This window comes from Nuphar pumila, chromosome 14 (genome assembly GCF_984573655.1).
Source record: "Nuphar pumila chromosome 14, dmNupPumi1.hap1.1, whole genome shotgun sequence".
Lineage (NCBI taxonomy): Eukaryota > Viridiplantae > Streptophyta > Magnoliopsida > Nymphaeales > Nymphaeaceae > Nuphar > Nuphar pumila.
Window position 1 is genome coordinate 14,693,769 of NC_143262.1, and position 72,089 is coordinate 14,765,857.

General features: G+C 38.4%; 1 protein-coding gene and 1 non-coding gene across 3 annotated transcripts; both read right to left on the minus strand.

Moving 5' to 3' along the window:
• Window positions 1-22,915: 22,915 nt before the first annotated feature.
• Window positions 22,916-55,495, minus strand: LOC149816469 (phosphoenolpyruvate carboxylase 4-like). 2 transcript variants are annotated; one of them, XM_089988113.1, is made up of 20 exons: window positions 54,956-55,495; window positions 54,716-54,879; window positions 54,024-54,138; window positions 53,857-53,934; window positions 51,080-51,148; window positions 50,911-50,989; window positions 50,740-50,816; window positions 50,560-50,655; window positions 50,113-50,254; window positions 47,346-47,462; window positions 27,009-27,082; window positions 26,545-26,862; window positions 26,306-26,431; window positions 26,119-26,220; window positions 25,898-26,044; window positions 25,418-25,516; window positions 25,177-25,265; window positions 24,968-25,094; window positions 24,669-24,875; window positions 22,916-23,912 (listed from the first exon to the last, which is right to left on the minus strand). In XM_089988113.1, exons 1-20 carry the CDS (start codon window positions 55,109-55,111, stop codon window positions 23,088-23,090), a joined length of 3,207 nt encoding a protein of 1,068 aa, XP_089844239.1. In that variant the 5' UTR covers window positions 55,112-55,495; the 3' UTR covers window positions 22,916-23,087. The 2 variants fall into 2 exon arrangements, with proteins under 2 accessions (XP_089844239.1, XP_089844240.1); XM_089988114.1 differs by lacking the exon at window positions 47,346-47,462 and having other exon boundaries at window positions 54,956-55,487.
• LOC149816470 (small nucleolar RNA SNORA11) lies at window positions 41,588-41,686 on the minus strand. The gene has a single exon (XR_016427769.1). It is a non-coding gene; the product is annotated as a small nucleolar RNA SNORA11 (small nucleolar RNA).
• Window positions 55,496-72,089: the final 16,594 nt, after the last annotated feature.

Sequence of the window (72,089 nt, forward strand, 5' to 3'; positions counted from 1 at the left end):
ACATCATCTGATTGATAGTAATCACTGTCTTCAGCTAACTCATCTTCCTGTAACTGATCATACTCGGGGTATAGTTTGGATTTCACCTTGCAAACTGCCCACCATTCATTTCTATCTGACTTTTTTATACTCGGATATGAAGTATAATAAACTTGTTGAGCTTGCGAGGCTAATATAAATGGTTTATATGTTCCAAACCTGGATTTATGATTCACCTCCACAATGCCTGAAGCTTTGTCGAGTCTTGTTGCAGTTGGATCAAACCAATGACACTTGAATATCGTAACCTTGTTATTCACGCCTAAGTAAGTCAACTCCATTATTTCCTCTATAACACCATAGTAATCATGTTCATTTTCACCGTAGCTGCTACCCTTGACACACACGCCACTATTTATCGTTGATTTGTTTATACCGTAGTTTTTTGTATGGAATCGATAACCATTTACGATATACCCGTTGTAGCATTGCACAACTTTGGTCAGACCATTTTCTAAATCACATAACCATTTACGATATTCCTTGATCTTTAACATCACCATGGCGAACCTACGCACAGACATAAACAATGATTGTGATCACGATCAATTAAGTAACTTATTGTTGTTTATAAGTACAAAATTTATGTTAGCTTCTTTACCAACTGTTTCAACCACTCCACAAACTTAGTTTCACGTTTTTTTTGTACTTTTGCATCAGTGAGATGTGAAACTTCGCTTTGCAACTCCAGATCAAATCGTCTGCAAACCACAAATACTTATATTACCGAGTCATGTATCCACATATAGAACATAAAAGGATTTATAATTGAGTTGCATATACATATACTTACTCGATGTATGGGTCGATCGCTGAGAAATTAAAAAGAATATAGATGTGTGCTGCATCTTGCTCTCGATCTGTCTATAGCCTTGATCGACAACTATCAAATGCATGCCCAAGTGGTTGAAATATCGACAGCTTGTCAGCTACAGTTACTTGTTCTCCATCATCGTTACGGGGCGGGCATGTGTAACGTGTTGGAATATGAGGTTCGAAGTACATAGATGAGAAATTTGAAATCTCTTCTAAAGTGTACGTCTCACAAATAGAGCATTCTACTCTTGCTTTATTACAAACCTTTTTTTTAGGTCGAACATGCATCTGACAAGAATATACATTTCAAATTTTAAATATCTGTCCTTAAAGAGACAAATATAAAAAAACATATACCTTTCAAATGGGTACATCCATCGATATTGCACAGGGCCACCAACCCTTAGTTCATATGGCAGATGTATGATCAAATGTTCCATAACATCGAAAAATGCTGGCGGAAATATCTTTTCTAACAGACAAACAGTGGTGATGACAGAGTCCTCGAGATTCTTTACATCTAATACAACGACCTCCAATGCGCACAATGTTCTGAAAAATCCGCTCAACTCAGACAATACCTCCCATATAGGTTTGTCTAACATATCATGGAATGCTAGGGGTATCAATCGTTGCATAAAGATATGACAATCATGGCTCTTCAACCCATATAACTGTCCATCGTCAATCTTCACAGCCCGAGCAATGTTAGAGACATATCCATCTAGAAATCTCAGTTGTCTCAACCATTAACATACATGTTTTATTTGATCAGGTTCGAGCACGTACTTCGCCTTTGGTTTCAGTACTTTGTCATTATACTCTTTGAGTTCCAATTCTGGTCTTTTACATATTAATTTTAAATCCATACGGCCTTCGGATTATCCTTTGTTTTTCCTTTAATATTCATTACTGTATTGAACACATTATCAAACACATTTTTCTCTACATGCATCACATCCAAATTATGTCGTATCAATAGGGTCGGCCAATACGGTAGTTCTCAAAAAATAGATTTTTTCGTCCAATTGTGATCCTTCCCAAATCCACGGAAGGGTGTAGGACTGTGGGCATCTGTTAATACATCTGGAAAGTATCGCAATCTTCTTAGAATCTCTATGCCGGACAATCTTGAGGATGAACCTTCCGTTTCAGTTGTGCCTGCTTTAAATGCATTTTTTTGACATCGGAACGAATGATCGCTGGGTAGAAATCGACGATGGCACTCAAACCAGCAAGGCTTCCTTCCATGCCTCAATCTAAAAGCTTTGGAATCCTCCATGCAGTACGGACAAGCCAACCTCTCATGTGTGCTCCAACCAGATAACATACCATATGCAGAGAAGTCACTGATTGTCCATAGAACAACGGCCTTCATGTTGAAATTTTGTTTTTTGTGGGCATCATACGTGGTAACACCGTCATCCCACAGTACTTTTAGTTTATCAATCAATGGCCTTAGATATACATCAAGATTTTGGCCAGGTGAGGTTGGACCAGGGATCAACAGAGATAAGAAAAGATTTGGACGTTTCATACACAAGCTTGGTGGAAGGTTGTATGGAGTTACAAATACTGGCCAGCATGAGTATGGAGTTGATATACCCCCAAATGGATTAAATCCATCTGTACATAGACCGAGTCTAACATTTCGCACTTCCATTGCGAAGTTCTGATGAGTACGATCAAAGTGCTTCCAAGCTTCAGCATCAACAGGATGCGTGATCTTGTTTTCATCGTGTTGAACTTTATTTGCATGCCATCTCATTTGTTTAGCTGTCCTTGAAGACATATACAATCGCTGCAATCTAGGAGTGATAGGAAAGTAGCAGAGCGACTTGTATGAAACTTCCTTTGATCTTGTGCTACCATTACCTCTTGTCTGTGGCTTAAACCGAGGATGCCCACATGACGGGCATGATATGTCGTTTTCCTGCTCCTTGAAATACAACATGCAGTGATTTGGACAAACATCAATCTTTTTGTAACTCATACCTAGAGCGTTGACCATAACTTTCGCACGATAGAAATTTTGTGGCAATTTCTCATCTTTAGGCAACATACTCTTCACAATCATTCACAAACGGTCAAAACATGATTGACTCAAATTATACTCGGACTTCAAATTCATTAATTGAAGAACTGCAGACAAGATAGTGTGACTCTCACAACCGTTCCAAAGTGGCTCATCAGCATCTCTAAGTAAATCATAAAATCTACTAGCTGCATCGTTTGGTGATTCTTTATCTACGGTAGTTCTTACATCACTAGAACTCATAGCAGAACCCAGTTCTGTTCCTGCGGCATCAAATATCAAATTCGTATATGGATTATTGTGCACCACATTCACCCGTGCATCAAAATCGTTTCTAAATTCTTCTCCATGAAACATCCAGTTCTGATAATCACTCACAAAACCCTTCATGTATAGGTGATGTCTAACGCCATGAGGTTCTACAAATCGATTATTCTTACAAATCTTGCAGGGACACCTAATCCGACCTGTGGGATCTACTGTACTGACACTTGTCGTTGCAAATTCAATAAAACTGTCAACACCATCCATATATTCATGCGATAACTCATTGTCCACTATCCTACGGTACATTCATTCACGGTTTGCAGTCATTTTGTCGTATGATGTTATGAATAGTATTCTAACCAATTAAAAGAGAACCATCAGAATGCTATGATGAAGAAAATATCAAATTTATCATGCAATATATGATGTCATACAATCACAAGAATTTTGATGCATGCATTGATAACTTAATATTTTCATGTGCAAACTATTCATGACACGATACATTCATTTGAAGCATGCTTTCAGTATACAATTTCACATGGAAGACATAATCAAATTGAAAGTAACTACATGTAAGCATGAATACAATCACATCAAACATTGCAATACATCAAAATAATTCATATCAAACAAATGTCAAACATGTACCTGCAGCAAACACACTTCAATATCCCACTAACTACTATCATGCCTAGCATGAACTCCGTACTCCAAAAATAAGAACACTTCCATATTCATACATTAAAATCATGCTCAGCATGATCTCCGAACTCGAACAAAGCAGTCCTAAATATCAACAATTAAGTGAGTGTGTGAACAATAAAGTGTTACATTCAATAAATTAAATAACATGTGATGCGCTTGCATCACTTACTCACCACGGGTATTTACCCGATTTGCATTGTTTTTGTCACTTACTTACCACGGGTGGCGGGGCACAAGCGAGTTCCGTTGAAAAATCTGCAAAAAAAAAACATTGTTTTAAAATGAAGTCACCACGGAAAAAAAACTGTTCTGGCAAGGGGTCGACTCCCCTGCTGTTCCGGCAGGGGGTCGACTCCCTTACGAAACATAGGGGGTTAACCCCCTTACGGAACGTAGGGAGTTAACTGACCCCCTGTTCGGGCAGCGGGTCGACCCCCAGCCTGTTACGGCAGGTGGTTAACCCCCTGCTCGGGTCGACCCCCTACCGGAAAGGCAGGGAGCAAAGGTCCCCTGTCGAAAAACGCAGGGGGTTAGCCCTCTGCAAGAAACGCAGGGGGTTAACCCCCTTTCGGAAAACGCGGGGGTTAACCCCCTGCCGGAAAACGCGGGGGTTAACCCCCTCCGTTTTCCGGTAGGGGACGCAGGGGGTTAATCCCTTGCGTTTTCCGGCAGGGGGTTAACCCCCTGCGTGAACCGAGAGGGGGTTAACCCCCTGCCGGAAACGGGAGGGGGTTAACCCACTGTGTGAACCGGGAGGGGGTTAACCCCCTGCCGGAAACGGGAGGGAGTTACCTTTCTCCGGGCGGCGAACGGTAGGACCGGCGAACGGCGGGAGCGGGACCGGCGAACGGCGAACGGCGGGAGCGGGACCGGCGAACGGCAGGAGCAGCGAAAGAAGAAAAGGAAAAGCTGCCTGGGATTAGGGTTATTCGAAAGTTAGCGACGACTTAGCGACGGATTAATTCCGTCCCTAAGCCAACGTAAAATCAAATTTGCGAAAATAGCGACGGATTATATTATGTCGCCACATCCGTCGTTATTTAGCAACAGACTAGGTTTCGTCGCTAACGTCGTCGGTAAATGGTGCGATCGTAACGACAAAATAGTCCGTCGCAACATCCGTCGCTAATTAGCGACGGACTATCTACCGTCGTTATTTTCATAAGATTCATTAATTATAGCGATGAATATTTGTCGCTCGCTAATCCGTCGCTAACTAGCGACGGCATTTTTCCGTCGCTAACAACGTATTTTCTTGTAGTGGAATAAAGTTCCTTGCTCTAGAGAGGATGGAGTTCCTATGGCAGACCCGTGTCTCGTGGCTGGGATGAGGTGATTTGAATTCTCATTTCTTTCATCTCTGCCTCTCAACAATGGAGTGTCAACTCCATTCCTCACATGTCTCAATCTGGTGGGGTGCCAGGCTGGCTCGCTTCCCTCTTCCTTCTTGGGTCTCCCGCTCCATTGTAGAAGGATCCCTGCTGCAATGTGGAAGCCAATTGTGGAGCGTTTTAGTTCCAAGTTGCAGTCGTGGAAGGCCCATTATCTCTCATTCCCGAGCATATTTTTAGTGATTTTCCTGCATATTTCATGTCAGTGCATCTATTACCTAAGAAGGTGGAACAGGAGATATTCAAATTGTTCAAGCATTTTTTGTGGTCAGGATCTAGAGACAAGAGGAAGTCAGCTCTTGTTCCATGGGACGTGGTTTCTATGCTTTTAGACCATGGGGGTCTGGGCATTAGGAACCTTCACCTGATCAACACATCTTTAGTGTGTAAGTGGTTCTGGCTACTTGCACCAGAGAGTGGCTGTGATAGTTATTCAAACTTTATCAAGACCAAGTATAGGGTGAGTGTGATGATATTTCTCAATGGCCCAACATGTTATCACCGCAGCCTGCGTCTCTTTTTGGTTAGCGTGGTTGAAAATAATTTTGCCTCTTCTTATCTCGCGCATCTTGCCTCAACCATCCTCTGTCAATGGCATCTCTTGGACCTGCGCTAAGGATGGGATTTTCTATATAGTTAGGGGTGTCAACAGGTCGTGTTTAGCAGGACCCGATCTGTACCAAACCCTATAGGGTCCCGGTATGGTGATAAATAAGAAGACCTTATTAAGACTCGGGTCCAGACCCAAAGGTTTGATTAATACATGGAGCTGTGTATAGTTTGTGAAATTTTATACCAGACCTGGGCCTGGCCCAAGTTCTGATTAAGACCCACAATTTTTTAATACAAAAATGATAAAAATGTTATTTTACCAGGTATGACCCGGGTGGGTCTGGTTCATGTAGTTATTATCGGGTTTAGATATGGTTTCTCTTTTGGTGGGTCCAATTAGACCTGGGTCTGAACCCGATACCATACCCAAAAATCGGGGTCAGGTATGGTTCCACTTGGGTCCGAACCAAACCTGACTCGTTGACACCCCTATAGGTAGCTAGCATCATGTTACTACTCTCTTGCTTCCCCTAGGGGTGGCAATTTCTGACACGACCCGCCAACCCGCCTCTTAGGCGGGTTCGGGTTGGGCTTAAGCCAACCCGTTTAATAAACGGGTCGACCCGCGTAACCCGTTTATTAAACAGGTCGGGTTCGGGTTGGGGGTATGCCAACCCGCCAACCCGGCTGACCCGTTTAATAAACGGGTTAGGCGGGTGGGTCAACCCGTCAACCCGACCCGCCAACCTGCCTACCTGTCAACCCGATCCGTCAACCTGCCAACCCGACCCGCCAACCTGACCCGAGAACCTGAAAACCCGTTTACCCGACCCAACCCATTTATTAAATGGGTTGGCGGGTCGTGTCGGGTTACCCGTTTATTAAACGGGTCGGGTTCGTGTTTGCCACAGCCGACCCGTTTAATAAACGGGTCGGGTTCGGGTTGAGGTATGCTGACACGCCAACCCACCAACCCGACCCGCCAACCCGCCAACCCGCCAACCGATTGCCACCCCTAGCTGCCCCTGGTGTTGCTCCACTTCCGACCAAAACTATTTGGGGACCTGGACTTTCCCCTCGATCAGGGAGCAACTTTTCAGGTCTTGTGGTGCATTCACTCCCGTGAGGAGAATGAAATGACGCCCAAGGCATTCACTTGGCTGCCTGTAGTGGACAGTGGGGAAACGCAGTGCAACTTGCGTAGACGGGGAATGCAACTTGTGAGTTGTGTTCTTTGTGGAAAGGCAAAGGAGCTTTTTGCTACATGAAAAAGCTCCTTTCAAAAGTAGAAAACTCCTCACTTCCTTGAATAGAGGGAAAGTGAAACCTGCTTCCAACATATGAGATACTCAATTCCATTCAATGGGAGCTTGATTCCTCTTCTCTTTTCAAATCAATTCTCTTTTCCTTACCCTTTTCATCTCAGTTTTTTTGTCACTTCCCACTCACTTCATACATTTTTTATATTAGAAAATTATAATTTTTGTATAATAAGCTCGCATGTTGGTTTTATTTTATTTGATATTTGTGTTTACATCATTTCTTGTTTGCTTACACCCATGCTGCATATTGCTTTCTATGTGCTTCTTTTTCATTATCCATGCACCTGCATAATTGCTACAAAACTGTATCGAGCTTCCTGCTTCAAGTTGCTTTATAGCTTCCCCACATTGGCTTCACACATTACTTTGTATCCATTTTGTTTCTTCGTAACTATGTATTAAACGCTCGAAGCATACACAAGTTCTCTCTCTCTCATCTAACAGAAACCATGTTCAAATTTTAGGTTATTATGAGTCAAACCTTGCGTGTAAGTGGCAATAACACTTGAATCATTTTTTTTAAGAGAAAAATATTCAGTTTCTATTAATTATATGCAAAGAATTACATTCAGCGGCATAGAGTGATTAGAGATCACTCAATGCCGTATAAAAAGTAAAGATCTACAGTAGAAAATCAGGGACAACAAGATTTTTAAAGTTAAGTCTGATAACAAGTTCGTGCTTAGCAGCCTTAGCAGTTGTGGTGGGATCCAGCATAGATCTGGACTGTTCCTCTCTAGATCCAAACCACGCCATAGAATCAATACAAAACAACGCCATATATAAATAAATTTGGAGCCTCGAGATTTCAGGTGGGGTGCACCGAGCACACTCCTAAGGTCCGTCACCAAGTTCCAATTTTGAAGCAACAGTTTGCCAAACAAGCATAAAGCACACTCTCACAAATCCAGAAAAGGTGTAGCGGTCGACTCCTCTTTGCAACAAGCAAAAAGAACATTGATCTGGGGATACTAAAACTACATTTTTTGCATCACGTAATCATTGAGTAATAGGTCTTGCAATATCAGTCACGTTGTGATGGAGCCATAGGTAGGAAAGACATGGTCTCATAGTGTAACACCCCGATCTGGGACCTCGGGAGTCCGAGTTCGATTGCTATTACTTCCCAAAGGGAAGGAGTTCAAAGTTCACACCGAGAAAACGTGGCTAAAAAAAAAACCTTTTTATTCCCATAATCATTTTTTCTTTATAATGTTCATTATTCATAACAAAAGAAAAGCAATTACATCTTTATTCAATGACATGGAAATGAAATCTACCAAGTACTATGTTGATGACGAAGAAATTGTTTACGTTCTGTTTGTGTTAATATACTTGGAATCTACAGTTGTAATTAAATATTGGGGGTGAGTCTACAACCCAGTAAGAAATAATTATAAGCAAATAAACATTTAAACTTACAAATCTAGTGGGATCTAAACTTCTAGTCTTAGTTTAGTTTTCGTCACACCACACAAGTTGGTATATTTTAATTATCCTCATTAATTTTCTCAACACTCTCTCAAACAACTATCACTAAGTCGGTTATACCGGTCATAACTGTCTATGGGCGTAGCAACTCCGTAGAACACACAAATTCTACATGTTGGTCAGACAATAAACCATACACTCTCAGTGGTCTCCGAACCACCAGGAATTACAGTGAACCACCACGAGGACCCCACTGGTAGCTCGCCGGGAGGTCAAGCTCTCAATCGCGGTATGGTTCATCTTACATCCTAACCATGATGGTTATCAATCATCCATGGTCCTCCAGAGTCCCAGGCCCAGTGTGAGTGTAACCCTAAGTCATGACTAAGTTCAACACATTGAACTACATTCTCAAACTCATAATTCACTCGTTCTCTCATGAGTGATGTCGTGAACTGATCACAATGAATCTCATTCTTAAATCTCATGATAACCTTAGGACTCACACATATCTCTCACTAAGTACGCAATGATGTAGTGTCTCTACATCGTTAAATCACCAGCGGCCCACTCTCCATGGTGGTTGTACTCTAGCCGCAAACCAGGTAGCCCTTACCACAGGTCGCCACTTTCAGGATTTAAGGGGTCCTGCATGCTAATCACAAAATATATATTCATATAACATGAATAGAATAAAAGGGACCCCAATCTAACATAATCTCATCACAATACATGATATTAATAATCACATAGACATGCGTTCACAAATCAATTCTATTTCTAACATGCATGACAAATCACAACTAACATGCATATCACAACACACATGTATATGAATTCAACTCAGAATGTCAAGCATGAAAATTTTATGTATGTCATGATCTCACTCAAAGACTATCATGTTATTCATTTCATTCACAACATTACAATAACATGCAACGTAGAAAAATCCTTATTTGTATCTAAAATTACTTATAATATCTCTTACCTCAAGTGAGAACACTATGCTTTCACCGCAATTGAGTCTCAAGTTGCTCTAACAGTAGGATCTGGTCATTACACAAACATGCTTATATTAATGTATAAAACTTCTTATAGAATTACCAAAATACTCCTCCTGAATTAACTTATGAAATTTTAATTTTTTGTTACTAATTTAACCAAAACTACTGGGTAAGTAGATTTCTCTCTTTGATACAAATTCAACACACCAAACCTTACGCAATTCTGAGTTCGGAGTGCAAAGTTATGTTCATTTTACCAAAATGGATCTTGGGTACCCAAAAGGGTATTATGGTTATTTCAAATTTTGATACAATTTGAGACTATCTTACGATCTGATTCAGATTCATTTATAATCTAGATCCAACCCTGTTTGCTTGGATCCAGAATGATCTGACTGGGTCCTTACACTTTGACTGGATCCAGAATAGTCTGAATGGATCTATAACTGTTTGACTGGATCCAGAACTGTTTGACTAGATCCAAAACAGTCTGATCTAGACCCAGTTCTAATATGGATCCAGGATTGATCTAATCAGATCCAGAACAGTCAGTCTGGATCCAGAACAGTCAGTCTGGATCCAGAACAGGTCCAGATCAAATTGGATCCAAACTGAGAACCCAGATCCACTTAGATCGAACTGGTTTGGCCTGACTCGGGTTTATCCAAAATGGTTCAGCTCAGACCCGATTCGCTCTGAGCCAGTTCGACCTGAACCGATTCAACCAAAAGTTTTCTTTCTTTCTTTCTTTCTTTTTTTTTCACTTGCTCGGTTCGGTCTGGGTGTGGCCCGGACCGACCTAGTTCGGTCTGGGTCACACCCAGGCTGAACCGACCCTTTTTTTTTCTTGCCTTGGTCTGGGCACGACCCAAACCGACCTGGTTCGGTCTAGGTTGCACCCAAACCAACTGGGCCCTACAAAAAAAAGGGGAACCAAAAGGGCAAATCCCTTTTCAGTTGCAGAGAGGGGGCGACCATCGAGTCGGCCCTCTCCCCTGCTCTCTCTCTCTCTCTCTCTCTCTCTCTCTCTCTGTGTGTGTATTTTTTTTTTCCGATTAACCAAAACTCACCGGCAACCATGGTTGTCGGCCTCCTTTGCCCGAAACAGAAACAAAAAAGAAGAAAATGAAGAAGGGGAAGAGGAGGAGGTGCTCACCTAGTTGTCGTTGTTGTCGTCGTCGTCGTCGATAAGTTCCCCTCCCTCACCCTCTCTTCTGCTCTCTCTCTCTGTCTCTCCCTCTGCCACTCGTTGAGATGCGATGGAGGAAGGCTGCGTGAGGGCTTTTTATAGCCCTCACGTAGGGTGAGGATAAGCCTCACCCTCGTGGATTTTGGGGGGTGAGGTTTATCCTCACCCCCTCTAGAAACACAGTTTTCCTTTTATGGAAACCGTTGTTTCCTTTTTTTATATACTTATCTCCTCAGGCGACTTTGCTAGAGGGAGTTACACATAGTGCCCTGTTAAAGATCCATTGAATGGTAGGCAGACCTGACATTCGGTAACATGAGGTGGTTGTGAATAATTGGCTAGATGAAGAGTGTTTTCAGCAAGGTGCATCGACCACCACCTTGAGCTTAATCTGAGCCAGCCTTTGCATAAGCTCCATCTATTGCTTGAAAGCTAAACTAGATGGGTTTCTGTGAACTTGGATGTCCTATCAAAATTGAGAGTTCCATAATGAATTAACTTTCCCCTCCTTGTTAGTGGCAACCCAATATAAAGCTGAAAAAAGTTCTCTAAAGCATCCATCAATGCACCAAGCATCCTTCCAAAATAGAGTACTCAACCCATCACCTAATGATACATATAAGGCTTCAACAAAGTCCGATAGGCATTTGACTTACCCCTTCCAAATACCTTATCTGCCCATCCATTTACCCTCACAATCCATCGGAAAAGACAATCAAGTAGATTATACTTGTGTTTAACAACCACCGCCCAAGGCTTATCAAGGCAGACAATCAACCAAAGTCATTTGATGACCAAGACCACCTTTCTCTTTGGTTGATTGTCTCCCTTGTTTCAGCTTTATTCCAACGTCCAACCTCCCAAATACCAAGACCATCTTTCTCTTTGGTTCAGGTGGCGATCTTCCATGATACCAAGTGTGGCTTCTCCTTATATGTTTTTGTTGACCAAATAAAAATTTGAAGGGCCTTGTTGATGTGCTTAGATGGTATATAGAAAATTTGTACAAAATACAATAAAATACTTGTGAGAACATGTTTCACAAGTGTTACCCTCCTCACAAAAGCAAGATTGAACCCAACCCAAGAGTTTATTCTTAATGCCACTTTTTTTTCAACCTCCTTCCAAAATTGGTCAGTGGAGACCTTAGGTAAAATGGTAATCCCAAGTATTTGATTGGTAATTGACCGATCCATCACCCGAATATGGTGGATGCAAAAGAGGACAATCCATCCTTATTATTGAAAGGGACAAAGCTAGATTTGTGGCCATTGATAGAGGGCTAAAAATATGCACAGCAAGACCCATAGATTGGCAATGTTGGATTTGGTTGCTTCACCAAACATGAATATCTTCGGCAAAGAGAATCTACTCCACTTGGTACTGAAGTTCATCCTCTTCATGCAAGCAAGAAGAGAATCCCATCAGATAGTGTGAAATGCTTTGGAGAGGTCAAGTTTGAGCATGAAACCATTGGCATGTAAGATGCGAATGGAGTGCACAACTTTATGTTCAAGTAGAAAAACTTCATGAGGATGAATGAAAATTGGTTTGTAGAGATGATGGCATCTGCTATGAGTCTTAATTGTATGACAAGGGCTTTAGAGATTATCTCATAGATGATGCTACTTAGTACAATAGGTCTGAAATTATCAAGTAAGCTTCATGATCCATCTTTAGGAATGAGAACTGTGATTGAGCACCCAATCACTCTAGGTAGGGCAACATTTGAGTGAAACTCCTTAAGAAGAGAGTAAAGATCATCTTTGCACTCTTCCTAAAACTCCCTAAAACACCTCAATAGAGAACCCACCAACCACTGTTATCTTGCCCAAAGGCATGGACCGTATCACTTTCTTCACTTAATATCAAATTGTTTAGAGATGAGATCAACATGAGCTTGTTGCAACCCCCCAAACAGAATTCTAGAGAGGTCGGGCACAGGTCCAACCTCGCATTGGACCCTTTCCTTAAATTGATGGGTTATTATAGACTCCAATAAATCAATCCCATGTGTCGCGACATCATTGCATGGTAAAAAAGAAACATGATTGAATCTTCTACGGAAAGAAGCAAATGCATGAAAGTATCTGGTATTTTTTTGTCACTTTTTTTGAGCCATTGCATCTTTCTGTTGAGAAAAATGCCTTTCTCCAAGTATAAATCAAATGAAGCAATGTAAATATGACAACAGAAAATAAAGAGGCATACAAGATTTACGTGGTTCCCTCAAACTGAGGTACGTCCACGATAACCATAAGGTCAGTTCCTTCCACTATTATCAACCAAGAGATTACAAATACCAAAAGGCATAAGCCTTACAAACACACTAAGGTGTAGAGTAAAACAAACAAGAGGCAAGACCTCACCCAAATGTTCTGAGAAACTCACTAACCGAAGCAGCCCAAAAGAAGTGAAGAAGCACTCACCACACTTACTGCCCAACTGCAGAGATAAGCACACACGCACACTCTCTGCAGACTGCTAAAAAACACTCACAATAGTTACCGCTCACTCTGCTAAAAACACACACAGCAGACCACACTTTGTTGTTTATAAAGAGTAGAAATTAATGAGGACATTTAATGTAAAGGGGGTAATACTAATAGTCATAGAAACCTCCAAGGTCGTACTAGGAAAAAACCCACCAATACCAATGTCACTGACATAAATTGTCAGTCAACAAAAAACTACATTCAGCATAAGAATGAGCCCCACAAAGGAGGAAAACCCAACACCTTCATCTTTTTCTCCACCTGATCTCTTGCCGAATCATTTCTCCATCTTGGTAGCAAGTTAGTCATGGTCTGTTTTTAGCTTTGCTCTAGTTTCAAAAATCGATAGCCTACATGCACCAAACTTTTATGGTTCACAAAATCATAATTTAATATTAAGGTAATATAATTTAAAGTGTGGTTTCTAGCAAACAAAATCATATTGCACACGTCTAAATGTTAGATTAGAAAATAAAGCTTGCACCTATAATTTTTTGTTGAATGTTGTTAATGTTACATGGGTTTATATATATACATATATACTTGGGTTTAGTGCATTGTGGGCAGTTGACTTTTGAAGCGCTGATAAAACCTACTTATATGTCACAATCCTTGGTGATCACATCCATAAGATTCAATCTAAAAAAAACACAAAAAAATGAAAAGAAGATGATTTATACTCAATATTTATGTGGCTTCAATAGCACTAAATATTAACACTCTCTCTCTTTCTATATATACACCACTAAAATATGAGAACTAGTCTATGAGCTATATATTTCCAACACTTTTTTGCAAATTCCACCTTGCAGATGCGTTTAGCATGATCCATTTATTAAGAATCAACTATTAAATCACAGATTTTCAACAAACAGACAATTTTTTGAATACTTGAATATTTACATAAGTTTGAGCAGTCAATTTTCAACCATTAAAAAATTCTACTTATGTAAATTGAATGCTTCAAAAATGACATAGGTTATGAGTAGTACCACACTCCAGATCCAGATCAAATGCTTCCATAATCAGCAAAATGATTTTTTTTACGAAAAGCAGCTGGGCCTCTAGATTTAGAAAGCTTGACAGGTGGAAGTAAGATGGAGGGGGGGGGGGGGGGGGGGGGAGTGTCCAAAAGACCCATCTCATTGTTAAAAGTAGAAGATTCAGACATGGATGGCATCCCACTATCCTCCATTAGCCTTCCAACACGCATCTTCTTTTTTGCCGAACATCATATATTTAGCCGACCACCACCACCCATTTAGTGCACTATGAGGAGCAGAGCGACTAGTTTGTCTCCTTCGGATTGCTATCAACCAATAGTTTTTTCTTATATCTAGCCACCCTACTCTCTTTCTCTATTCTGCAATCATAAAGATTTTTAATCATGCAAAATATTATTATTTTCATTATCAATGTAACACCACAAGAGAACCACCTTGTTGTGGCCTTGTGGGCTCCAATACTGACTTTTCCTCTAGTCTTTTTTAATCTTTTAGAATGGGGAGGAATTATAGTTAATTTATATTGTTTTTTTGAGAAGAATATAGTTAATTAATATTCATCATAGTGGTCTTCAGGATCTTCAAAATCCCTACCCACTAGACCCTTGTTCATTACATTATTGTTTTCTAGTCTTGATTGACTTAAGATAGAATAATGATGAATGGCATCATCATATATATTACACTTTATTGTTATATATGTCAAAACTCAATCTACACCCATGCTTTACTTTCCCTTTTATCAATCCTTGAATGGTTCTTCAATTTAATCCATTCGTACAATGAATGCTCAACGTAGAAAACTTAGAGTCCATAATGTTAAAATAAGCAATTGCTCAAGACGGGAACTGGTCCTTTCATTTTCCCTCCTTGATCTTCCATTAGAATTAAACTAACAGATATTTCGTGGTGTTAAGATGACTACAAGAAGATTGATTTCTTATTATTTCAATTTGCCTAAAATAAGTAACATATCTCTCTCTCTCTCTCTCTCTCTCTCTCTCTCTCTCTCTCTCTCTCTCTCTATATATATATATATATATATATATATATATATATATATATATATATATATGTGTGTGTGTGTGTGTGTGTGTGTGTGTGTGTGTTAAAGGAAGTAATAGATTGCAGTTATTGCCATAGCTTGAAAATGTACACAATATTCGTGGAATTATTCACATTTATAATATTAAAAGGGTATGACCCACAAAGTAGAATCATTGATTTGTTTTATTGCATGAATGTCTGCACCACATTATGTTGGTATCATCCATTGGATCGAACTCACTTCTTTCTTAATTTATGTGTTTGGAGGGTCCTAAATTTGTTGCTTTATTTGGTATCACCTAGTGCACACCATGTGATTCTCATAGGGCTATGGTACTTTTTAAATAATGCCGCTGAAAATTAAGTTAATAATTAAATAAAGACCAAAAAGTTTCATGGATTTTTTTAGGTCACTTTTACTATAAAAAGTGGGGTCTAGATTCTTTTCTTTTCACCTCTTGATCAAGTGCTTGCTGCTATTCATTCAGAATCATGATGCATATCAAGGAATCATGAATGTTGAACAAATCAAGTAAGTTTTATCATACCTTTTCAGGTAATAAATACAATTATTCTATGAAACAGTTACTTGTCACCCTTTTAAGGATGCAAGGTAAACTTCAGCTAGCGTCTCATGATTCAGTGATACAATTAATTATATGTATTATGTGTCTATAACTCAGAAAATAGTTCAAAAAAGCCAAAAATAGAATAATATCACCAATCATTCACTTTAAGAATCAATGCCATGCTAGTGGTATGTGCTTGTTATATACTCCATTGACTATTGTGACATGAGTTGAACTAAAGCTGACATAGTTAACCAAAGGGGGGGCTCAGCTTGTCTGGTAGGAGCAGCGAGTGCACGTCACCTTGTGTTGGGACGTAGCAGGTTCAAAACCCAATGATATTGTTGTATAACTGGTAGGGGTCTGCCTAACCCCAGCTTGCCTTTCAAAAAAAAAAAACTGACATAATTAAACAATTCGCTAAATGATGGATATGAAAAGATATGGAATCGATCCTTTTTTTTAGAGAGAGAAATATTATAATCAATCTTAAACTATTCCTAATTAATACCAAAAAGAATATTAACATTAATCTCTGCTCGGAGCATTTTTGAAAGCTTATTCTTGTACACAATTCAAATTTGCCCATAGGCTCAAGACAAACTGCCTTGGGCTCCACTATCGACTGACTTCTAATGTCTCATGTTGCTTTGCTTAAGGGGATGTTTGGTTTCTTGAATTTGATCAAATGATCTCTTGTGAAGTTCTAAAAGGTATATGTGGCTACCTTCATTTAGAAGAATATTTTTGGTGTGGAAAATCTCACAATCAGGATCTTCTACTACCTGGATTTTCTTGAATAAGGCCATAGGCACATAAGTTCAAAGCCAAACCAACTACTCCAAGAGCACTTATCATCAATCAAATCACTGTTTGCCACTCAGGATTCTATTTGATCACCTATCCAATCACTGTTGGATCTCTTTACTTGTCCAACTTAGATGTCTAAGTGATGCGCAATCATACCGACGAAAAAGAAGAGAAAAATAAATAAATAAGTTCATTTCTTTCCCAAGAATGCATGACACGTTCACTAGAGTACTTGCTTTGCAGATCTTGAAGGTGGTAATTCTCAAGTTATGAATCAGGATTCAATTCCAACCAATCCTTTTTCTTTTATGCTTTCAGGATTTTAGTCATTGATGTATAACCAAGGAGGAAATTTGTCTGGATAATCCAATCAATCAAAGATGACTTAAAGCTTCAATCTTCTGATGCATCTATAGTTGCACATGGCATTTACATTGTCCTGCCAATTGCTCCTACGCCATGAAAAATGTATTCCATCTATGATTGCCAAATTTTTGAAGCAGCATAACGTATCAAAATCTACATCAAACTTTGACCAAGTGCACAAGTACTTGCCCTTTGTTGTAGTGAATGTAGGCCAGGTCTTGATTCCTTCAATCTTTTGATGGATTTGAGCAACATGCTCTTTTTCCTTATACCATTTGTACAATCAACCTTCAGTGGGCCGTTGCATCCAGGAAGCTTGAGCACAGATCGATCAGCTGATTTGACAAAACACAAATTTTTGTGTTTTGAAATCACCACCACTTAGACCCGAGGGGTAGCGTAGTTGGAACCGGGCCTTGACTGTTGGACCAAGAGTCCGGGTTCGATTCCCACGGGCGTTATTCTCCTGTGGCTCCCTGTGGTCAAGGGGTGCGCCCATGTTTACACCCCTCTGGTGGGGTTTTCCGTTCCTACCTATATGGAAAAAAAAATCACCACCATCCATCACTTTTAATCACTACCATCAATTGTGAAATGATGACATCAGCATCATCAATTGTGAAATGATGACGTCAGCACTTTTGGTGGGCTCCACTGCTTGCACAATGAACGGTGGTGATTTCAAGACACAAAAAAATTTTGTATTTTTTGTCAGATCACCTGATCTGTCCTCAAGATGCTTTCGTAGAGGTGGGACAAAAATGTACCACCAAAGTGCCGCTTTGGTGGGACACTCACGTCCTGCATTTGATGACGTGGAGCGTGCACTTGTCGATGCAGTCATGACAGTGGATAACTATGACTGGCCAATCAAACAGGCTCTCAATGTACATTGAATCCACATTTCGTCTAGGAACATGGCCCGTACCCAACACGACTTCAATTTTTTTCTACGTCCCCAATTCATTAAATTTGAACGTGCATTTGGTTTATTATACATAGCTCTTCTGCAGAAGTTTTCCTTGAAAGTATAATCAGCTTATCATTTGCCCCATTTTGTTTTTGTATTATATTATCCTTAACGATGGATGAATTCTCGGGTCAATCTAGATTAGGGGTGGCAATCGGGTCGGTGTTGGCGGGTTGGCAGGTCAGCATACCTCAACCCGAACCTGACCCGTTTATTAAATGGGTCAGCTGTGGCAAACACGAACCTGACCTATTTATTAAACAGGTAACCCGACATGACCCGCCAACTCGTTTAATAAACGAGTTGGGTCGGGTAAACGGGTTGGCGGGTTAGCGGGTGGGTTGGCGGGTTGACCCGCCCGCCTAACCCGTTTATTAAACGGGTCAGCCAGTTTGGTGGGTTGGCATACCCCTAACACGAACCCGACCCGTTTAATAAACGGGTTAGGCATAGGGGTGGCAAAACCTGACACAACCCGCCAACCCGCCTCTTAGGCGGGTTCGGGTTGGGCAAAAATGAACCCATTTAATAAACAGGTGGACCCGCCTAACCCGTTTATTAAACGGGTCGGGTTCGTGTTAGGGGTATGCCAACCCACCAAACTGGCTGACCCGTTTAATAAACGGGTTAGGCGGGCGGGTCAACCCGCCGACCCGCCAACCTGACCCGCTAACTTGCCAACCCGTTTACCCGACCCAACCAGTTTATTAAGGGGGTTGGCGGGTCGTGTCGGGTTACCCGCTTAATAAACGGGTCGGATTCATGTTTGCCACAGCCAACCCGTTTAATAAACGGGTCGGGTTCGGGTTGAGGTATTCTGACCTGCCAACCCGCAAACCCGACCCGATTTTCACCCCTAGTTAGGCAGGTTAACCCGTTTATTAAACGGGTTAGTTTAAGCCCAACCCAAACCTGCCTAAGAGGCGGGTTGGCGGGTCGTGTCAGGTTTTGCAACCCATAATCTAGATATCTGCACTCAGTTCTTTTTTTTCTCTTTTTTTGAAATCAATGTGCCCAAGATTTTTTGTTATGTAACCATTAATAAAGCAACCAAACCACAAGATAGAGAGTAGAAAAGAACAAAAGAGGATACAAGATTTTCATAGTTAGGCACTTGAGCCTACTTCCACGGGCAAAAGCTGAGCAAAAATTCACTAGCAAAATGTGAGAAAATACATAGACGAGATACTCAAAACCCTAATCCCTAATACACTCAAAACTCTCATACCCAACTCCTAAAAGGAGGTGTGTGTGTGTGTATATATATATATATATATATATATAGGGCTGGGAAACAATCCGAGCAGCCCGTGATTCGGCTTCATTCAACTCACCATGAACTTGTTCGTGATCGATTCGTATAGCAGAAGAGATGAGCCACGAGAAGCTTGTTAACCAAAAACGAGCCGAGCGTGAACAAGAGGTGCTGAACTCGTGTAAGCTCGTAAGAATATATTATATAGAAACTAAGTGCAATATTTAGCGTAAAAAGTAGTTTTGTACAATTAGAGTATATGCTATGTAAGAGAGAGATTTTAAGGTTCAAATCCTATTGCTTCCAATACTAACTGTAGTATGATTTTTTTTACAAGAGCCAGCTTGTGGCTCAACTCAATTGACTCAAGCTCAGCTCGAGATTGAGCGTAGCTTGTCTATTTACGAACACGAGCCGAGTTCGAGCTGACTTAGAAGGTAAACGAGCTGAGCTTGAACAAGCTAGACTCGGCTCATTCAACTCGTTTACCAGCCCTATATATATGAGGAAGGGTATAAAACTCTAGTCAGTATAAAAGAACAAAATTACAAAACTAGATAGGTTCATACTGTAGAAGCTCCGCCCCCACACCCCCAGAGGGGTTTGTGGTGGGCTCAGCCTAACAGCCCAATCCCTCTGCTAACGACATTGAACATTTTCATTGTAGAGTCATCAAAATATTTTCAGATCCGATCAGTTCTAGAATTCAAAAAACCTACACAACAATTTTCATGTAGTACAATGTGTATCGTTTTCAAATATGTGAGGAACTACTCAATTTGTTTAACGTCACTATTTGTCATTACCAACCTTGTTCAATTAGATCTGTGTAATGATCAGCATCGTGATATATATATATATATATATTATGACCACCCCTCCTATATGAACTTTCTGGTTTCGCCACTGGTGTCAGCCTATCCTAGTATTACTCTCGCCCGAGCATAACTTTATAGCTCTGATGGGATCCGGTGCATTAGGATTGTATGATGGCACTGACCTGCCTCTATTCCTTTATGTTGATTCTTGCTATGTTTGTTTATCAGGTGTCTCTCATTACCTTGCTATCACATCTTATGTTCTTTATCTTAATTAGTGAAATTTTCATCTTTCAAAAATAAAAAAATTATATTGGTGTATAACCAAGTCAGTTATATAACTTTACATGCTACTCTTCATTAACATCATCTGTCATATTCAAATGTCCAAAGCTTACAACCAATGAACATCTGTCATATATTCAAATGTCCAAAGCTTACAACCAATGAACGTGAACAAGACAAAGTATCTAATCGTAGAGCAACGTAAAGAACTTGGCGTTTATTGTGCGGTGGATACAGGTCCAGGTTTTGAGTCCTGCACGCTTTTAGCATAGAGAGGGGGTGACTTTATTAGCACAGTTTCACAATGCTGCTCCATGTTTCATGTGGAAAAATGGAGCATAGAAAGTAGATAAAATGAAGACCATCCAATTTTTATCCACTTTTAGTCACTTTAAAGGTGAATAGCTTCATGCTCTATGGTAACAATGACATCAGTAACAGTACTGTAAAAGCATTATTGGCTTACACTTTGCTTTTGTTGATTAACTAAGCTTGGCTCCTTTATTAGAACAAGATGCTCAGCAAAACAAAGGAATTCATTTGGAACATTGCCAAGTTCCTGATCTCAAGTTCTTTGAATCGACACCTTCATCCCAGGTTCGATTCCCACCGGGTGTGCGGATGTCTTCAACTGGTGGGCTCCGTAAGAGGTTGGGTGCTCTGATTTTATAATGATGGCGCACGGCCAAGTGATGTTTGGGTTGCACCAGTTCATACCATGAGATGATATGGCTTTGGTTACCACAACTGAACCTGCCTTTTTTTAATTTTTGGTAATATTCTTCGACATTTATGCTTGTTCCTTCTGCAGACAATCATACAAAAGTCTATGCAAGGTCAAGTATTCCATGGATCGCTATCTATTCGAATTTGTTTATTGTGATCATAAAGGAATATGTGGAAACCATTCTTTCAAAAGCAAGGAGCTTTTTTAGCGTCAAGTGCTCAAGACCTTTGATTTAACAGCATATTCTTGCTTGTCATGTATGATTTTATGTGTTTTTTTGGTATTTACACAAAAAAACCTCCTACAGGATCAGAGACCTAGCCGCGCTGGTACTGCATGCCGTACTTACGATCACTCTCCTGGCAACATAAAACTCCATGGTCTTACCCCCTTGCACCTAGGGAGTCACACCCATGGGATTTGAACATGACCGCCTACTACTACAAACATCAATTATATATATATATATATATATATAGAGAGAGAGAGAGGGGGGGGAGAGTAATGCACTGGTTCAGCCCACTTTCTCGTTCTGCCCCCTTAAAATCGCATTTTTTGGTATTTTTTCTCACATCTAATACCATAGATGTGATCTATAGGTTTTGTTTAGTAGGAACCAGCTTTTGGATCACCAAAATCCGACCTGTATACAGGTTTTTTTTGTGATCCAAAATCAATAGCTATGAAGGTACCAGTTTTCCCAGCTCATAAAAACATATTTTTTTGTCAAAAAAGCATGATCCAAGAGTCGATTCTCACTATTCTCACTAAATCTAGCATGCTAAACACATCTTACGGTTCAGATCTATCATAAAATACTTCAAAACTATGGGGCAGAACGAGAAATGGGGCTTAATATGTTCAGTTCTTTATATATATATATATATATATGTGTGTGTGTGTGTGTGTGTGTGTGTAATGTGCTGATTCTGCTCCGTTTTCTTGTTCTGCCCCCATTAGGCCCCTTCAAAAGGCATAGTTTTTTGTATTTTTTCTTACATCTAACACAGTAGATGCTATAGTTTTTGTTTAGTGGGAACCAGTTTTTGGATCACCGGAATCTGAGCTTTATACAGGTTTTTCTGGTGATCCAAAATCAATGACGATGAAGGCATTAATTTTTCTTGGCTTATAAAAATATATTTTTTCATAAAAAAAACATCGATTCCCACTAAATAGTGCATGCTAAACACATCTATAAACACATCTATATGTTCAGATCTATCATAAAACACTTCAAACGGGTTCTAACGGGCAGAACGAGAAAAGATTACCGACAGGCTGCCCCAACACGACCCGATGTCCAGCCCTAGTTTTCAGGATGTTTTTGGCACCTGACCCAGCAGATCAATGTTTTAAAACCCAGTGACTCAGGACTTACTGGGCAGTACCTGACCCGTGACTTGACAGAGTCATGTTAAGTTTTTAATATATTTAATCAATTAGATAAATAGTAATTATATATATGGTTAAGTATATGATTCAAAAAATTGATCCATCTTTGATTTTTCGTTAAAAGAACTTTTGAATTCTTTAAAAGAACTTATTGATTTTTCGTTAAAAGAACTTTTGAATTCTTTAAAAGAACTTGAGAATTCAATAAAACGAATGAAAAATGTTGTGAAGGCCCGGTCCAAACTAGGCCTATGGGCTTAACGGGCTGGCCGGCCTCTCTCTCTCTCTCTCTCTCTCTCTCTCTCTCTCTCTCTCTCTCTCTCTCTCTCTCTCTCTCTCTCGTTTCGTGCTCAGTTTGGATTTACATCCCCGGATATCACCCAGATGAGCAAGAGAGACGAGGACTAACTACAACTTCTAATACACAAAAACATGCAAACCATTAATTTCATCCATAGTAAACAATAATGTCTTTTATGATATTCTAGTCATCCTGAGCTTGATAGAGAATACACATACAACTGGCTCTCAGAATGAACAAAAACAAACATTAAAATAAAGTATGCCACATAAATTAGCCTAGCATGCATTTTCAGCCTGTGTTTCTCATGCCAGCAGCTATTCCATTGACGGTGATGAGCAAAGCATCCCGAAGCTTGTGATTGTCGTCGTCTTGTCTCAATCTTCGCAGTATCTCCACTTGCAGCATGTTGATTGGGTTGAGATAAGGCAGCCTGCTCTCGATCAGGCGCCTGAGGCTGCGATTGTTCTCTGATAGCTTCTCATGACCGCTTACCACTAGAATATACTTCTCAGTGTTGTACAGCTCTCTCCTCAACTGAGCACCAAGTTCCTGCCTGGAAGGAGAAACCAAAACTTCATCATAATGCTTTGCTATAGGGATGTCAGCCTTGGCCAGAACCATCTCAATAAGATCAATGGTGGATTGGAAGAATGGCCACTCCTGATACATAGCCCGCAAATCATCCTTGTAACCCTTCTCACAGGCTTCCCACAGACCTGCTCCAACACCTAGCCATGCTGGCAAAACAAATCTTGTCTGTGTCCATGCAAACACCCAAGGTATCGCACGCAGGTGGCCAATCGCTGTTGAGCTCTTCCTCCTCGTTGGTCTGCTTCCAATGTTGAGGTATCCCAGCTCCGCCTGAGGTGTGGCTTCTTGAAAGTAAGGAAGGAAGTCGTTGTTCTCATACACAGTGGATCTGTAATGATGGCAGCTAATCTTAGAGATCTCTTCCATCAAGGTTCTCCACTTCTCCTTTCGGGGTGGGAGAGGTGGGCGTATAGTGGCAAGCAGCACAGCTGTGGTGTAAATCTCCAGCTGCCTCACTGCTGTTTGAGGCAGGCCAAATTTGGCTTGCACCATTTCACCTTGCTCAGTTGAACGAAGAGTACCCTATGCACGACACAAACATATGTATTCTTTAATGTTCACATAAATGTTCGACTATCTGAGAAATCAAGAGCCAAGAACCAAAACTGTCAGGGATTGAAGTAGATAGATGGATGGTTAGGTTGATCTATCAAAACCGATCTCAGGTGAATACCATGGGGGTTAACCCCAAGCTTGTGTACCCAAAAAAAAAACTGCCATCTTATAGGATAGGCTGCGGTCAAGCTGCTAACCAAGAACTGCCAGTCATTAAAAACACTGCAGCAAAGCAAAACTTTGCTATTAACTTAGCAAACCCAGAATTTCATACAGCAGAACAAATCCGTTTAGGTTCCCACCTGCCACTGTGAATTAGTTGCAATAACCATAAACTTCTGCTATTTATCAACTCAGGGAACTTGATAAAACACCTACATCAGGTCCTCATGATATGCAAGATGGGGGATAAACTCCATGGGATTTGAACCTTTGTTCTCAATCATGATAAGTCTGACCTAACCATCTACCTATCTCATGTGACCCCACATCAAGTCCTCATCTTTGCACATACAACAAAAAAGGAAAACAGAAGCTACAATTTGGGCACAAAATCACATTCTAATTTCAACAATAAACTAGCAAAATCACTCTTAAGGAACACTACAAGTCTACAAACGAAAAGGAATCAAAATCCTCGTTCCTTGTAGAAAACTATAATGTGGACCATGTAACTCTAAAATATTAATCAGAAGAAGAAAACAAAACAAAACTTTCACCTACCATTACAGACCCCGGAGGTTGGGATTGTATAGCAAGGTATGTCGGGCCACCACCTCTACCAATACTTCCTCCACGCCCATGGAACAAAGTAACTTTGATACCATATTCGTTGCAGGCTGCCACTACATCTTCCTGGGCCTTGTATAATTCCCAAGCAGCAGTAAAACGTCCTGCATCTTTTCCCGAGTCCGAGTACCCAACCATCACCTACATAAAATGTTTTTGCAAGTTCCAGATCTACATTTAGATGAAAGTAAAGAAATCATCTATTGAATCTGCAATAGCGATCTTGATGATACCTCTTGGTGTCCATTATGATTTTGAATGATATGCTCCCGGTACCAATCAATGGACAACAATTTTCTGATTACAGATCCTGCTCCACGCAGATCTTTGACTGTCTCAAACAATGGAACAACCCGCAACCTGCTCAATCATTGATTATGTGAACTCAACCTGCAACTAAAAACGTAGACACAATATATGTAATTAGGTAAATTCATCTTACGTTCCCCCAGGACATGTTCGGCCGAGCTCACCACTGACAGCAAGTCTTGCATCCTTTTGCAGTAGCTCAACTGCCAAAACATCACTAGCCTGCCGAACAATAAGTAGAGAAGTGTATACAGCTGACTTGCAGATTTGGCAGATAAAATAAAATATTCCAAATAGTGGTCTAGCGTTTACTACTTTGTCAATCACAAAACTTCAAACACTAAAAGGAATTGATAGAGCCCAAGAATACAAACATTGGAAGCCATAGAAATCACGTATGCTCCAAATGACTCGCTCCCAAGTTCAGCTGCAACCCGGAAAGTGTCCAGAACCTCCCTTACATCAGCAGAAACCTGATAGCTAGTAGCGTGAGTCAAGTGTTCCTCGCAAGAAGTTTCTAAATCAAACCAAAGGTGACTGAAAAGCTTGGGTGTCTGCATGCATGTGCGACATCCAGTATTTGAGATAAATTTAATTTGTTATAATACAAAATCCAGATGTAGAGACCAAGACACAATTGTCCATTAGGCAGAAAGACCAAATCATCTTTGAAGAAAAGCATCCATAACACGGGCTGGTAACTTTTTCTAGATACACCATAAAAATTATGGAAATAAAGCTGACGCAATGGAATGAGGGAAACAAGTAAGAGGGTCTAGTGATAGTGCACAGATCACATTCATTTACAAGTAATAATGCATTTAAAAGTCAAGCAGAGAAAAATAACAGTCCACCTCTATGCTTGGGGGGACAAGTGGCCTCTTCCCTTTGAGCTCATTTGTGAGGAATTCCAGCTTCCTATCTTCGTCCCACCCACTGTATGTCCCCATATCCAAATATTTTGTAATTGCATCAAGTGTTTCAACATGCCTACCAGATTCCTGGCAAAATGTGGAACACCAGTTAAATGTATTATTGTCACAAATTACAGTGCAGAATACAGACCTCTGCACACCTGACGTAGATCAAGTTTCATCAGTATCATCCCAAATGTAGCAACCCTGCGGATGAGGTCTGCTAGCCGTCCATCTGCCAATGTCACAGATCCACAAGATTGCTGCAATAACCAATAACCAAGTGACTACCCAGCATGATATCAATGTGCAGCTGACTACATCAGACAATAGAAACGAGAACAGTACCAGGGATTCATGGCACAAAAGAAGTGGTTCAAGAAGTTGTTCAGTTGTTTCATAATAATCACAAGGATCAAAATCACAAGGAAGACCCTCAAGTAGAAGCTCTAACCGTCTTCGGGTCTTTATAAGCTGAAAATTTTCAACACAAAACCTTAAATTCCACAGTATAGAGCACTCTTATAAGATGAAATTCAATATCCTAACCTCTGAGAACACTTAATCAAGTATACACAGCTACCAACCTTTTCTCTCACATCTCCAAGAACGATTCTATATGGAGCAATGCCAGGACGTTGTGGCAAACTAGGTTCCAGAAGTTTCTGAAAGCTGGACTTTCCAATTTGAGATTCTGCAAATAGTTTTCGCCGTGCAATAAGCTGACTTGAGCTGAAAGAAGCAGATCTGGAAATTGCTGGTGATGGCCCTGTTCCAGTATGCTGAACTGTACTGGAAGGAACCATGGAATTACTGTCTGTAGATAGGTGATCATTGCCCACTCTAGCCGATATACTAATAGGACCTTTGGAGGAAAAACCTGAATTTGGAGAATCTTGACCATCCTATAGCCATTTATCAACAATAATGAAACTACAAAATCAATATATGAACTGAACCATCAATAAGATGTAAAACTAAGAATCTTACCCAAATTGAATCTTATGCAAGAAATGTCATACAAGACATACCCTTGCAAACAGAATGATACCTGAGACTCTGGAGTACTGCTATCGGTGCATGGGAATTCCAAGATGGGGAGTTGAGATTCTCCATCACTACACTCTACACAAGTTAAAATTGGACAAAAGCATTAATTTGCAACTGGCATAGTTTTTCAGACTAGGTCCCAAACTCCCAATGTAAAAGCAGAACCTTAAAGACAGTCAAACAGCAGATAACAAATAAGCAACTAATATTTAGGACAAGGTGAGCAAGCAATATCAACATATAACGAGGATACAACTTAATAGAGAGAGAGAGAGACCAGCCTTAAATTGCAGCCCACAACAACCTATGGCAGCATCCCAGTTTGATATTTTCAAAAAACTAGATCACCACAATATGCTAGCCTCAATGAAACAGTATAATGCACCAAGTTTCCATGTGTGTGTGCATTTATCAGTTCATTATTTAATGAACTCCAAACTATGTGAATTAGTAAACTCCAAAATATGTGCATTCTATGATAATTACTTCTCTTTTGAAAGAATTTCAAATTTATGGCTATCTTGAATGCTTACATGTGAAGCCAGACTCCAAATCTATCAAAAACCACTTCAGTATTACACCCATCATGTTTTACTGAAGTTTAACTACCACAATACTCTTTTAAATCTCATTTTCAAACAGAAGTTCATCATGCTGCCATGTAAGTCAACGCAATAGCAATTTCACTTGGCAAGCATACTATCCTGTAAGCATGATTAACCATTCTATACTATAGCTGTACATACATATTTGTTTTAGAAACTAACTCATATTTCAGACTATCATTGGGATTTTCTCCCTAATCAGCATCAGTATAAACAAGTAAATCTAAGAAAGAGGATGAGGATAAGAAAAGTCCTTTTGTTATGGAGTTCTTTATATATCTGAAAATACTTAATACAACACTCATATGCACAGTGGTTGGAGCATGCTGAAAATGACTGACGCAGTGAACTGCATGAGTTATATATCCCTAGATGGCAGTGGACCGTGGAAAAATGGTGCTCTACCCCGTCGCGTCCCGTTTAGGCCGGGGATAGAGGACATGAAACGGGGAATGAACCAGGGATGGAGGTTAAAATCAAAACCCATGCAGGGATGGAGGCGGAGATGGACTTACTCTTTTTCCCGCCCCGTCCTCGATCCTTGTTAAGGAAATTACTATTATATCCTTATACATATGTATAAAATCCTTCTACCTCGTCGTGCCCCGTTTAGACCGGAGATAGAGGACATGAAACGAGGAATGAACCGGGGATGGAGGTTAAAATCAATACCCATGCAAGGATGGAGGCGGGGATGGACTTACTCTTTCTCGTGCCCCGTCCTCGATCCTTGTTAAGGAAATTACTATTATATCCTTATACATATGTATAAAATCCTATATATATATAACGTAAAACCCTTTCTCAAATCTCTCCTCTCTCCTTCCTCTAACGAGTCGCACGAACTCCCATTTCTCTACTCTCCTTCCTTTAATGGTGGAAGGACCAAGAAAGCAGGGCCTTGCCCCGTTTGGACTGGAGATGGAGGACATGAAATGGGGAATGGACCGGGGATGGAGGGAAAAAATTTGAGATGGGGCGGCAGTGGAGGCCTTGTCCCCACCCCGGTGCACTACCATCCCTAGTTATATCCGGTTTGGTGATAGACAACTAAGTGAGTGACCCGATTAGTTGCCGATAAGGTTGTAATGAAACAAGTTACAATGAAACAATAGTGAAACAAACATAATGCCAACAAAGGGCTTTAATAAACTCACTTAAGGTTGGTCACTAATGGACCAAATACAATCTCAAAAGAGATAAAAATACCAAAAAGCACAAGAGGCATACAAGCCTATAAGATGAAAAAAAACTCTAGAGAAAACCCTCAAATGATTCTAAAAGCATTGAGGAATAACAAGGGAGTGAGGCTCTATAAATAGAGCCTATAGAGCCAACGTCTAGTTGGACTGCCTCCCAACAATCATATTTTGACTGTTGTGCCCAACAGTCATAAATATGACTGTTGGGAAGTTTATTTAAAACAATGCTAAATTACATTTCAATCCCTAGTGGACTGTATTATATGATAAAAGACAAAAATACCCTTATCGGGTATTTGAATACAATTTTATTTTTAACACGCCTCCTCAAACTTATGGGGAAATCACTGAAAATTTGCTAAGAAGATACAAAAATTGAGGCAGTGGAAGAGCTTTGGTGAAAAAGTCTGCAATCTGAAATTCGGACGGGACATATGGCAATGTAATAGTCTCCTTCAAATATTCTTCACGAATATAGTGACAATTCATCTCAATGTGTTTTGTTCGCTCGTGAAATGTGTGATTGCTCGCTATATAGATGGCACTTTTATTATCATAGCATAGCTTTGAAGGTTCTGAGACATCAACACCCATATCGGAAAGTAGTGCTCTCATCCACACAACTTCAGTGGTTGTGGTAGTTATTGCCCTGTACTCAGCTTTCGTAGAGAATAAAGACACTTTCTGTTGTTTTTTGCATCGCCAAGAAATGATAGAATCACCTAAAAACACACAAAAGCCAGTAGTTGAGTGACGGTTATTGGGATCTTCTCCCCAGTCAGAATCAGTGTAAGAAATAAGACTTAAAGATGAGGAAGAGGATAAGAATAGTCCTTTAGATATAGTTTTCTTGATGTATCGAACTATTCTTAATATTGCACTCATGTGGACGGTTGTGGGCGCATGTTGAAATTGACTTGCAGAATGTACGGCATGCGCAATATCTGGCCTTGTAATGGACAGGTACATCAACGATCCAATAAGTTGTCAATAAGGAGTTGAATCATCTAATAATACTTCATCTTCAGCTCGCATTTTCGCATTTATTACTTCAGGAGTATCAGCATATTTTGTGTCCGTGATTCCAGAACACTCAACAATATCAGCTGCAAACTTGATTTGAGATAAAATGTATCCTCTTGGTGGGTAGGCTATTTCAATTCCTAAAAAGTATCTCAAAAAACCAAGATCAGTCATATCAAAAGATTTTTTAAGCAAAATTTTAATATCTTCAATTTCCTTTTAATCATTCCCTGTGATGATCATATCATCAACATACAAAAGAAGAATGATCAATGAGGTACCTGTAGATCTCACAAAAAGAGCAGTGTCAGTATAACAAGATTTAAATCCAAGTTTTAATATTGTACTACTGAACCGATCATACCATGCTTTAGGGGCTTGTTTAACCCCGTATAGGGCTTTTTGAAGACGAAGGACCATGCCTTTTTCAATAGACAGACCAGGGGGAGGATCCATGTATACTTCTTCATTTAAGTTTTCATTCAAGAATGCATTTTTAACATCTAACTGATATATCGGCCATTTTCGAATGGATGCTATAGCAACTATAGTTCTAACTGTAGTCATATGAGCTACTGGGGCAAAGGTCTCTTCATAATCTATACCATATTCTTGAGAATATCCTTTTGCAACAAGTCTTGCTTTATATCTCTCAAGAGACCCGTCACTTTTTGTTTTAATTTTAAACACCCATCTACACCCTATTGTCTTCTTTCTGATAGGAAGAGGTTGAATTGCTCAAGTGCGAGCCTTGTGTAATGCATCTAATTCAATTTTCATGGCTTCAACCCATTCGTTTATATCTTTGGCCTCGTTATAATTGGATGATTCATGATAGGAATGAATGGCTAAAAGACATGCCCTGTAGTTTGGTAAGAAGGATTTGTATGAGACAAACCTACTTGGAGGCCTATGTGTTCGTTCTGACCTTCTAACACTAGTTTCTTCAGTATTTGTTAGTTAATTATATTTGTCAAGGGCACATGGATGCTCCCCGATATTTCGTCTAGAGTATTGAAAAAGATCTTGAGATGGTTCACTACTTAAGTCATTAATAGACTCGAAGGTTTCAATATTATTACTAATACCTTTATTGGGTAACAAATCAAATAAGAAAGTATACTCGGATTCTTCCTTAAGGAACTTCAAAATCAAATCCATTGTCATTTTCTAGAAAAGTAACATTTCTAGAAACATAGAGTTTATCATTTGTTTTATCATAACATCGATATCCTTTTTTATTATCAGCATAACCAAGAAAGACACATTTTATGGCTTTAGAAGAGAGTTTGCTATATTTTTCAAGAAGCACGAAGCATTTACAACCAAATACCCTTAGCCTTTTTAAATCAGGAGAAATTTCAAAGAGTTTTTCAATAGGAGACTTGTTTTCCAAAGTTTGAGAAGGCATTTTATTTATTAGATAGACTACGGTTAGGGCAGCTTCAACCCAAAATTGCTTTGGAACTTCTTTTGAAATAAGTAGAGTTCTAGTAGTTTCAATGATATGACGATGTTTTCTTTCAGAAATCCCATTTTGTTGAGGTGTCCTAGGGCATGATTTTTGATGCACAATTCCATGACTTTTTAGATATAATTGAAATTCATTTGAAAGAAACTCTCCCCAGAGTCGGAGCGGAAGACTTTAATATTTGTTTTAAATTGATTTTTAACTAGATTATGAAAGTTTTTAAAACATGAAAAAACTTCGGATTTGAGTTTTAGAAAATAAATCCAAGTATGTCTACTAAAATCATCTATAAATGTAACATAGTACGAATAACCACCTTTTGACATAACAGGAGCGGGACCCCACACATCCGAATGCACTAATTCAAAAATTTTATGTGTCACAGAGGTTCTAGACCCAAAAGGTATCATTTGCATTTTTCCAAGTATACAATCTTCACATACAAATTTTTTATCTTTACAAAATTTTTCCAAAAATGGAAAAAGAGATAATTTGAATATACTTGGGTGTCCTAATCTTTTATGCCAAAGATCTATATTAATGTCTTTGACATGATTACAAAACGAGTATTTTGGTAAACACAGGAAATCCATGTAGTAAAGGTCTCCTCGTCTATGGCCTCGCCCAATCAGCTTCCCTGACTGGAGATCCTGCACCCAACACGGCTTAGATGAGAAGAATACTTTACAACCATAGTCAGTAATTTGAGAGACCGAAAAAAGATTTACATCCAGTTTGGGAATGACTCTCACTTTTAGAACAACGAATTTTTTTGAAATATCATCAAGGTTTTCTAAGCTTTTGACTTTTAAAGAGGTACCATCGGCAGTTGACACACATGAGAAATATGATTTAGTGCAATCGAATAATAGAGACTCATTATGAGTCATGTGGAAAGAAGCACTTGAGTCTAGAATCCAAGAGGTCTTACTTGAAGGAGACGAAGAAGAGATGGCAGCTCCGGATGTAGAAGGTGTAGCCTTAAGAAGTTGTGAGACGGCTTCTGCTATTTGAGCAAGATTTAATTCATTGAAGCTACCCCCTTTTCTTGATTCTTGAGGTTCTTTACTTAAGACGACCACCTTTTTAAATTTGGGCATTCTGGTCATATATGTCTGGGTTCCTTACAATGATGACAAATAATTTTTCCCTTGTATCCTCCTCCATTGTGTCATTTCTCATTGAACTTCTTCTCAAAGTGAGGTGGTTTATATGTTTTCACAAAATTGTCGGGTCTTGCCATGGCAAAGACTTCATCATTAGACTTGTGCATTCCAAGTCTTATCTCTTCTTGACAAATTTGAGCAAGGGCCTCACTTATAGAAGGAGAAGTGGTCCTATGAAGTAAGGAAGATCTTACTTGCTCAAATTTCGGTCGAAGGGCATAAAGAAAGGAGAAAAGATTTTCTCTTTCGATTTGGGTCCTTCTCATATCAATAGTCGAACCTTCCCATTTTGGTTCCAACATGGCTAATTCATCCCAAATAGGAGATAAAATACCGTAAAATCCCTTACACTTTTATCTCCTTGTTTTGAATTAAGTACATTGTCTTGGAGATAATAAAGTCTAGCCATATCCTTTTAGGTAAAGGTACATATTAGAAAGCTCCATGTGTCACATGCCTTCTTGAATTTGATGATAGTGGTGGCGATCTTGAACTCCATGGTATTTATAAGCCATGAGAGTATTTGTGCATTGCTTGCCTCCCAATCTTCCAATTTATTTTGGTATTCTTTCAAGGCTTTTTCTTTTTCTTCTTCGGACAAGGCTTTGACTTGATCTCCTCCTCTTCTAGTCAATTTGAGTTGTGGTTCACTAGTAGAACCACTAACAAAACCCCACAATTTTCCTTTGATATGATTCTTCATAACCGTCGCCCACATCAAGTAGTTGTTTTCATTGAATTTGTAGGTGATGACGGTGGCAGACTCTCTTTCTCCCATAATGAATACTTGAGTTTAGAATGGAGGAGATAGAGAATGATCAATGATCGGAGAACACTTCCTTCACGAGATTCTCCTTCTTTTAAGAGCCTAGCTCTGAAACCATGTAATAAAACAAGGTACAATGAAACAATAGTGAAACAAACACAATGCCAACAAAGGGCTTTAATAAACTCACTTAAGGTTGGTCACTAATGGACCAAATACAATCTCAAAAGAGATAAAAATACCAAACAGCACAAGAGGCATACAAGCTTATAAGATGGAAAAAAAACTCTAGAGAAAACCAACAAGAGAGTGAGGCTCTATAAGCTCTATTTATAGAGCCTCACTCCAGCACATGGGAGGCAGTCCAGCTCTTTGGACTGTCTTCCAACAGTCATTATTATGACTGTTAGGTGGCAGTCCAACGTCTAGTTGGACTGCCTCCCAACAGTCATATTTTGACTGTTGTGCCCAACGGTCATAAATATGACTGTTGTGCCTATCAGTCATAAATATGACTCATGGGCAGTTTATTTAAAACAATGCTAAATTATATTTCAGTCCCTAGTGGACTGTACTATAGGATAAAAGACAAAATTACCCTTATCAGGTATTTGAATACAATTTTATTTTTAACAAAGGTGTGGGATCTTTGGGAAGAGCTTCATCTTCAAGCCTTAATTTTGCATTGATCACTTCAGCGCTATGTCACACGGACTCTTCTAACAAGGCACCGCACCCGCACCCAGGCGGGTGCGACACTTGGACACAACTTCCTTTCTGTTAGGTGAAGTCAACCACACTGAGATCCATTTATATCCAAAAGTAGATTCAGTTAACCCTAATCAAGTCCATTTTATCTATATTATATATATATATATACATAAATGAACACACATACATGTAGTGTTAACTTAAAACTGTTAAAAATTATATATATATATATACCCTCCCCGCACCCCCCGCACCCAAGTTTTTTTAAAGTGCCGCATCGCCGCACCCGCACCTATGTGACATAGCTTCAGAAGTTTCTACTTTTGTATCATCTAAAATGTCAAACTTAGCACAAATATCAATAGCAAGGTTCATTTGAGAAAGAATATACCCTCTGGGAGAGTAAGCAACTTCAACGCCTAAGAAATATCTTAAAAAACCCAAACCACACATTAAAATTTTCTTTTAAAACATTTTTAATACCACTAACTCCCTATTTGTCACTTCCAGTTATTAGCATGTCATCTACGTACAATAGAAGTATAACAACCTTAGAACCTATACTATTGACAAAAAGAGCAATGTCAGTATTGCAAGAATGAAAACTCAGATAAGAGACATAACATTACTAAATGTATCATACCAGGCCTTGGGAGTCTCTTTAAGATCATATAAGTTCTTCTTAAGTCTAAGAGTTTTACCTTTTTCAACACCAAATCCCAACGAAGGATTAATAATAACCTTCTCATTTAATTCTCCATCGAAAAACGCATTTTTAACATCAAGATGATATATGGGTCATTTTTTAATAGATGCAATGACTATGAGAGTCCTAACACTGGTCATCCTAGCTACTGGTGCAAAGGTTTCCTCAATCAATTTCATATTCCTAAGAATATCCTGTGGCCGCTATATCTTTTTAGGGTTCCATCACTGTTCGTTTTGACCTTAAAAAACCATCTACAACCTATGACTTTCTTTCCTAAAGGTAATGTAACTACTTCCCAAGTCATGACTTTTTTAAGGGCATCTATTTCTTCGTTCATGGCTTCAACCCAATGTGAAATATTTTTTTCTTCATTAAAATATGAAGGTTCATAATAGGAGTGTAGGGCTATTAAACATGCCCTAATATAGTTTGGTGTCAAAAGTGTCATAAGATACAAACCCACTTGGTGAGATAGAAACACGATCGGATCTTATAAATGAGGTTTCTTCTATAGTAGAGTTATGTGTGTATTTTTCTAAAGTACTTAGAAGATTTCTTTAATCAGGCCGAGTATATATTTGTATAGGTTTTTCAACATCATTATTACTTAATGGTGATTTGACATTCTCATCATTAGAATGTTTATTATCATCACCAACTAAGTTTTCTTATCATTCAAAGAAATATCACAAGAAGAATTAACTACTCTTGATAAGAGAGCAAATAAAAACATATAATCTACTTCTTTCTCCTAAATTTTACGAAGTCATTCTTATTTTCTAAAAAGGTCACATCTTTAAAAACATAAAGTTTATTATTTTTAAAATCAATGCATCTAGTCTTTTTAGTTTTCCCCATAGCCAATGAAGACACATATTCAATGGCTTCTAGAAATAACTTATTTTTTTAATGTAAGAGAACAAAGCACTTCCAACAAAAAATGCGTAAACGCTTAAAATTAAGTGTTCTTTCAAATAGTTTTTATATGGAGAACTATTTTGTAAAGATGATGAGGGTGTCTCAGATCGATCTTTCAGAATGGGGCGGTTGCAGTGTGAAGCTCTACTCAGTAGAAAATGCATCAAGTGTAAGAATGTGCGGTGTGCGTTGGCTTGATCGGTGATGTGCAGTGGTAGCATGGCACGCGATAGGAATCGATATCGTCGCTAGTGCATCGTTGTATGGCAGCACAGACGTGAATGATTATTTGGTTAAGCAGTGCCAACGAATCAGAGGATATTGCCTTTGGAGATTTGGTTAAGGACCTCTCGGCTTGCAGGATGTCACAAGCGTAGCGGTTGGACTCACAGGGGTGCGTGTAGATTAGGGCTAATTCTCCCAGGAATCACCTTAGGTGATTCCAACCGAGTATGGTGACTCGGGGCTAGGCGAGTGAATGACTAGGCATCGGCGAAGAGTCTGGGTGGTGCTCTTCACTATAATGTTCAATCATCAACTGGTCTTCAGACTGGGGGCCGCAAGGTCTTGCTCCTTTGGTGGCGAGGTTTTGTTGTGTCGTGCGCATAAAGTCACAATACGCCCCTTGACACGCAAGGCTAGGGTAAAGTTTGTGCCCCTTTCGAAAGTGATAGCTGGTATGGGACGGCTATGCACTAAGGGGCATGGACTACATAGAGCATGCATTTGGAAATACGCTTAATCAGCTTCCGCTAGGCAGTTGTGCATGGGGTGGTGCAAAGGGCCAATGAAAATAGTTCAGCACATGAAAAAGTGTTGGTACGCGGCCTTTGGCCGTTAGGTAGGTCAGCTTGGGCAGCTTGGTGTGTCGCGGGTTTGCGAAGCATTATATGCCCGTGACAGAACTATAGAAAGGCTTGCAACGATAAGAAAGAACTGTCGAGCCACACTGACTTATTGAAAAAAGTAAGCCCGTGACAAATTGGACTCAGAGCAGAAAAGATTCACGGAGACCTTGTTGTTCATTGTGTGCGACACTAAAGAGGACAGAGATGGTTTATCTTGGTTACGCAAATTTGCACAGCTGAATTATGGTCGACTGAGCACAGAAGCAAGATGTTGGCAGGATGGTATGGGACATCTTGACCATGGAAAGCAGAAGTGTAAGGTTGTTATTCAGTTGGCTAAGGGAACGTTGATAAGCCAAAGATTCCTACCAATTGTGCGTTAGGCTCACAGGTGGAGCATGACATTTGCCTTGTCCATGCAAATAATGCATGTTGGATTCGGCTGGATGGATTTTCACCTTTGAGTATGGGAGACTCAACTCTTTTAGATTCTCTCCCAAAATTGTGGGTTAGCGAAGTGTCCATGTTGAGCAGAATGCTAGTTGTTTTGGTCCCTTGAGTTGGCAGATCCTCTGTGGATTGTGTGTGCGAAAAAATTATTGTTCCTGGCTCGTTTGTTCTTGCGAGAACGTTTTGTTGACTTTGAGAGAGAGTTACAGTGTGTTGGCTTTGGGAGAGAAGTTGTAGCGTTGGGCCAAAGGTGCCCATGTAAGGACGAGTGCCCAGAAAGACGCTTTGAAAGACCACTTTGGGGTGATACGCAAGAAGGTATCCTCCACTTGAGGACTAGTTTGGACCGTTGGAAAACAGCAGGTTGGTGCTTAAGAGAGTTGATATTCCTGCAGCACGCATTGGTGGTCGTCTTTCTCTACAAAGACCTCGAAGGGCTTAGAATTGCCCTTGCTGGGGTTGGAAAGCAGCCCAACCATGAGCATAAAGACAACAAGTTTGTCGTACGGGCAAGGATGACCGGTTTGTATTTGAAACTGCACTGGGGTCTCACGAGCAGAGAATGCTCGATGTTGATAAAGCATAAGATCGCTATCTAAGTGATCGAAGATGCGTTAAGGAATGAGGCTTGGCGTGTTTAAATTTACAACGATGGTGAATGTAAACCAGAACAAGTTGAGTAGATTGCTGAAAAAGAGTAAACCAAAGATAAGTACAAAGAGAAATTGTCATATCAGTGAAAACTATATTCTTACCTGCACTGGCATTGTCGATGACGACAATGGTTTTGGGTGAGGGAGAATGTCCCGGACCGATCTTTCGGAATGAGGCAGTTGCAGTGCAAAGCTCTACTAAGTGAAAAATGCATCGAGTGCAAGAACACGTAGTGTGTGTTGGCTTGATCGATGACGTGCGGTGATAGCATGGTACGCGATAGGCATCAGTATCATCGATAATGCATCATTGTATGACAGCACAAACGTGGAGCATTGTTTGGTTAAGTAGTGCCAACGGATCAGAGGATGTTGCCTTTGGAGATTTGGTTAAGGACCTCTCGGTTGGATGCACGGGGGTGCGTGTGGGTTATGGCTAATTCTCCCAGGAATCACCTTAGGTGATTCTAACCGAATATGGTGACTCGGAGCTAGGCGAGTGAATGCCTAGGCGCCGACGAATGAGTCTGGGTGATGCTCTTTGCTATGGTGTTCAATCATCAACTAGTCTTCAGATTGGGGCCGCAAGGTCTTGTTCCTTCGGTGGCAAGGTTTTTTTGTGTCGTGCACATAGAGTCACAATACGCTCCATGGCACGCAAAGCTAAGGTAAAGTTTATGCCCCTTTCGGAAGTGATAGCTGGTATGGGACAACTATGCACTAAGCGGCATGGACTATATAGAGCACGGATTTGGAAATGCGCTTGATGCATACGGGGTGGTGCGCAGGGCCAATGTAAATGGTTCTGCACATGGAAAAGTATTGATACTGTTAAATTGTAATATCAAATCCATGTAATTATATATATATATATTATATATATAGGAAGATACATGCACATAAATATATATATAATATTTATTTATTTCTTGTAATAGTCATAGGGGTAGTTTAGTCATTTTGCACATATTCATTTTTCGAATATGTTGTAATTATTCTTCTACTTTTCTTTTTTATTCTTTTAATTTTTATTTTTATTTTTTTATTTTTTGTAAAAGGTGGTGTACACCTTGGAGGGGCCCGCCATCTAGTCGTTGGGCCCCTTCTAACGGTCACATTTATGACCATTAGAGGGGCTCCAACGACTAGAAGTGGAGCCCCTCCAAGGCTTTCACCTCCTCTATAAAAAGGGGTATTCCCCCTAGTATATTTTTAAGGCTTTGGGTCAAAGCCCAAGTATGTTTCAATAAAGCTTTTTATTCTTTTATGTCTTTGTGCATCTGAGTTTTAGTGAGTTGTGCTTTTATACACAAGTGTTTTAAGAGTGCTTATTGTGCATGTGTGCACGTGTTTATCATCAAGAATATTAAGGTCTTGATCACAGTATCTTGTTGGAGATACTTTCGCAGGTACATGCCCTTCGGTCGTTAGGCTGGCCAGCTTGGCGTGTCGCAGGTTTGCGAAGCATTCTATGCCCATGACAAAACGATAGAAAGGCTTGCGGTGGTAAGGAAGGACCGTCGCGCCGCACTGGCTTATTGAAAAAATTAAGCCTGTGACAGAAGGCATTCTATTTGTTAAATAAGTTGATGTTAGAACGGCCTTGGCCCAAAAACTCTTTAGAATATCTTTAGAAATAAGTAGGGTCCTAGCGGTTTTCATAATATGCCTATGTTTTCTTTCGGCTAGCCCATTTTGTTGAAGAGCTAGGGCAAGATTTTTTATGACAAATTCTATTTTGTTTTAAATAATTTTGAAATGCATTGGACAAGTAATCACCATTGGAGTCGGATCTAAGAATGAAAATATTGCTTTGAAATTGACTTTTGACAATCATATAAAATTCTTTAAAGAAGAAAAATATATCATACTTGAAATTAAGAAAGTAAACTCAAACATATCTAGTGAAATCATCAATAAATGTAACAAAATATGAGTAGCCTACTTTTGATATGACCGGAGAAGTTCCCCATACATTTAAATGCACTAACTCAAAAGGTTTTTTAGAAACAAAGGTTCTATTAGAAAATGGAGTAGATTTCATCTTTCCAAGAATACAATCTTTGCAAATGATAGTTTTTTCATTAAAAAAAAAATTCCCAAAACGGAAGAGATACATCTTTGAATAGCTTTGATGTCCAAGTCTTTTATGTCAAGTTTCAATGTCTTTATCTTTCACATAATTACAAAAAGATTTTGAAAGAAGATTTAAAGAGTCCATTCAGTAGAGATCTCCCCTCTTATGGCCTTGCCTATTTGCTTCCCGAAGCGGAGATCCTTCACGGAGCAACACTTAGATGAGAAATAGATTTTACATTCAAAGTCGGAGATTTGAGAAACTGAAAAAAGAATTAAATTCAATTTTGGAACCACCTTAACTTCTGGAACACAAAAATTTTGAGAATTTTAAAATCTAAGGTTCTAATACTTTTTATTTGCAAAGATTTACCATCAGCGGTAGAAACACAAGATAATTTTGAGTTAGTGCATATATCGGATAAAACATTCTTGTGTGGTGTCATATGGGAGGAAGCTCCTGAATCAAGAATCCAATAGCACATACCTAGAGGACAGGATAAAGTTATCGTGACACCTGAAGTTGATAGGGATTTGAGTAATTGTTGAAGTGCCTCTGATAGTTATGAAAGAGAGAATGAGTTTTTGGAGTCTCCTCCTCTCTTAATTGATTCTTCCTTCTTCGGTGTGGCCACCTTGTATTTGGAGGTACTATTGAGCTTGGGACAAGTGGCCCTTATGTGTCCCAACTCATTACAAAAGTGACAAATGACTTTTCTACCCCCATTAGAGTTATTATTACCACTACAATTATTTTGCCCAGAGTTACTAAAAGCTTCTTAGATAGGTGGGAAACTCGCTTCGGAAGCGCGATACTCTTCGCTTCCGAAACTTGATGATAACCTCGATTTCCCTACGCTTCTTTTATGCTTTCCACACGCTTCATCTATTCTTATTATATGTTCTCTTACTCAACTTTTTATGTTTTTATGTGTTTTCTCTCACTCTTCTCACTCACTTCCATGTGCTTTATCTAAATTGGTAGTCATTATTTTTAGATTTTGTTAAAAAATTAATTATTACACTAAAAAATCATGAAATTTAATATTAATCACTTTTATTTTAGTTTTTATTTGTGTTTCATTTTGATTCCCATTCAGTTCTTATATTTCTTTTTTTTTTTATTCCTCGCTTCCCGCTTCCTATACATTTTAAAATGCATCGCTCCTTGCTTTCGCTTTCTGAATCGTTTCTCGCGTCCGCTTCCTAGTGTAACAACCTTGATTTTGCCTCCCAAAATGTAGAGGCTTGTAAAACTTCACATGATTGTCGAGCTTAGATACTGCCAACACTTTATTTCCTCCTTTAATCATACTAAGACGGGTTTCTTCTAAGCATATTTTGGCAACTGCATCTTCCAAGGGAATATGTTTAGATCTATGGAGAATAAAAGATCTACCTTGTTCAAACTCGAGACGAAGTCCATACAAGAATTGAAAAAATTGTTCTCTTTCCATTTGTTGATGCCTAAGTTCTACATTTTCAATGGCAATTTACTTAGGTTTCAAAAGTGTCAATTCATCCCATAAAGAAAATAGAGCACTAACAAAACTCGGACCCTCAAGTCTCCTTGATTGGTAGTCTTAATCTTTTCTTGAAAGTAGTATTGTTTTGCAAGATCTTTTTGGGTATACATACCTTTCATAGATAATCATCTCATTAGCTTTACGAAATTGTCGGCACATATTTTAAGCGCAACATTATTCATAAACCATGCAAGAATTTTTTCATGATTACTCGTCTAATCTTCTACCTTAGATTGATGATCTTCAATAGCCTTAATTCGAGCATCTCCTTGTAGAACCTTCTCTTGACGGTTACATTTTATATATATATATATATATATATAATAAGTGAAACGCATTAAGGGTATTTTGGTCATTATATATTATGTAATTAGTGATGTTCCTAGAGGGCACTTTAGGGTTTTTTTTTAATATATTTTATTCTTTTCCTCAAGGGCATTATAGTCCTTGTAATGCCCTTGGAATAGAGCTGTTGGGAGTGTTCTCAACAGTTATATTTCTAGCTGTTGGAAGTGTTCTCAACAGCTATATTTCTAGCTGTTGGGAGCACTTCCCAATGGCTCTTCTTTGCTTCCTTTGTGTATAAATAGGGGATGTAACCCCTCTTGTATGTTAAGCTTGTTCACGAGCATTCTCTTAATAATATTCCTATATTTTTATGTGTTTTAGCCCCTAAATTGCTTGTGTGGTTGTGCTCTTGTATTAACCCGTAAGTAGTCTTGATTGTGTATGTTCTTGTGTTCTTTTGTGCCCATAAGAGGCACCCACTTGTGCTCTTTTTGTATTTTCATTACATGGGTGCTCTTGAGTTGTATCTCATACGTGAAGATCAATAAGAAGATCGTGAAGAGCAATGAAGCTTTGGTTTGTTGGTTTGTTGTCTTGGGAAGCATGTCATCAAACTTCTTCAACTTCAACAGATTTCTTGCATTTCTCTTCTCTTCTTTTCTCTTTATCTTTTATCTTCCTTTATTCTTTATTTTCTTTGTACAATGATCGAAAAATTAGTTATCGTTGTTCCTATCAAATTTGATGGGAAAAACTATAATATGTGGGCCACCACCATGAAAAGAATCTTAGTTGGTAAAGACTTGTGGGACTATGTTGATGGCTCTGTATCGGAACCTCAACCTATTCTCACAAAATCTATTTGTGGGGAAGACGGTGAAATGAAAGAGGAAACTATTAAAGACAAAGAAAAAAAGTTGTCTTAGACCATAAAAAAACTATTAAAGAATGGGATGTTGGTCATACCAAGGTTCTATCCCTATTCACGAGGAATATCTCTGAAGAACATTGTGAAAATATATTGGAATTTGCAAGGGCCGATGAAGCGTAGGTTTATATTGTAACGAAATATGCGAAAATAAAAACAATGTCCTACAATGGACATTCACATATAGAAAGCAAAGAACAAGTCCAAAAAGGACATACAAAAGCCAACAATGGCTTGCTAACATAAATTCTTATAAATGCAAGAAAGGGCTTCAAGAAGTCGTGCTTTACAAAGGGGGAGACCCCACTTATTTATAGGCAAGGAGGAGTGAGAGAGAGGGAGAAAAGTAAGGGAGAAAGAGACCACATTGGGAGGCCCAACAAGGTGTCGTTGGGCTCCCAACAGTCACAATTGTGAACGTTGGGGGCCCAACGACTCTTAGTTGGGCCACCCAATGTGAATGCATTAAATGCATTTTAGAAAAAAAAAGAAAACAAAAAAATACAAGAAAGAAAAAGGAAAATAAGAAAAAGAAAAACAAAAATAAAAAAGACTATAATGCCCCTATTGGGCAGAATTATAGGAATACCCTTATTGAGTATGATTGAATATATATATATATATATATATATATATATATATATATATATATATTAGACGTATTTTAACACCCTCCCTCAAGTTTTACGGGGATATAACTGAAAGCATGTTGAGAAGGAACATAAAACGAGGAACAGCAAAGGCTTTAGTGAAGAAGTCTGCCAACTGGTACTCGAATATAACGTAGGAAAATGCTATAGTTCCTCTTAGGTATTTATCACGAACGTAGTGGCAGTCCATCTCGATGTGTTTAGTACGCTCATGAAAGGTGTGATTGTTTGTAATGTAGATTGCGCTTTTGTTGTCACAACACAACTTCGAAGAAGTAGAGATGACTATGCCCATATCACTGAGGAGACTTCTAAGGCACACAAGTTCTATGGTTGTAGTGGTCATTGCATGATACTCTAATTTTGTTGAGGACAATGATACTTTGTGTTGCTTCTTGCATCTCCAAGAAATCATAGAGTTACTTAAGAAAATACAAAAACTAGTAGTTGAGACTCTATCATTGGGATTTCCTCCCCAATCAGCATCAGTATAAGCAATTAAATCAAGTGATGACGAAGAGGAAAGAAAAACTTTCTTAGTTATGGTGTTTTTGATGTAACTGACGCAACCGCAATAAGAGTTCTAACACTAGTCATCCTAGCTACGGGAGCGAAGGTTTCTTTATAGTCTATACCGTATTCTTGAGTGTATCATTATGCTACCAACCGAGATATATGTGTTCTAATAACCCATCACTTTTAGTTTTAATTTTGAAGACCCATCTACATCCAATAGATTTCTTTTCAGTGGGTAATGAGGTTATTTCCCAAGTTTTTGCCTTTTCAAGGGGCACTAGGTTCTAAGTTCATGGCTTCAACCCACTGGGGAATGTTTTTGGCTTCATTATAATGTGAAGGTTTATGAAAAAAGTGTAACGCAATTAGACACGCTCTATACTTTTGTGTTAGAGACTCATAGGAAACAAACCTATTAGGAGGATTGGAGATTCGACCGGATCTCCTTAAAGAGGTTTCTTCTATGTTGGAACCTTGAGAGTATTTTTCTAAGGCACTCATGGGAACTTGTTGACCGCGCCTAACATAGGTTTGGATGGGTCTATCACTTTCATTTTCAACATTGTTAAGAAGAATATCCTCTAGATCATTCAACAAATCATTAGAGATTTCCTCTTCTTGAGGAGTCGCATCTTCTTAAGAGAGAAGATCAAATAAGAAAGCATATTCGCTTTCGTCAATATCTTTAGTTTTCTCAAAACCATTTTCATTTTCTAAAAAGGTTACATCTTTAGATACATATAGTTTGTTATTTTTAAGGTCGAAGCATCTAAAATTCATTTGATTTTCTCCATATCCTAAGAAAACGCATTCAATAGCTTTAGGAGATAATTTATCTCTTTTATGTGTAAGGACAAAACATTTACACCCAAAAATTCTTAATCTATTGAAATCGGATGTTGTTTCAAATAATTTTTCATATGGAGATGTATTTTGTAAGGATGAAAATATCATTCTATTTATCAAGTAAGTTGAAGTTAAAGCGGCTTTGGCCCAGTAACTTTTTGGAATTTCTTTGGAAATAAGAAGTGTCCTAGTGGTTTCCAAAATGTGTATGCTTTCTTTCGGCTAGACCATTTTGTTGAGAAGTCCTAGGACATGATCTTTGATGACAAATTTCATTTGTTTCCAAATAATTTTGAAATTCATTTGATAGATACTCTCCACCCGAATCAGATCTAAGAGTAGAGATGTTACTTGAAAATTGATTTTTGACTATCATATGAAATTTCTTGAAGAAGTCAAAGACTTCAGATTTTAAATTGAGAAAATAGATCCACACATATCTAGTGTAGTCATCAATGAAAGTAACATAATAGGAGTATCCTCGTTTCGATATGACCCGAGAAGGGCCCCAAACGTCCAAATGGACTAACTCAAAAGGTCTTTTGGACACAAAAGTTCTATTTGGAAAAGGAGTGGATTTCATTTTTTCAAAAATACAATTCTTGCAAACAACTCCGCCTGTTTAGTTATACATTGCCGGTCCCAAGCCCAGATAAAGGAGGAGGGTTGTGGTAGGCCAGTAACAGCTAGCATAAAAACTTAGTCATACCCTATGAATATGAATTGATATGAGAATTTCGTTGGGGCGTTCCCTACTGAGCGACGCGCTGTACTCTATAGGCCCAGAGGCAGTGATAAATGGGCAAGGGTTGCTAGGTCGTCGCCCGGAAGCTCATCCTTCTCCCTGATTTCATTTTTTGCCTGACAAACTTTCTGTGATTACACCTTAAGTTTAAGGGGGGGTGTTAATTATAATATATATGTGTGTGTAATAAGTGAAACCCTTTAGGGGTATTTTGGTCATTACATACTATGTAATTAGTATTGTTCCTACAAGGCACTTTAGGGTTTTCCTTTTTAATGTATTTTATTCTTTTTCTTAAGGGCATTATAGTCTTTATAATGCCCTTGGAATAGAGCTGTTGAAAGTGCTCTTCTATGCTTCCTTTTGTGTATAAATAGAGGGTGTAACCCCTCTTGTATGTTAAGCTTGTTCACAAGCATTCTCTTAATAATATTTCTATATTTTTTACTTGTGTTTTAGCCCCTAAGTGGCTCGTGTTCTTGTATTAACCTATGTCACATGGGTGCGGGTGCAGATGCGGGTGCGGGTGCGGGTGCGGGTGCGGGCGCGGGTGCGGGTGCGGGTGCGGGTGCTGGGATTCGGCACTTCCAAAAAACCCGGGTGCGGGGGTGCAGCAGGGGCAAAAATGTAAAATATATATATATATATATATATATATATATATATATATATATATCATGTATAGTCTATATGTATGAATGTATGGTAGCTGTTAAGGTCCATGACATTTATGCCCAACTTACTTTTTACCATTTTTTTATCTTATATGGTTGTCCCTAAAGATGAAAGTGATGAGTTGTGGAGCCTGATTCATTGTTTTTGCCCTTGCAGGAAGGGGGGTCCGGGGGCTCCCCCCGGCGCGGGTCCCGCTGCGCGGTCACCGGGCGGGGGATTCGCACCCGCGTCGAGTCGAGTCGCATTGACGCGGGTGCGGCACCCTGCTAGCCGAATCCCTGTGACATAGGTATTAACCCATAAGTGTTCTTGATTGTGTATGTTCTTGTGTTCTTGTATAACCATAAGAGACACCCACTTGTACTCTTTTGGTATTTTCATTACATTGACCTCCTAGTTTTGTGAGCTTGAGTTAAGGCTATGGGATAGTGTTCATCACATATTCTCAAAGCTTCTTTCCCTTAAGTTATTCTCCATAGCGGATGCCCACATCATGTAGTTGGAGCCGTTTAGCTTGAAGAGATCAATTTTATGATCATGCTCTATTTTGAGTGAGAGGAGAGAGAGAGAGAGAAGAACGTGGAAGAACACATCACCGCAAGCACCACGAAAATACGAACACTTTTGGATGCTTTCCCACAATCACAAACACTTGATGGCCACTTTTCACAAGACCAAGAGCACTACGACTCGGATACCATGTAATGAGATATGCTGAAACAAAAAACACGAACCTCCAAGGGCTTACAAGATCATAAACACAAAGTGCACAAACACAAGTCCACCGCGAGACAATACAAAAGCCAACAATGGCTATAACAAAAGGAACCAAATAAAAAATATAAAATTTATTGATAAAATGCTTAAGCAAAAGCACTAAGAAATAAAGGGGGACAACACCCCTATTTATACACATACAAGAGAGAAAGAGGCCATGTGGGAGCTCCCAATAGAGTCGTTGGGAACTCCCAACGATCATATTTATGATCGTTAGCGAGCCCCCAATGACTCTATGGTCAAAAGACCATAGAGCCCAAGCTCAAAAGGTGAAAAGACAAAAAGAATAAAAATAATAAAAAAAAAACAAAAAACTGTTCCTAATGAACAGTCCTATTACAGGATGTAAAAAGACTAAAATGTCCCTATAGGGCATTACCTATTACAAAACTGTACATAACAGAATATATATATACATATATATACATATATATGAATATATATATATATACACATTTTAACACCCATGTTAGCTTAGTGATCCTAAGTTATCTTCTAATGTTCCATGTCCTCAATGAACGAATGTGATCAGATTTTAATCCCAAACAGTAACAATAATGAATGATTCATGAGCACTAAAAGCATGACCTAATCTAATCTAGATGGAAAAAAAATCAATTAAAATACTGCTTTTTCAAACAAACTTATCAATGTCATTCCCCTACATTAGACAGTTATGAGGTATTAAGCGACATTCAGTACATATATAAAACTCAAGGCACATGATGACTGAAAATGAAAGCTAATATCCAGAAAGCAATTCCATTGCAGTGGAGTATGATAATCCACCTGTACATGAAGGTAAATCTGCACCAGCAGGAAGCTGGGTCGGCAATGCTAAATTTGGTTGATCAACATGCTTTGGCTGACTCCAACTCTCATGATGTCGGTCCTCTTGAGATTTTCCTACGAAAGAATGTGCAGAAGAAAAAAGACTTATTTTGCACTGTAGGTTTCAATGTTTATTGGCAAATGAACCAGAAATGTCAAGCTAACCACAGAATTTCTTAGCATATTCACTTGAAATGCAATAAAACACAAATTCTGACCTTATCTAAGGGAAAATGTCACAGAAATTCAGCCAAAATACATCACTGTTTCTAAATATGAACGAGCCTTCATCCAAATACATTACTATTTCAAAATATGAATTAGACTTTCCAGAAGAAATAAATCAGCACTGTGACCATATCAGTATTTGACAATGAAGGACAGCTAGATATGATGAAATAAGGCAGGTTGGTGGCTCAATGTGACGAGATACATGCCTCAACATGTACACATAGACAACCAATCGATTTAAAAAGAATAAAAAGATTCATCTTTAAAGCAGAAATGCTATGCTCTCATTGCTTAGTCATATTTGATCGGACCCCCTCACACAAACTGGAAAAAAAATGTGCATAGATTCAGACACGGAACAAATCAGATTTGTGACCGTTCTGACAAATATGTCTTATATTATCTCCTTTTATATATTCTAACAAAAAAATTGAATGTTAACATTGAAAAATATCATATTCAATCATGCATAAATCACAATAGTTTCTACACATTATTCCTTTCTCGTGGGGAAAGGCTCGTCATCTTCTGCATATTGAACACCTGGCAACTGTTTTCTTCAGAAAGTTCCATCATTTGTGCCAATATAAAAAGAAAAAGATAAAGAGGTAAGCTATAAAAAAAGAATAATCGTGTAACTATCTTCAATTTGCACAAGGAAATAAGAAAAAGTACAATGGAAGGAAGAAAGAACAGGGAACAAAAAAGGCCAAATATCTTTTCCTTTCAGGTTATTTTCTACTTTTCTATTTACATTTTCACATTTTCATAAGAAATTAAATCTTTTAATCATATATCATTTCCAAAATTTCTATGTAAAACCTAAGCACAAAGAAAAAGGTACTTTATCATCTTTCTCCATTAGCACCAATGATGTGAAAAGCGTTGAGGCATAGTGTAGCACTCCACCAAAAACTGAAGCGAGGCGTAAGCCTTGGGGAGTTAAGCGTAAGCCTAAATTTTTTTTTAAACTTAAAAAAAACTTTAAAAATATCTACAAATACAAATAAATAAAAGAAATGCTTTATTAATGAAGCAACAACCAATAAGAAATAAAAAATCTCAAATAAATACCAAAAAATATGTGATTAACATGCAAATTCATAAACTTTTTAATCCTTGCATTTCCAGCACAGCTAACATTTAAAAAAACTTATGAGATAAGCTTTTTAGCACCTGTCGGCAAAGAGAGAGAGAGAGAAGAGTTCTTCTTTTGATGGTTCTTCTAGTTCTTCTTCTTCTACTTTTTCTTAGAGACAAGATGCGAGAGAGAGGGAGAGACGAGAGACAAGAGAGAAGAGGGAGAGTAGATAGACGAGAGAAGAAGAGGAGAGTCGAGATGCAGACAAAGAGAGGGAAAGTTGAGAGAAGAAAGAGAGACAAGAGAGAAGAGAGACAGCCGAGAGACTAGAGAGAAGAGGGAGAGACGAGAGAGAAGAGAAGCGAGAAAGAGGGAGGGTCAAGAGCCCAACCCTAATTAGGGTCGTGCTTGAACCCTAAATAATGGTCAAATTGGGGCTTTGACCCCCATTTGACTGAGGCGAGTGTCTCACGCCGAGACGCGCCTCACCCCAAGGCACATGCCTCATAACCCATGAGGTGTGCGCCTTACCCCCCTTGCGCTTTTTGCATGAGCCTCAAGGCACAAAGGGCATCACCTTAGGGCAAGGCACGCCTTTTGCGACTTGAGGCACATTTTTAATAACATTGATTAACACAAAAGGTTATACACCTAATCAAGATGCCACAACAATAATGTCATTATTGAGTTCTAAATGGAATTTTACCTTATATGTACCCGAAGGATATTAGACCCCCAAGTGTAGGACCGGAACAAATCAAGAATAATGAGATTATGATAAACAAGTCTCATCTACTGATGAAGAGGTCAAATAACAAAAAATTTGCTTTGCTGATAGTCATTGGCTACTTTGCCACATTTTTGCATTGAAAGGAATCATTATACTAATGATAACAAGTAAAATGGCTCTTTTCAGAAAAAAAATTAAATAACAAGTAAATGGTGCAGACTGCCATTATTTGCCTCCTACAAAATAGAGAGCATTAACCATGACCATAGTTCATTTTAAACAAAGCCTATGCCCTTGAAGCAAACCTCACTAGCTTAGGTTAATATATGAGTAAAATAAAGCTTTGAAGCAATGGCAGACACCTAGTAAGGAAGTCACTGGTTTTCCTTGTACCAAAGTTTTTCCTTTTAAAACAGTGCAGGTTGATATCTTTTTTCATAGGAAGGCTACAATATATTAGTTTCTTTTTATTTTTTCCTAAAACATACGAAAGAAATGTTTTATAAAACCATAAAAGTGTCTATGGTCAGTGTCCTTCAACTTAAGCAAATACTCTGTTTCATATAAGTAGAGGAAAAAAGAACATGGAACAAGACACACCTGGTATATTAAGTAATTTAAAAACTTGAAGAATTAACTCCTATACCATGTGAGGGTTATGTAATTGCTAGAAGAGGTCAAACCTTTATACAGAACCTCATAGGCAAGTTTTGCCAATTGTCCGCTGCACCTGCTCATGGAGAGTTCAAATCTGAGACTATCAATTTCTCGTATATAAAGATCAGCTACCATCCACCGTGATAAGAAGGCGACATCCCTTGTAACCTAAAAGAATAAATAAAATAAATTATATATAGAAATTAAAGTTGTCAATATAACAATGTTAAACATAGCTTAGATCAGCGATCCACATGTTCGCCATTATCATTTATCATTAGATACCTCTACATGCTGTCTTAAATACATGGCAGATGTAGCTTCATTACACACAGACTACTAATAGTTAAACAAGATGCTTTCTGGAGAATAAAACAAAAGTAGAATTAATCACATGCCTTTTTGGCAGCCACAGAAACACAGATTGGAGACAAATGAATATACATTCAGTACATTAATGAAGGGAGCCTCACCTTTGATGTCACATTAGGATTTCCATCCCTGTCACCACCCATCCAAGAGCCAAACCGTATTGGTGTGCAAGTTAATGGAAGTGGCTGACCTGTATGCTACAGGATGCAAATATCAATGTTAGTTTTAAATGAGGAACCATGGAGATACTGCAGGGCATAAAAAAAAGGAGGATCACACACCTTTTTCAAAGCATTGCTAAGACGGCGAAGATAATGAGGAACAGCCTTCCAAAGGGACTGCTCCACTATGTGTAAACCTAAGAAAGAGGGATGAAAAAACAGATAAATAGCTTAGTTTCCAAAATAGAGGTATCCAGGCATAAAAATTGTCATTGTGAATAATATCCATACCAGCTCTGGCTTCATCTACTGGGGTAGGCTTCTGACGCCTCAACTCATCTGTGAGCCATAATGAGGTTATCTCCCTCACCTATGAAACAAAATGAATTGCAAGAATAAAAAGGGGAAAAAAAAAGTTGCAAAAATCAAACATCAACACCTAAAATAGGTGACTGAGTACCAGATCTTCAATCAGCATTTCTCTATCTTCATGGCTTAGATCCTGCCTATCATTAAACTCCAACAGATGCTACAAGAGAAAGATCAATGTAAAATTCCAATTGATTGAAAGGTATAATAGTAGTGAGCTTAGATCAAAAGTTCGAAAGCTCAATTGATTTGCATACACATATATGCATGCATATATAGATACATAGATGGACTGATATAACTTTTAGTGAATGTTCACAAGGCCACCAAATAATTTTTCACTAAGAAATTTTGGACTTCAATATTAGCTCCTATATTGATTGTCATGGCGACGGACACATTAAAAAATGGTTTAGCTTCCCCAAAGTACAGTCAATAAATGTTCATTTTACTTTAATGTCAAAAAAATATCATGATTACAACCCATACAGCAATTCTATCAATTCACTGTGGTATTTAGAATTTGCTAAGGGCAAAATATTTGGTGAACTTGTTCACATCCACCAAACACCATGACTGTCAAATATATATCTATATATATATATATATATATATATATATATATTGCTAGAGTCATTTGTACATGCAATCTAGTAGAAAACACTATTTTTTCATTTTTTTCATTTTTTTCATTTTTTTCAAATTTTTTGTAGATCTAACCTTATAGATGTGATCTACACAGTCTGTTTAGTGCAAAATAGATTTTGGATCAAGTGTTTGCAACATTTAAGCAGGCTTTTCAAGGGCTTCAAAAATTAAAGGCCCACAATGAACCAAAATTTTATGACTCAAGAAATCACATTTTTTCATCTGAAAAAATATGATCCAAGGTGGGATTTCTACCAAACAAACTATGCTAAACGCATATACGAGGTCACTTTGAATGGATACGACTTGCACTTATGATTTTCCAACTAGATCGTATATACAATAGAGACTTGTGAATATATATAGTATGTATGTATGTGTATGTGTGTGTGTGTGTGTGTGAGAGAGAGAGAGAGAGAATGGGCATACCATATTTTTGAAACAAAGAGCATGTTATCACTAGCTACATTGGTGCTTGCATACATATTAAACTCTGAATAGAAAAACTTCCCCGGAAAAGTGTCAGCCGGAGTTTCTCAATAAGGTGTAGATTTAGGGTCATAATTGGTCCAGATATGGGTCTAAGCCATATCTGACCAATCTGGATCTGGCATTATCGGGACAAAAAAACTCACTTGGACAATGGTTGGAAAACCTTAACCAGAATTAACCTTACCGGATGTGATTTATTTAATTCATATTTGCAATCACCATGATCGAAGTTTACCAAATCCAAATAAATGGATTCAATCACTGTCACCGATATCGCCGATATTTTGAAAATATTGCGATATTATTGGCTATTTCAAGGTAGCCGATAATATCGCGATATTTTCAAAATATTGTGATATTTTCAAAATATTGTGACATTTTCAAACTATCACCAGAAACAAAATATCGTGATATTTTTTGAGAAAATTTCTTTTCTTTTTTTTAAGTTTGCATTTCCTATTTTTTTGTTTTGTTTATATTTTAAAACCTCTAAAACATGTTTCTTTATATTTTTGAAAGAAAAATAATGCAACACTTATTATTTTCTTAGCTTTTTTGTTGTTATTTATATTCTTTTCAATTTTTTAAACTCCCGAGATTTATCAACTTTTGAAAATCTCTCCGAGAAATACCCTTGGCAAGAAATTACCTTTAACGATACAGGTGACTATGGATTCAATGATGCCGATTATCTGACTCAAACCCATAAAATTGATATCCCTAACATGCATCCACATGGATGGACTGCTAAATATTTTAACTTATTTTGGATATTCCCAAAACAATTGCCTAATCAGCATCCCACCACCACCTCCCCTCCTTGTTAGAGTGTGTTGCCACTCATAAGGGCCAGACAACAACATACAATTGACACATGCACAATCTGGGACGTCACACATTTAATCTAGTGAAACAAGTCTTTAAACACCCAGGGAACTCTCTAACTTGAACAGAAACTAATACATTATTGAGGCAAACTTGATTAATGAAGTATATTCAGAAATCTGACCAGATATAGAGTGTAGCTTGATAACAGCACATGCAACAAAATGCCAGTTGTCTTAGACAATATTTCCTGAGAAGGAGATATAATACAGCCAATCTATGTATTGGACCTTTTCTGTCACTATGTTGAGACCCCAGTCCCTACTGTTTGTAGTCATTACTTGGCCTGAGTGTTGACAGAAACATGTACTGGACCGCCATTTACACTCTTGTATCTCGAAAATATGGATGAAATTTCACAATGGAATTATATTGGACCTAGAAACTAGTTGTGGAACTACACATACATGTTTGAAGGTGAACTCAAATTGGCACTTCTAGGGGTACAAGATTATCTAGATTTTTAGTGAACAGAATATTGCAGCATGATGCAGACTTTCAAGTATTACAAAATTCATAATAATGATAAATTGATAATCAACAATTAAAGAAGATTGTTGCAAAGTATTGACAGGTAACAACCACAATTTCATGTTTTCCAGGTGATAACATTAAAATGGTGATTCCTAGCATTATCACATGCTGAGATTATTCTTAAAGTTTTCTTTCACTCTTTCCAGAAATCTGATACCCTTAAAACCAATGCAGTGAAAGCTGGATGCAGGTAACTAAACTATATCTAGTATTATACGGACAGATAGCTAAAACCCATCAACAGACTAATGCAAATACTAAAAAGATAAACCAAAGAAAGGGAAAACGGAAAGGAACATCAAAACTTACAGATATCCTAATGTGTTTGTATTGAAGTGTCCTCCGGTTAATTTGAGTTGGATGTGCAGTGAGAACAATTTCAACCATCTGTGACATGCACCATAATTGTAAGCTCAAGTCAGCATAGTTGCATTGCCAATCCTACAGAAATCATCAAACCTTGACAGGAAGGTAACCTGCTTGCAGACTGTGTCATAGAGCTCTTCCTGAGGAACACCACTCTGTATTAGCTTGTTGAACATGTCATCACAAGATTTTGATAAATACGCTGTACTGCGTGCTTTCCTTACCCTGCACAAACAAAAACACCTCCATAAACAAACCACGACAACGCTTCCGTGGCTGGCACTTAACTACAATAACAGAAAAAATACGAAAACTGTTCACCAAATATTCTACTAATGTGGACGCCCGAAAGAAACACATCATGTGTGGCGCCACAGATACAGAGAAAACATGTTCAAACGATGACATGGGTATTGATTGTTTCACCACTTTGAGGGCCAGAGACTTCAAATATGACAAGATAAACGACTACAGATGAAGGAATATCAGCCAATTGGTCATGTTGCTTTGTCCTACTTATTCAAGTATAGCAAATACCACATACGCAGAGAGAGGCATCTGATCGGAAGGGATCATTAGCAGACTATAACAATTTGCAAATACAAAAACCAACAGAGGTACAACCATTCTGCTGCAAATCGACGAACACAATAAGTTATCACGCGCAAGATCCAGTCCATGAAAGCAACACAACATAGAAGAATCAATTGCAAGGTGCCCAACAAAACAAAGATGATCGAGAAAATCACGATCGAACTAATCGTGACAGTAGTATCATGGAGAAAATCAGAAGGAAAAGAACCTGTGATGCGTCTCTGCGATCCCCATGAGATTGAGGTAATGACTGAAAGCTCGAGCGAGCGTGAGGGCATCCTCCAGCGTCAACTTGGATATTTCCGAGGCCAGCTGCTTCTCCAGCAACTCCGCCATGTTCTCTATTCCCGCCATCCTCATATTGCAAGCGCTCTGACACACACCCACCAATCCAAAACCACCATGAGCAACATCAAGAAACAGAGAGAGAGAGAGAGAGAGGACCCACCTGGGCGAGGATCCTCTGCCGCTCGAGCTTCTCCATGAAGTGGTGGCCAACCTCTCGCTGGAGGACGTCGTTGAGGAGGTTGCCCAACAGCCGGCAGTCATCGTCGAACGATTGGAACGATATCTCCTCCGCGATGTCGTCCGTCGTGTCCGTCATCGTCTCTCTCTCTCTCTCTCTCTCTCTCTCTCTCTCTCTCTTCCTTTTTTGGCAGGAAGAACGGGACCTCTGGAATGGGAAACAAAGGGAGGAAGGAGGCCTTCGATCCTTTTTAACTTTTCTTGTCGCTTCGTCGTAGTGTGGTTAGCAAGTAGCAAGGATCGAGAGGCGCGTGGCGGTTCAACCGGTGATCCCGAATGCCGATTTCACTTTCTTCCTACTTTTCTCGTGGCCTTGCCTCTCTCTCTCTCCGTGATCATGTCATGTGCAAACCTTTGTGACACCAACCTGCCCAAACAACAACTTACAATCTCAAAATCTCTATTGGTTTTGTGCAATTGATAATGGGTTTCGTTCGGTTTCTGATTTTTGTATCACTCTACCTCTTTGCTGATTGGTTTTATCCATTCATATCGTTTGCGATGTGTGTATGGGCCACATGTCAGATAAGCTTCATTTTAACTGTGTAGAGTCTTTGGTACTAGTGGTTGGCTTTGAAACATTATTTATTATGTATGTATTATTTATTATTAACATACCCTGTCAGTGTATTTAGTTTGATATAATATTTTGTTTAGAGAAAGGTCAAACATTTCATTCAACAGCAAAAGTTTCATACTAGTTTGATATAATTTTAAGCCACTTTCTTTGCTCATCTTTATGCCTATTTGAATGGGTAGAGAGAATAGAATTCTTAAGTCCTAATTAGTTTATACATCACGACCGATCGAGCCAGTATTAAAAATAGTTTCAGGTACTTTTTGTTTCACATAAACTTGAAAATATACTCTGATGCTTATCAGTGCAAAACTTTTATATATAATGTCATCTCCTTTACCCATGGTTTGTTTGTATAATATCTAATGCTGTTTTTTTTTTATGACATAGGAATGAGCCTGTCTTCCTGAGAGGTAAAACTCAGGATTGACGACATAACCACTCAACTTTGCAAGTGGGATAAAATTTGAGAAATAACTTTATTTGATCGTTAAACTTGTTTGTGCTAAAATCATTGAAAAGATCATAAACGAAACTGATGCTAAATTGTACCTGAATTCATTAATGCTTTGGTAGATCTTTCACAGGTTTGCAGAACCTTTATATGTGACATTGACTTCTTCTCTAAATCTAACAAGAGAAAGATAATTTTCTTTCTTGATGGAGAGACAAAAAAGAACCGCTACTATATATGATTTTATGAACCACCTTATAGTCTATTTTTAATTTAGCCCATCATAAAATCAGAAATTAACAAATGAGGGCACATAAAGTCTCTACATATAATATAATCATACTCTATGAGATGTCATATGACCCAACCGTATAAGATCACTTTATATGGGCCTTAACCTTAGACAGTTTATAATGTGTGATTAAACATATGTAGGCCCATACGATTTATCTAACAATCTCTCACTTGGGTCACATATGTCACCTTACAATTACGCATTATAACATTATGAGCTCAAAAGCATTATCTTATTAGATGACATCTTTAATAATCTGGTTCATTGATCATGTCAACATAAAACCAAAGTGGTTTTCATTACAAACATCGCAATCAGACTCATCAATGATCATGTATATTGACATAACTAACGACATAGATCAAGTATGAATATGAAGCATGAAAATTACATGTAACGTGATCCAAACATGCATATTTTCAACTAGTCTTGCCTTATTATTTAGTGAGATCACAACAAATGAGTACATAATAAAATTGAAACCTAAACTTTATACTGAAGTAGTAAAATATAACTTTAGTATATCATAGAACGTGCAAATACAAACTCCCACTAAACCAGTATATCATTAAATGATATAATACCCATTCATACAGTATACTCGTGAAAGACCTTGGGTGATAAAATTTTGGTAAGCGGATCCACAATCATGGAGTTTATTCCAATATGTTCTATAGATATTTGACCATTCTGCACTCTCTCTTTAACAACAAAGAACTTGATGTCTATATACTTTGACTTCGATGAGCTCATGTTGTTGTTGAAATATAGCAATGCCGAATTATTGTTATAAAATAACTTTAGTGGTCTTTCAATATTATCCAAAATATGTAGCCAGTGACAAAATTATGTAACCATATTCTATGATTGAATGTCTCATAACAGGCTATGAACTCTGTTGTCATAGTAGAAGATAGAATGAGTGTTTGCTTAGCACTCCTCCAAGAGATAGCTCAACAGACCAGCAGAAAAATATAACCTGACGTGGATCTACGACTGTCTTGGCATTCAACAATGTCAGAATCAGAATACCCAATGATCTCTAACTGATTTGACTTTCTGTACATGAGCATGTAATATTTTGTTCTTTGCAAGTACTCATAACCCGTTTGGCTGCTTTCCAATGATTCATACATGGGTTACTTAGATATCTGCCTAACATCCTTACAATATATGCTATATCCATACGTATACATACTTGAGAGATGCATAGGGAATCTTTTTCATATCCTTAACTTCAAAGTGATGTTTAGGATGATGAACGAGACTAAACTTGTCTTTCTTAGCAACAAGGGTGTCACTTGGTTTACAATCCTTCATTCCAAATCTATCAAGAATCCTTTCGATATATCTCTTTTGTGATAATCCAAGAATAGCTTGAGAATGATCTTGATGTATTTGGATCCCTAATACAAAAGAGGCATCACCGAGATCTTTCATTTCAAATTTCTTTGTCAGAAATCTCTTGGTTTCATGTATTATGCCTATATCATTACTATCAAGTAATATATCATCGACATATAAAACCAGAAAAATATATTTACCTCCACTTAAATTATAGTATATGCATTCATCAACCACATTGATTTCAAAATCAAATGAGAGGACAACTTAATAAAATTTATGATACCATTGACAGGAAGCCTACTTAAGTCTATAGATGAATTTCTTTAATTTGCAAACAATTTTCTTTGCATTGCCAAAGAAAAAATATTTTGGTTACACTATATATATTGTTTCATCAATATCACCATTAAGGAATCCAATATTTGCATCCATCTAATACATCTCCAAATCAAAATGAGTAACAAGTGTCATCATAATTCTGAAAGAGTCTTTTATAAAAATTGGAGAGAAGATCTCTGTATAGTAAATGCCTACCCTTTGAGTAAATCCTTTTGCAACAAGACGGGCTTTATATATTTTCACATTACCCATTGAATCTTTCTTGGTTTTAAATATCCATTTGCAATCAATGGGCTTCACACCTTCAAGTAATGGGATAAGATCTCATACGTCATTGTCTTTCATAGATTTAATATTCTCATGCATAGCATTTATCCACTTTTGAGAGTTAGAACTCTGTATAGCTTTATAGAAGTTGATTGGATCATCTTTTCTTAAGTCAGTATCACTCTCATGTTCTTGGAGAAAAATAATATAATCATCTGGAATTGCTCTTCTCCTATCTCTAGTGGATTTTCTTAATAGCACGTGTTCTTGAGTTATTAGAGGTATTACTTGAAGTTGTTGAGTTGGTATTCTATAACGAAAAAACTTCATTTTGGATAAGAAGATTTAGAACATTGCCTTGTTTTGGATTTGTTGGAACAATATCATAAATAGAAATCTGATTATTGTCAACAACAACTATAGGAAGAAAAATGGATTCTTTTTTAAAAGCAATGTCTTTTACCTTATCACTCCTCCCAAAATCAGCATTCTCAAGTAAACAAGTGTTTCCCGTCTCAAAAAATGACTTATTTACGGGGTTATAAAATTTATAACCCCTAGATCTTTTAGAATACCCAACAAAATAGCAACTAATTGTTCTTGAATCTAGTTTCTTTTCATGTGACTTATATGGCCTAGCTTCAGTTGGACATCCCTAAATATGAAAATGATTCATACTAAGCTTTGTATCTGTCCATATTTTATATGGGCTCTTGGTTATTGCTTTATTTGGTACCATGTTCAGTACATAAGCTGCAGTCTTTAGTGCCTCTTCCCAAAGGGATTCTGGTAAGGTAGAATGATAAATCACACTCCTTACCATATCCTTTATGGTCATGTTTCATCTCTCAGCAACATCATTCATGCTAGAAGTGTCTGGCATGGTGCACTGAGGGACAATACCACATTCCTCTAGGAATTTAGCAAAGGGTTCTGAACGTTGTTCACTTGATCCATCATATCTACCATAGTATTTACTACCACAATCATATTTGATGGCCTTAATCATTTTGCCAAGTTGGGTTTCAACTTTAGCCTTAAATGATTTGAACACATCCAGAGACTGAGACTTTTCATGAATCAAATATAGGTACCCATAACGTGAATAGTCGTTTATGAACATAATAAAATATTGTTGACCATTCTAAGAAGCCATAGAGAATGACTTGTAAATATTTGTATGAATTAGTTCTAAGATGTTTGTTATTCTCTCGACACCTATTTTTCTTATGTTTGTTCATTTCCTTTTTATGCACTAAACACAAACTTGAAAGTCAGTGAAATCAAGAAAATCAAGAATTTCACTTGTCAAAGTCTTTCAATTTTTTATTTAGAAATGTGACTTAAGTGCTTATGCCATAATAAAGCGGGATTCTCATTGGCTAATTTTCCTTTTGTACCACATAAACTTGAATGCAAGGTTTCATGATATGAGGTAACAATATTAAGTAAATATAGGTTATCAATCACAGATAAAGAATCAATCCCAATAAGATTTGAATCAAGAAACAATTTAAACTGACTATTTCTAAATAATTAAGAATAACCAAATTTGTCTAATGCGGAAATAGAAACCAAATTTCGTCTAAATGATAATACAATGTATGTTTCTTTCAAATCTAAATAACAACAAGTCTTTAATAATAATCTAAAAGTCCCTATTATCTTAACTTAAACTGATTTGCCATCGCCCACATAGTTAAATCTTTCAACATCAATTAGTGTTCAACGACTTAGTCAATTCTGCATAGACACACTTATGTGAGTGGTAGCACTAGAATCCATCCACCAAGTGTGTTTAGGTACAGAAGTTAAATTAACCTCAAAACAAAGCAAAGTAAAGAAGGTACCTTTCTTTTCAGTCTAAGCATGATATTTGATACAATCCTTCTTCATGTGACCCTTGCCTTTACAAAAGAAACAACTGGACTTCGTATCCCTATGTCTCTTCTGTTTCTTCTACGATTGAGGGTCCACTGCAGCTTCCTTATTTTTTTTTCTTAAATTTGTCATTAGAGGTAACCGCCAAGTGAGCACTTTCTATCTTTTCTTGCTTCATCTTTTTCTTTTCTTGCACACAATGTGAAATGAGCTCATTAAGATTCTATTTGTCCTTTTAGCAGTTATAAGTGATTGTATTATACAATAAGAGATATCAAAACTAAGTGCACGAGTAAGTCCTTAGACAACTCAAACTTTAGTGTCTTTAGTTTTGAAGCAAGATGGGACATTTCCATAATGTACTCCCTAATATTTTTTTTACCTTTATACCTCATTGAAACAATACTCAAAAGGAGAGTGATTGTCTCAGCCTTTTCGTTTTTAGCAAAATATTTTTTGATTTTCTAAAGGAACCTCTTGGCATTAACAAAACATTTTTTGATTTTCTCAGACATAATGCCCCTGAAGGTTTCTGAAATTGCACATTTCATGATCATAAGACTCATGTTATTGAATCGATCCCACCGCTCTTGATTTCTTTTATCATCAATGAAACTTCTATCTGTAAGAGCAGGTGGTTGATCATCTCGAAGTGCAAGGTCTAAATCCATATACCCGAGAACAATCATAACATTCTCTTTCTAGTTTTTAAAGTTAGAGCCATTCAAAACAAAAATCAAATTGATATTTGTAAATTTCGTAGAAGCTAAAGTATTGACTGAATCAAGAACAAAATAAACCACAACAAGCTCACAATTAATATATATATTCACATGCATTAACATAAATCCACATATTTAAACTGTGGTGAACCCCATCACAAGATAGCCAACATAACATTGACATTTAGTCTTTACAAAAATGTCAACTTGTAAGTGGTACTCTTTATCACAGTAATCAAACATGGATAATTAATCCTATCAAACAACAAGCCTTTCTTTGGACTGACTCGTTGTTCACATGAAAAACCTGATAATCATCACATATTTATTACTGAAAATATATATATTTGGGCTTAGCCAAATAGTAATCTTCCTTTGGGCCGATCACTATTTGCATGAAACTCAAATATATAAACATCTCAATATTTCAAACAAGTCAATCTATACAAAAGAGGTTACTTTGGAAACATGTTGTTTCAATCAACTAATTTTAGAATATCAGTCCTTTATTCTGAAAAGAATATCATGGTTCAAATATGTAAATACATGCATATAAACAAAAAGAAAACATAGTCATAATCCATATAGGGTTGAAAAATAACTGAAGTCAACCCTCTAAAGGGACCCAAAATGCATACTTAAAAGCCCTGAATTCAATAATAAAATGTCCCTTAAAAATTTTTTATTACAAGTTTCAGGGCACATGCGAGAGTCTCACCCACGAGGTCAGGCCAAACCCAACTAGTGGGTCAAAATAGGCCTGATCCAGTCTGGGTCACACCCCAACAAATCACAACCGAAAAAATAGTTGGCCCAACCCGCTGGTCAGGTCCGACCTAACACGACATGGGTCTGGCCCCCATTCGAGCCAGTTTGGTCCCCTTAACCTCATAGGGACCGAACCGTCTCAGCCCAAAAGGCCAAACTCGGCCTGGCCTAGTTGCGTCGGTTGTAGGCCAAACCGACCCAAGCCTAATGGTCGAACTGGTCCACCTGACTGAATCGACTGAAGGCCAACGAACCGACCCAAAACTGATGGCCAAACCGGTCTGGGTTGACCGATCAGCTGAAGGTCGAACCGGCCCTGATGGTCAGTGGCTAAACCTGAACAGGGTGTCGACTGTCGTCGACCTTGAAACACTCGACGATGGTGGCTGGGCGAACCACCCACGGACCGTCGCCAACCCCAGATGGTCACCGACGGTGGCTGGGGCGAACAGTATTCCCCCAGACCACTATTGGTTTCTGATTGGCCGGTCGTGATCCCATTCGCCCGGCAAACTGAATGGCGACCCCCCCCCCCCCCCCCCCATCGTCCAACAATATGAAAAATGAACCCCGTTCGACGAACAGAAAAGGGTGAACCCCCTTTTCGTCTAGTGATCTGAGTAGGTGATCGCTCGTCCGACAAAGAAAGAAAGGGGGGAGGGCCGATTGGCTCTCTTATCTATCGGTTCTGACAATCCAAAAGGGGGAGGGTTGAATGACCCTCCCTTCCATTCTGTCCAGTGATGCAAAAGGGGATGGTTGAACGACCCTCCCTCTTGTCAAGGTGCTGTCGAATGGCATGAGGAGGGTCGATCGACCCTCCTCCGCCTGCACTTTGCCATCGATATGGAAAGAAAACCCCGAGAAAGGGAATCTGGTCCTTTTTCTTTCTTTGAGAATCGTGCAGGCACCCAATGGTGCCGGTTCCAAAAATCAACCATAATAGATCGCTGATCCCCAACGAAAAAATAATGGCAAAAACTAAATATTTCAATGATTCAACAAGAATAAGTGGTTCGAATACCAATTGTTGGATTTAAAATCTGAGAAAAGACTTTATTTGATCGTTAAACTTGTTCGTGCTAAATCATTGAAAAGATCATAAACAAAACTTGATGCTGAAGCGTACTTGAATCCATTAATGATCCGGTAGATCTTTCATGGGTTTGATCTTTCAGAACTTCTATATATGACATTGTTTTGTTCTCTAAACATAATGAGAGAGGAACACTTTTTTTTTTTTATAGGAAGGCAAAAGCGAGCATCCACTATATATGGTTTTGGTGATCATAACCTAATTGTAACCACTTTATAGTTTATTTTCAATTTAGCTCATCATAAAATAAAAAATTGTCAAATGAAAGCACATGAGGCCTCTACACATAATATAATCATACTCTATGAGATGTCATATGACCCAACCTTATAAGATCATTTTATATAAGCCTTAACTTTAGACAGTTTATAATGTGTGCCCACACGATTTATCCAACACCTTCAATTTGGCACGGGACCCATCTGAATCTAAAGATATCTTTGAGGTGCACTTATGAGGTTGATGTTGCAATCTTTTTCTTATTTTTTCTCAAATTAATGACAATGAAATATCCACTCGAAAGTACAGTAACCACAAAGAGGAGCGAGCAAAGTTGAAGTGAGATGGCCAACGTCAAAAGTATCAAAAGTTTATTCCATCTGCTCAAGCTTGAAGGAGCAATGCACCTCCATGGGTGTCGGTGGTGGAGTAGATTCATGTCAATAAGTTACGGGAGAATCGCAAAACGCATCCCAAGATGGGCCACTAAAGTAACAAGATATGCCGAGAATCATACCTTGGCACCATTATTGTCGCAATTGGCTAACTTTCTCCAAGTCACGTTAGAGGGGCAACGTGGCCCCACAGCAAACGACAATGCATATGCTATTTAATGACATGGAACCCAATGATTTTGGCATTTTGTAACTATTTGGAATCTCTCTCTCTCTCTCTCTCTCTCTATATATATATATATATATTTATTTATTTATTTATAAGCCACTAGAATGAAAATGAATTGTAATGCTTGCAAATGAAAATGAATTAAAAGGACAGATGAAAATATTAGCGATATATATATATATATATATATATATATATACACATGATAAAAAATATTTTTAAAAGGACAGAAAATGAATTAAAAAATAGTAAGCAATATATACAGCTTTAATTCTGTATTAACTTTATGAAACGAGGTTTAAAAAAAGACATTTTTAGCTTAATATAAACCTATTTTTTGTTTAAACGAGGTTTGTTTGAGCTTAATATGAAACGAGGTTTTAAAAGAAAGACATATATACAAGAGTGTTTCTTTTTTTGTTTTTAAAGTTTTATTGAAAAACCTGTTTTCAAACGAGGTTTTGCTAACTATGGTGTGGATAGGGCTGGGGAACAAGTTGAGCGGCTCATGTTTGGGTCATTAAGAGCTTATTCAAACTTGTAATATAGGCTCAGGAAGCTTAATATGAACAATAGGTACGCGACACAGCTTGACTTGTATCAGCTAGTAAGTGGTAGTTGCTTAATCGATAGCTGATTTTGTAGGCCCATGTTACACAAGTATGCCAATGAAGATGTCTCACTTGGTTCTTGGTTTATTGGGCTGGATGTTGAGCACATAGATGAGCAGAACATGTGTTGTGTCCCTAAGAGCATTTTTTGAGATGCAGAATTTTTTTTTTTTTTGTCTTTAGAAAATTGCAGTGTTTTCTCTTTTATTAAAGTGAAACTATGGTCATTTATGTTTACACTTTATTTATTTTATCAAGATTGCCCGTGAAAGGTGCATGTTGTAATGCCCGCGAAATTTTAGAAATGATAGATTTTTTATTGTATATTTTATAACTTTTGAGTATATGGCTACATTCTTATCAAAATTTTGAAGAGAACGGTCTTTATTTCATCAAAAACGAAGTTGAAACGAGTTAAGGACACCCCCCCACAAGTTTGGTGAGACCTTTGACTAAAAAGGATTGACCTTCTATAGAGGGAGTTGACCCCTGTTTTAAGAGAAGGGACCCAAGGGTTGACCCTCTGAATTGAGAGTAGACCCCTATGTAGAAAAAGACTGGCAAAGGGTCGACCCCTATTTGACCCTTGCATTGTTTGTTATAAAAGAGGTCTACCCAGTAACTCAAGAGTAGACCCTTTCTTTTGAAGAGTTGACCCACGAGAGTCAGTTGGGGTTTGACCCAACTAACAGAGGGCGAAACTGCCTCGATTTTTGCTCCTCTTGTTTTGGGTTTTGATGAGTTTAAAAATGATCATCATCCCCTCCCATCAGCCCCCTACCTAAGCTCTGCCACCCTCCCTCTCTCACGCAAAATGGGTTTGCATTCACACTCACCCCATACAAATTGGTTCTCACCCTCCCTCTACTGTGGCCTATAAATAGAGGCCCAACCCTTTCACTCAACCATCACTCTTTCACTCACTTTGCTCTCTCTCTCTCTCTCTCTCTCTCTCTCTCTCTCTCTCTCTCTCTCTTTTCTCTTTGTTGTTGTGCAACTATGGTGGTCGGACGACCATTGTCTCTCTCTTCTTCTTTGTTAGGAACTAACAATGGGAGGTGACCCTCTAGCCCTCTATTTCTCTCGGTTTAGAAGCTTGCAAGAAGAGTCATTGTACCATCCAACCTACTACTTTTGTTTTTCTGCAATTTCTTATTCATTTCCTACGTAACCCCATAATTTTAAGGTATGATTAATGCGAAGAACCCATACATGTTTATGTTATTTCATGCATAGTTCTTTCATAGTTTTTACGTATAACATGCTTAAATTATTGTAAAGTTTTTCTACAAGATATATGGTTTTACTTGCTTAAGTGCTATATGGGTTGGGATTGGCAGTCGTTAGTCGAAGTATGTTGTGAAAAGAATGCATTTTAGGAGCAAAAGTACTGCCGAAATACTTTTCAAGTTTCTACATTAACAAGAGCCGACCCTTGCTAACTCGCCACAGAGAAGGCTCGAGAGTCGACCCATGTAAATAGGAGTCGACTCCTTGTAAGCCTGAAACCCTAAGACTAACAAAGAGTCAACCCTCTCTCATTATGCAAAACTTAAGAGTCAACCTTTTTTGGGTTGAAAACCCTTGGAGACAGAAAGAGTTGACCCTTGGTTTAAAGAGTCTACCCTTTCTGATCCCTACATGCTTCTGCAGGCAAAAGAGTCGACCTGTCGTTTGAGGAGTTGAACCTTATTGGTTCCTTTGGACTTCTGTAATAAAAAGAGTAGACTCTTGTGATTTTGAGAGTCAACCATTATGAACAAATCAGACCCGTTGCACACAGAGAGTCGACCTCCTGCACACAGAGAGTCAACTCTCTTGTATGTGTTATGACTCTTGCCACCAGAGTCGACCCTTGATTCCAACAAAGTCGACTCCCGGGCATCTGAGGGTAGTTTCTTGATTTTTTTGGCTTGGGTAAGGGCAGTCAAGCCCGAGATTCAAATGAATCAACCTAAAGAAAAGCCAGAGGTCCTATTTACGCTATGCTTATGCTTTGTGAGTCGTTGCTAAGTGCTTAGGAGGTTCAAATGGGACCCGGTTCTCATCAAGACACACGAGTTAGCAAACTTGCATGTACGTCATGAGGTATTATCAAATGTTGATTATGGTATGCATGCATGACAGAGAAATTATGCAATACTACTACCTGATATATTATGCATGTTGAAATACTATGAATGTATGAACTGTTATAAATATTGTAAGTGCAAAGTGGCATAAGACATACTAGTACATTATGGAAGGTTGTCCATAATAAAACATGATATCGTATGGTGCTATCAGTCATGCGAGACATGCACACACATACCTGATTGATCATAATGGAGCATATGGCTCGATGGAGCCAGTATGAAGCCTTAGATAATTATAAAGGCTTATGTGGCATGCGTATTATTGTTATATACTATAAGACATTGAGGCATGCTTGTATAATTAATGCTCATAATGAGTTGGGGGTTTCTGACAACTCATAGGGTGCGACAATGCACCAAGTTATGAAAAACCACATGCACACTTAAAACTGAGGATCGCCTTCACAGGCAAGATACTCGATCAGTTTAAATAAATCAGAGCATTTTGAATGGGTTAAATTAATACACTAAACCTTGGGAACCTACCCAAAGAGGTAGCTTGATGCCAAGTTACGACATACGCTATAAATGGTATAATATAAATGGTACAACCCCTTAATAAAGATGATCCATTAACCCATTCACATTTATTGGCTACCTAAAGAGGTGGTAGATGATACAAGTTTTGATGACATTGTTGTTACGTAAGCATGTTCATCGAGTGACAATAATTCAGCGTCTCCAGTCATCGGAGTTAAGACAAAAGACTACCAATAATTATCTTAGGTGGTAGATCTCACTAGTTTTGCATAATGTTAGGTTATATCCTTGTATGACCCATCTTTGGGAGTTGCTCTATGAAGAGTTCTCTCTCGATTATTATATCGTTCCCTTTGGAGTAGATCAGCTAGTCATTTGGGGTAAAATACATGTCATAATAAACCCTCCGGATGATCTCAGCCTAATCTATGTATCATCATGTGCATACCCGCACATGAGATTAATATAGAAACAAAGTCTCTTACTTGAAATGAAAATGCATGTCTAATTATACAAAATCATTGGATTGTATAATTGCTAGTTGGCATAACTTAACAATACCAACCACTGATGCTATCATGGTTCGACAAGGTAGACATTTCTGACAATCATTTATGACACCCTGACTTATTGAATGCATACTTTTACAAATGTATACATGTTATATTAGTTGGTAACCTGTATAATATGATGTTTACAACTATTTGAAATATTTGTACCTACCTGATTGGGAGTTTGACATATTATATTCTAACTTGTTTAGGTGATAAATGATGCTAAACGGGACAACGACATGATTCAGTTTTTTTTGTTTACTTTCCTAGAATTTTGTAGGAACTTTCATACTACACTCTTTTTTGTAAAATGAATTTAGAATCATTTAAAGGTTTACAATCATTTACTCTGTTAAGAAAAGAAAGAATGTTTTAGGAATGTCGTGGCATTTTTATAAAAATAGTTGTCAAAACTTTTGAAATGTAACCCGCTCGAGGTTTGAACCCGAGTTAAAAAGGATTTGACTGTCAAGTTTAAAAAGAAAAGTTAAATTTTCGCTTATTTTTGAAAGATTAGAAATCTCGAGGCGTTATTCAGGCTGAAAACGTGTCTGTCGTATCTATTGACAGGGGTTGCAGCGGCATTTGCAAGTCAGTCGAGAAGATCAAAGATGTGCATAAACTATGCATGAAGGAGATGGAGCTGTTTGGAGTGCTCTTATCTGAGCTTAGAAGTACAGACTGGTGAAGAGTTGAAACGTTACTGTAAGCTTTTGTCCAAGGGGTCTTCAGCATCAGGCTGATTGCAACTTGATAAAAGGAGTATCAAGAGTAGTCTGATAGTGAGCAGAATCTAATGTATTAGACATAGTTTACTATGTTGTATTTGGACATTTTATTTTCCCCTTCTTGCCCGAAGACTATACATTCGTTTAATTCTTGCACATTATGTTGTGATTTGTTATATGTAAAACAATCTGAAAAATAGCATATGTGCTTACCAATTCTGCATCTTCAAGTGTGCAATAACTGTTTCCTCTGCCCTTTCTTAGAACCAAATCGGTTCCACTCATCCCCAAAGCCATCCTTATCTTCAAACCCCTAGGGATTTCATTGATGCAAGTTGTCTGGTAAAGATATAGTACCTTCATTGCTGGTTATAGGGAGTGAGATGAGTCCCTTCATTGTTGTTTCTTATGCTGTTTGAGCATTTTACACATAAGAGTGTGCATGGTTTGAAAGACCACTTGCCTAGTTTTTTGTCTCTCTTCCCTTCATGTGGCGAGGCATTATTTGGGTCCATATGAAAACCTGTTCGGACTTTATTGGTTATGATGGGAACGTTCTTGGAATAACCAAATGGCGAGGGTATTGCTCTTTCAAATAATGAAATATGCAAATATCCAGCCAAAGATATAGACCACCTATTATGAACATCCTGAAGAGCAGAGATTGTTGCTTGATTCATAAGCTTACAAGAGCTCCATACACCTGGTTAGGTGGATCGGTTTAAGACATTCAAGGTGGAGATAACGAGTTTGATACCTGGGTTGGTGTAACTCTTGCTGCAAGGCCAAAGCAACAGTGTAAATAACGTACACAAGCCTTCTCTTAGTACAAGTTGACTATTGAAGAGACTCAGATATTTTCATTCAAAGCCAATGAGAACTTGGTAAAATATATTAAAAGAAAGAATCAGAATTGTTGAATAGGAAAGAAACAAATATAATTTCATTATCAACTTTCTTCTGGTTCGGCTTTCCCAGATACCAATTCATCTGGGCATCCCTCAGCCCCTTAATATTTCACATAAAATTGTTCCTCAAAGTAAAATATAATCAACCAACTGTCATAGACTGAAATACCATCATAGCATATTGCATTTCTGCCTTCTCTAGCCACCTTATTCCCTTCTATAGACATTGATATGGGTATGTAAGATATCCATAGCAGTGGCACCAATGCGGTCACAAACTGCAAGCATATACCAAGTGGCAATCTTCCATAGTTTCCGTTTGACATTCCAAGCAGAGAAGAAATCACAGCACCTACATATCCACTGAAAATTGATGACAAACATTACATTGACAGAGATAAGAGTAAAAGCTAAACAGAAGCCACAACGAATGCACAATATATAAAATTAAACACATCCATTTAAAAAAAAAAAAAGAGAGCGAGAAACAATAAAAAAGCCACCTAAAATTTGCTTCATCAAATGAAACAATCCGATCAAACAACAACCTCAGTTTTTGAAGGACCCGTGTTACATAACATACAACACTTTCATTTTTTTTATTTACGAAATCCATTTTTTTATTTACCTGATTTTCAGCTAAAATGCCCAAAGCTAACTTAATCATAACCATTAGTTCACTTCCATTGGAGATATTTCAAGTATGACAAGCATAACAATGGTTCAATTTGATAAAATTCTTACAAAGACCTATATACAAGTTAGCAGGATATAACCTAGGACCTCTCATCCATCTGGAAAAATCCAAAGCCCCATGCACCAAACAATCTCTGCAAAGCTATATACGTGCTACTACCCACAGCAATCAAGAGCAGAGCAATGCCGCAAACTCGTTAACCATCACCAAAGTGGTTAAATTAGAGCCCACAGAACACCAACATTGAGAACTGATAGCATATGTTCTCAGCTCTTGATTGTTAAAACCAAATACCATTACCAATTAGAAGCCCCAAACCAAATACTGCCACAGAAAGCCTACACCCTCAATTTGAAAATCAGCTGGAAGCCTGGAACCATCTAAATCCTAACCAAAAGACTGAAAATCTAACAGATACAGAACCCATATGCCAATAACAGTCATAAACCCAAACCCTATGATCAACCAACATTACAAAATCAACTAAAGCCATGAGAAAAACCAACAGCATCTGCTCAACCTATAAGAAAAGAGAGGGCTATAGAGAGAGAGAGAGGGAAAGAGAGGGCGTCAGAAAGAGGGCTCCAGAGAGACAGAGGAAGCTCGACTCTTTCGACGGAGCTCCTCCGATGCGTGCTCATCTCAGGCTTGGGGGGAACGAGAGGCGTCCGGTGCGGGTGGTAAACGAGAGGCCTCCGGCGGTGCTCCGACGCGTGCCTCTGGTGGAGTTTCTCTCTCTCTCTCTCTCTCTCTCTCTCTCTATATATATATATATATATATATATATATATATATATATATATGGAGAGAGAGAGAGAGAGAGAGAGAGAGAAGTGCGTTCGACCAGGGCCCTTGTTTTGGGCTGGTCTAATCAGTCTCACGTGAACCGTCCGATTTATTGATCGGATGGTTCACACTGATAGCCTTTAAATATTTGAACATTATAAGTTTTGGGCTTTTAGAAAAACAAAAAAAACTTCTTCTCCCCCTTGGGGCTCAGGCTCTCCCTTAGTACAAACTATTAGATTTACTCTATCTAGACCCGTGTCACGTGCAACCGTCAGCTTGACGCAATATCCAGGTGGTATCCTCGTGGTTTAACCTCCCTCCTTATCTCTATCGTCTCCTCGTTAAGAGGCTAGAGATTATCTGGTGAAACCGTGTGATATATGTATAAATAAGAGATCTTATGTAACCAGTTTTTCTCTTGATCAGAAAGAAAATCACCATCTTTGACATCGTGGACGTAGGCTATCATAGCCTAACCACGCTAATTTCTCTTTCACATTTATGTTCCTCATTCGTTGATATAGCTTAACATGGTATCAGAGCGGGTTGGAGATTGATCTTCTTTCTTGGATCATAACCATGAGCGACGACGCCAATATCACCAACATCCCTACCAACGAGCAACATTGTAACTCCATCACCAAGACTGTGGTGCAGGAGCAAAATCCCATGCTCAGGATCACCATGGTATTCCTCAATGGTACCAATTACCTGTCATCGTCGAAAGCTACAATGTTCTACTTAAGCGGGAAAGGCAAACTCGGGTTCATCAATGGAAAGAACCTTGCCCCTGCCAGAGAGCACACCACCTATGATAAATGGAAAAAAAGAAACTACTTGGTTATGTCTTGACTCCTAAACTCAATGGAGCCAAAACTAGCCGAAGGCTTCCTCTTTCACAACACGGCCCAAGAGTTGTGGCAATCCCTAGTCGAGGTCTACGGACAACAGAACAACATGGCATGAGTGTATCAACTGCAACAACAAATCTCAAAGCTTCAAATGGATGAAAGACCCTTTCACGAATACGTTGGCGATTTGCGTGAGATGATCGATGAACTGAGCCAATACCGGCCCATCACTACTAACATAACGGTACTCAAACAACAAGCAGAGGAAGATAAAGTTTTTAAAATTCTTACTGGTTTACATGATAGTTACGATAATTTACGGAGCCAAATTCTGATGTCAAACACACCAGTATCCTTCAACAATGTGTGTGTCATCATACAACGTAAGGAGACTAGGCGTAAGTAATGGAGACAAAAAACAAAGCCAGCAACGATAATGCTCATGAGAAATCGGCATTCATGGTGCAAAACGCATCGAAGTCCAACAACAACCCCGACAAGCCCAATTCCAACGATAGAAGCCATGGCAGAGAACGTGTGAAACTCAAATGTGCACACTGTAACAAACTTGGATACTCCAAAGACCGACGTTGGGAGATTATCGGTCGACCAGCTTGTCTCAATAATCAGAACATCAAGGAGCCTCTAGCCTCAGAAATAAACATGGATGATCTTGCCAGACTCCTTAAGTAATTCAACAAAGCTAACTTAGCAA

Coding starts and splice junctions, on each gene's coding strand:
- LOC149816469 (XM_089988113.1), bottom strand. CDS start 55,111: ATGACGGACACGACGGACGACATCGCGGAGGAGATATCGTTCCAATCG. Junction 53,935..54,023: donor ATGACACAGTCTGCAAGCAG/GTTACCTTCCTG, acceptor TGCATGTCACAG/ATGGTTGAAATTGTTCTCAC. Junction 24,876..24,967: donor ATCATAATGGACACCAAGAG/GTATCATCAAGA, acceptor CATTTTATGTAG/GTGATGGTTGGGTACTCGGA.